This window comes from Capsicum annuum, chromosome 12 (assembly GCF_002878395.1).
Source record: "Capsicum annuum cultivar UCD-10X-F1 chromosome 12, UCD10Xv1.1, whole genome shotgun sequence".
Classification (NCBI taxonomy): Eukaryota; Viridiplantae; Streptophyta; class Magnoliopsida; order Solanales; family Solanaceae; genus Capsicum; species Capsicum annuum.
Genome location: NC_061122.1, coordinates 169,118,902 through 169,190,990, shown reverse-complemented (window position 1 = coordinate 169,190,990; position 72,089 = coordinate 169,118,902). Strand labels below are relative to the sequence as shown.

At 35.0% G+C, this 72,089-nt stretch overlaps 2 long non-coding RNA genes across 4 annotated transcripts; one reads left to right on the top strand and one right to left on the bottom strand.

Annotated features, from left to right (window-relative positions):
• Nucleotides 1-23,924: 23,924 nt before the first annotated feature.
• LOC107850694 lies at nt 23,925-58,430 on the bottom strand. 3 transcript variants are annotated; one of them, XR_007048000.1, is made up of 5 exons: nt 55,512-58,430; nt 38,580-38,643; nt 37,830-37,982; nt 31,234-31,297; nt 23,925-24,203 (listed from the first exon to the last, which is right to left on the bottom strand). It is a non-coding gene; the product is annotated as an uncharacterized LOC107850694 (long non-coding RNA). The 3 variants fall into 3 exon arrangements; XR_007047998.1 differs by lacking the exon at nt 37,830-37,982 and having other exon boundaries at nt 56,962-58,175; XR_007047999.1 differs by lacking the exon at nt 37,830-37,982 and having other exon boundaries at nt 55,512-58,147.
• Nucleotides 42,573-51,940, top strand: LOC107850695. The gene is made up of 3 exons (XR_001668695.2): nt 42,573-44,783; nt 50,052-50,092; nt 51,296-51,940. It is a non-coding gene; the product is annotated as an uncharacterized LOC107850695 (long non-coding RNA).
• Nucleotides 58,431-72,089: the final 13,659 nt, after the last annotated feature.

Genomic DNA, 72,089 nt, shown 5'->3' with positions numbered 1-72,089 from the left:
TATGTGGAATCGAAGTATGCAAAGCATCCTTATAAGTCCGTTGAAAGAAATTCCAATCCCTTAGACTTAATACACACTGACATTTGTGATATGAAGTCAACACCATCATGTGGTGGGAAAAAGTATCTCATAACTTTTATTGACGATTGCACTAGATACTGGGATGTCTACTTGCTAAATAGTAAGGATGAAACAATAAATGCGTTTAGGCAATATAAAACTGAAGTTGAAAATTAGTTAGACAAAAAGATTAAAATGATAAGAAGTGATAGGGGTGGAGAATATGAATCTCTCTTTGCATAAATATGTGTAGAGAATGGAATCATCCATTAAACTACGACCCTATATTCACCTCAATCTAATGGAATAACGGAAAGGAAAAACTTAACTTTGAAGAAAATGATGAATGTCTTACTTATAAGTTCTAGTTTATCATAAAACTTGTGGGGGAGGCTATCCTTACAGCCAATCGTATACTCAATAGAGTTCCCCATAGTAAGACACAATCAATTTTTTATGAAAAGTGGAAAGGAAGAAAACCCAACTTGAAATATTTCAAAGTGTGGGGGTGTCTAGCAAAGGTCCAAGTTCCTGTACCTAAAAGGGTTAAGATAAGACCTAAGACGGTGGACTGCGTGTTCATAGGATATGCTAAAAGTAGTAAGCGTGTCAGTTTTTGGTTCATAAATCCAAACATCCGGATATAAATGAAAATACGGTAATTGAATCAGATAATGCTTAATTCTTTGAAAACATTTACCTATATAAAATTAGACATGAACAGTCTAGTAGAGGATCTAAACGACCTCGAGATAAACCAAGTGAGAATGTACATAATGAAGAAAATCCAAGATGTAGTATACGTCAAAGAACGTATACTTCATTTGGATCGGATTTTATAACATTTCTCTTAGAAAATGAGCCTCAAACATTTAGGAAAGCGATGGCATCTTTGGACTCATCCTTTTGGAAAGAGGTAGTCAATAGTGAGATTGATTCAATCTTAAGCAACCATACATGGGAATTGGTTGATCTTCCTCCCGAAAATAAACCTTTAGGTTCTAAATAGATCTTCAAATGAAAAATGAAAATGGATGGTACTATTGATAAATACAAGGCAAGACTTGTAGTAAAAGTCTTCAAACAAAAAGAAGGTTTTGATTACTTCGATACATACTCGCCAGTAATAAGGATAACATCGATTTGAATGTTATTGCCTTAGCTGTGGTATATGGTCTTAAAATTCATCAAATAGATGTGAAAATTGCTTTTCTAAATGAAGAATTAGAGGAAGAAATTTACATGGAACAACCTAAGGGTTTTGTAGTTCCAGGGAAGAAGAATAAGGTGTGTAGACTTATTAAGTCATTGTATGGACTAAAGCAAACACCTAAGCAATGACATGCAAAGTTTGACCAAACCATGTTGGCAAAAGGATTCAAGATAAATAAATATGACAAATATGTATATATTAAAGACACACCAAATCACCAAGTCATTTTTGTTTATATGTGGATGATACGTTGATCATCAGTAGAGATATTTCTGACATAAATGCAACAAAATGAATGCTCGAGAGCAAGTTTGATATGAAAGACCTTGGAGTTGCAGATGTAATCTTAGGTATAAGAATCCATCGAACTCCACAAGGGTTGGCATTGTTATAGTCTCATTATATCGAAAAGGTACTTGACAAGTTCAAGTATATGAAATTCGGTATTGCCAAGACTCCATTGGATGCGAGCTTTGTACTTCGAAAGAATGAAGGTGAAAGTGACTCGCAATTGAAGTACGCAAGAGTATTGGGATGTTTAATGTATATAATAAACTCTACATGAACAGACATAGTATGCACTATCAGTAAATTGAGTCGGTACATAAGTAATCCCAACAAAACTCATTGGATGGTGATGAAAAGAGTTTTAGGGTATCTTAAGTACACTCAAAATTATGCCTTGTATTATAATAAATATCCTGCGGTAATTGAAGGATATAGTGATGTAAATTGGATCACCGAGTCAAATGAAGTAAAATCCACAAGTGGATAAGTATTTACTATCGATGGAGGAGCAGTCTCTTGGAAATCATCCAAACAGACTTGTATTGCTCGCTCTATAATGGAATCTGAATTTATCGCATTGGATAACGCCAGTGAAGAAATAGAATGGCTCCAGAATTTCTTAGAAGATATTCCTTATTGGCCCAAGCCAGTGGCACCACTATGTATACACTGTGATAGCCAAGCGACAATAGGCAGGGTAGGGAGCATGATGTAAACTGGTAAATCTCGTCACATATGATGAAGACACAATACCATTAGGAAAATTCTCTCTATTAGAATTATCACTGTAGACTATGTAAAGTCAAATGATAATGTGTCAGATCCACTCACAAAAGGCCTATCTAGAGAAGGAGCAGAAAGGATATCCAAGGAAATGGGTTTAAGGCCTAGGACAAGTCAGCATGGTGGTAACTCTACCTAGAAGACTGGAGATCCTAAGATCTAGGTCAAGGAAATCAAACAAAGTTGTGTCTGACAGGTTCAACATTGTCAAATATCCAATCCATTCTCATGATGTAGACAATATTTAGTAAACAAGGATAAGACTTCAAGTGAAAAGTCTTTTAATGATTATCTAAATTTGGTAGATTTGACCAAATAGTTTAATCTATAGGATTGAACGTTTAGAAATCACCTATGTGAGGGCGAAGTAGAAGCCGCTTTAAGGAGAATGTTAGTAAATGCCTATTCTCTAAGATCTCATGAAAATCGAGACGTGTTTATGGCTGAAAAGAACAAAATCATAAGAACCATAAACATTAAAAGGCTGATTGTGTGACATGTGTTGTCTAGGTGTACATTAAAGCTCGACAGTTCAAAGATATCAAATCTACCGATTGACTGAGTGCATCCTATGCATGTGCACTATAGAAAGTTCAAAGGGAAACCCACTTATTCAGATGCAATCAGTCTTTGCTTGATGATCACATACTTGTCCATAAAAGTTTTATGAAAAATATCCATTTCCCATTCATGTGGGGGATTATTGGGTTCATAGAAGTGTGAATAAAAAATGGAGAAAAAATGATGGAGAAGATGCGACACCAATTTGGAAAGTGTACTCCCAAAATTGGAAAGTTCACTAATTCTCCCACATTGGTGGGATAAGGGAACTTTGGAGTGTTTATAATAATGAATACTTACTCCATATGATAAGTGAGGCCAGAAATAAGAGATGCCTCGTGCCGTCGTCGTCGTTACTCGCTTGGCTTCGGCTTCAAATTTGGATTTAGATTTGTCAAATAATCGATCGATGAGATTTATCTTTTTGGACAAACTTTATTTGATGAAATCTGATCAATACTCCATTTATATGCATGCAGTAATAGTAACAAATGCAATATTTTGACAGAATTGATGCACTATTTCGACTGTACTGATGCATTATTTCTGAACTGATGTACTGTTTCTTATTGACTAGACTAATGCATGCACTGAGCTGATATACTATTTCTATTTCAACTAAATAGATGCAATTCTTCAATAAAGTGATACACTATTTTGAACAGGTGCACTATTTAGTGAAATGGTATACTGCTTCAGGAAAAATGCTGCAGACATGCATTTTCAGAAACATCACACCATTTAAGTGAACCAATGCCACCTTTTCGAAGAGGTATCTGCTAGGCTATATAAATCTACTTTCCTTCACAGGTTTTGATATGAAATTTTCAGAATAAAAACTCTCTTCTTTTCTTTATAAATATTCTGTGTGATCAATCAAAACGTTTTGTGCATTCGAAGAATCCGCCTATTTAAGGTACCGCTATAGTCGGATTGAAGGACATTTTATCCTGGGAGAAAAATTCCATGAAGTTATATATCCTCAAATCTTATTAACGAATTTTTTGCTTTCAAAGTCACTTTGGGTTTTTCACTAAAATTAAATTTTCTAGGTTCCCGATTAGTCAATATTCTTGCATATCCTTCGATCATATTAGAATCTCAATTATTGTATTGATTTGTTGTACTTTCTACTATTTGTTGTACTCAAAATACATGCGCCAAATGAATTTTCAATTGGCCTTCAAGAAATTTTGTATAACATTTAGATTTAATCATATTGTTCTAAATCTCAATTATCCTATTTTTTTTTGTCGCTATCTGCTATTTTTTTCTTAATACAGGTGGTATATGAATGTTAAGTCGGGCTTTAAGGAACTTTTGTGTAAAGGTTAGATCCAATAATATTGTTTTGATTATTGTAATTTATATTCTGTTATTATTTATTATTTTTAGTTATTAATTATTTATATTTATATATTTTAAGTGTCATTTGGCTATTTTAAGTTCTTTTTATCAAAGAAACTATCGACGATAATTGATTCTGGAAAACTCATCAACTTTCACAAAGTTTACAATTAATTGTAAATCTTATAGTATGTTTGGATTGTGGTTTCTCATGGTATGGTATGGTATGGTTAGTAGCACTACCATGTGTGTTTTGATTGTTTATCAAAATATATGGTATGGTTTGGTTTAATTCCATGGTTAGGGTACCATGAAAACCCTCACTTATTTAAACCAAAAATTTGGTGGTATCCCATGGTTTTATTTATTTTTTTCAATTATACCCTTATAGAATATTATCTAATCCTATTTTACCCTTTACTCTATATTACTTCTTAACCTAATATATTTTTGTTTTAGCACTTTTCTGCTCCTCTCCTCTGCACGTTGTTCTCTGTAGGTTCTTCGTTCTTCCATTTTCTTTTTCTTCTACGATTGTTCTCTCAGGTATTTTTTTAAAACTTTATTGCTTATTGTTTTCTCATAAAATTGATCATTTTACCTATAAAATATGTTGTTGAGTTAGGATTGGTGTTTGGAAAACATGCACATATATGTTGCGTATAATTATAATTGCATCAACTATATAATCTGTTGTTCGTGTCTATATTAAGGTCTTTAGGGCAGTTGATTTTCTTTTCAAATTGAGTTTTAAAGTTATTCCTGGTTGTGATCGTGTTGATTTTTGTAAGTTCAAAAAGTGATAGTATAAGTTGTAAGGAATGTAAATTAAACAATTTAGGTGGACAACTCAACTAAATTGGTGGTACTTATTCAATTTGCCTTTTATATTTTTGTTCTTATATTGATACTAACTAAAGAAGAAAAATGGAAAGTTCATGATGTTACTAAAAAACAAACAAGAAAATATCAAAGGGAATTACCAAGAGTGCACATTAAAGTATTTGCTTTTTAATCAGCTTTACTTTGAGCATTACAAGCTCAGACCAAACTAAGTCACCCAACATTGATTCTTGATTCTTGTTGTGCTTCTTCTTGCTACTACTTTATAAGTGTTAGTATTACTTTCTTGATATTATGAATTCTAATGAATAGTTTAGTAAGTGAGGTGGGAAAAGTTTGACTTCTTTTTCTTCATCTTTTTTTTTTTAATAATTTGCTATGATGGGATTTGTATGAGAAACTTCAGAGTTGGAGTCCAAGATTGACTTTTACTAACTTTTATTGTTTGTAGAACCTATCATTCCTTTTTATTGGTTTTCACGTACTCTCAATTATTGACTAAGTTGTGTGTGCTTTTTATTTTTGATGTCAGATTCTCTAAAATACACCAAGAATTTGACAGGTAACTGTTAACAGTTTTGAAGAGTTCGTGCAACATAGATTTATTGATGCATATTCTTCATTATTAAAGCAATATTAAAGTAGCAGACTTGTGTTTATATTTGTCTTTTTATGCATGTATGTTTTTTATACATGTGTAATCTCATAGAAAATTTTTATTCAAATATATATTTGTATCTACGTTATTTAATGGGTTGATGCATCTTTCTTAATTTTATTATAGATGGCTGATCAAAATAATCAAGATAGTAGTGACATATTGAGACAAGTGAGCTCATTAGCTGCATATGCTGCTATTCAAGTAGTTATTTGGTTTTGGATGTATGTTTATGAAATTAAAAATGATCGATGTACGATCACACATGATATACGGCTTGAAAAAGAGAAAGTTAGAGATGAATTATTCAGCTATATATTTTCGACTGAACTTTGCCATAGTATATCAAGAATGACCCCATTAGCTTTTACTGGTCTGTGTGAGATTTTAGTTAGAGATGGGGGTCTTAGACTAACACTTCAAGTTATAGTTGAAGAACAAGTTTCAAAAACACTTTACTTGTTAGCACATAATGTGACAAATCGTGAGCTATCTTTCATCTTTCGATGATCCGGAGAGTTGGTCAGTCATCATTTTTATGTTGTTCTACGAGCTATCTTGGGGTTATATGAAAAATTCATTAAATAATCTGATGGCTCTTATGTTCCTTCTAAAATTGCTAGCAATCAAAGATTCTACCCATATTTTAAGGTAAAAACAATTCAATATTATTCTAATTTAATCTAGAGAATGCTTACATTATTAATTGATAATATAATATCAGGATTGTATTAGTGCAATTGATGGAAAAGATATACATGTTAAAGTTTCACAACATAAAGCACTAAAATATCATGGGAGAAAAGATTATCCAACTCAAAATGTACTAGTTACATGTACATTTGATTTAAAATTCACATATGTATTAGCTGGGTGGGAAGGTACTGCCTCTGATTCAAGAATCATGAAAGAAGCACTAAATAACCAAGATTCACTAAAAATTATAGAAGGTAAAATATTATATATACTTATCTAGATTTTGGTATATGATTAGTATATAATTAAATCTTTTAGTTTTTATGTTTAGGAAAATTCTACCTTATTGATGCTGGACTCATGTTGAGAAGCGGGCTTGTTACACCTTATCGGAGGGAGCAATATCACTTGAAAGAGTATTCAAGAAATAATCCACCTCAAAATTCTCATGAATTATTTAATTTGCGAAATTCTTCTTTGTGTAATGCTATAGAACGAGCCTTTGGAGTTCTTAAAAAGAGATTTCCTATAATTTCTAGCTCAACTGAATCATCATACGAAATTGAAACTCAAAATTTGATTATATTTTCATGTTGTGTCTTGCACAACTATTTAAGAGGTGTAGATCCAAATGATGAGTTACTCGCTTAAGTTAATGCAGAGCTTTTGAATGATAACACTATGCATGAAGAACCTCCAAATTCTAGAGAGAGTAATGAAGAATTTATAAGGGGAGATTTGATTCGAGATGGCATAGCAGCTGCCATGTTGGCTAATAAACAAGATTAATTTTCTAGAAAAAACTCAACTGATAATTTGTGTCTCATTTTTTTATTTGATGTTATTTACAAGTAATTTCGGGATGCTATTGTTTTTACTGCAAACATTATGTATAGTTGATTTACTTTATATTATATTTTTTTTATCAATTTTTATGTGTGACAATATGTTCTTTTTTAAAATTTTATGAATATTTTATCGTAAGTCTATAGTGGTTGATATGCAGAAAAAGGCAAAGGAATTTACGTCAAGTGATCTAAACGTGAAAGATAATTCTATATGTATTTGAATGAATGTGATGGATGACACATTAGTTGATGCCTATTGTCGTGAGGATGTACTTGGGCATAGGGTTGGAGGAACTTTTACCACGCACACAATAAATAACATTGTGAAGGAGCTACGATCCAAATTTTCAAATAGGTTATTAACAAGGAAAAAATTCATAATCGAATGAAAGCAATCAAAAGGCAATTCACCAAGTATTATGATACATTTCATCATTTGGGAATGAGCGAATTTGCATGGGATCCTATCACGATAAGTGGGATGTTGAACCTGAAGTATGGATCAACTAATTCAGGTAAATTTTCATCACATCATGAATAAGTATGTTATATTTATAGTCATAACTGAATTTTTATTCTTGTGGTATGATTAATTTAAAGTGGTGAAATTCTTCAATAAACATGGATAAGTTACTTTTTTCAACATTATTTTCTTCAATAATATTTTGCACTTATAATATATAGGTTAAGCCTCAAGCTGCTGAGCTAAAAAATAAATCATTTCAAAATTATGAAAAGCTGGTGATGCTATATGGAAAGGACAGAGCTACTGGAAAACATGCTGAGATTGGTTCAGATATGTTAAAAAGGAACGCTCACAAAAATCCAAGAAAATCAAGTGTTAATTCATTGACTATTGATGAGATAGATGACATGGGTTTTATAAATACTGACTCATTGAAAGATATGGAGGGACATGAATAGGGCAACCAAAGTCAAGCACCTAGTGATGTGCCTACACCAAATGTCTATTCGGAAGCACCAACACCTTCCAAAAATAAGAAATCTAAACATGATCATCTTGAAGGCATGACTGGCATGTTGAGATGTGAGATGGACAATTTAGCTGGTGCTATTAACCGACTTTTACCCCTTCCACCTATTTCTGAGACCGAGATATGAAATATGTTGGAGGAGCTGAATTTAGAACCTGGTGTGAATACAAAGGCTTACATATTTCTTTGTTAAAATGCAAAAGTATGTCGCATGCTGATAGGATGTCCAATGGAACATCGCAAAAATATTTTATCACAAATACTGCCAAAAGAAAATTCAGTTTAGCTTCCATGTTTTTTACTTTATGGTTTATATTGTTGATAATAAAAAATGTTTGAACTTTTATTGGCACGTTGTGTTCAAGGTTTATTTGTTTTGGATTTGGGACATTCTTGCATTGTTTAAGTGAACCTAGTAAATGCTATTGATTGGTTAAATGAAAGTATTCTTTCCTTGAGTTCAAGTGACCATTTTTTGAACTATGAAATCATATGATTATGCGTTCAGCTTAGTTTTTTTTTTGAACTATTGGTTTCCACTATCTTGGTGAAAATAAGAAATTGAAGCACAACTTGTACAGGTAATTTTTAGTAATGTCTATGTGTTTCAAAACATTCTAGCATGCATTGTAGCTGTAATTTTTTATCATTTGGATCCTAACTTGTGGAAGTACAGCAAGAGTACTGCTGCTAACTGAAACCTCCTTTGGCCTACTACCCCGTGTGGTTGTTTATGTTCTCAAGCTAATTTTAGATATGAGGAATAGAACATATTAGATATTCGAGAACTAATTGTAATTATAGAACTAATTTCAATAATAATATAATCATCTCTATGAGTTCTTTATCTCGTGGAATAATGTCACAGGCACTGTTAAAGGGTCTTTTTTATGAATGTGCATTTTCTTTATTCGGCGTTTATTTATTCAGCATTGGTATAACCATGATGAAAATTCATGTTCTCTAATAATCTTTCTTTCAAGTAATGTTGTGCTAAAAACATCTCTGTGTCAGTGGTCATATTCCTTTGTTATGAGCAAAGGACATGGTTTTTTTATTCTTTTCTTCTCACCTTCAGTTGTCAATTTTTCATGTTGACTTGCAGCTTTGGTGCTGGTACTGCTCTAGTTACTGCCTTATAGGTAGAATATGTCTACTGTCTAGCAAGTAATATGGTTAATGTGAAACTTTTTTTGGACATTGCGCAAAGTTTGTTGCGAATGTTATCAACATTAGGGGATATGCTCTTTGCACATGGAATTTGTTCCTGATATATGATTTAGGAATAATTACACACAAGTACTTGTCTTACTCGATGAGAGATTGGACTTACGTCCTGGGATAAGTTGTATTTTTGTGCAAAGAATTTATTTATGAGACATGTCAATGTTCTCCGTCTTCACAACTTTGTAGGTTCTCATTCCAATAGCCAACGGGTTTGAAGGAAATGAAGTTGTTACCTTGATAGACGTTCTATGATGAACAAAGGTGAATTTTATGGTGGCTTCAATGGAAAAATCAGCACAGGTCTAGGCATCAAATGGAACAAAAATTGTTGTAGACAAGTTGATCAACTGGTGTGTAACACCCCGATTCGCTGAACCGGAATGCTACACGATGCTCATGACCCCGAGGGACCACAAGCTAATCCATGACTGATATCTGTACCTGTATACTGCAAATCATAATATAATAATGCGGAATACATAAAACTGTAAGGCCATAAGGTTCAACTGAATAAAACCATGTGGGTGAAAATACCCAAAACAACTCAATTTGAACATAAATTTGAAAGTAAATCTGAAAGCCTCTAAATTATCTGAATAAGGAGTTAAAGGAACATGTCTCCAACTAACTCCGTAAAACTGAACTGAAGAAATAAATAATTGTATCAAATCATATTGTCCTCGAATCAATGAGGACTCACTGTGTCTCTGCGACTGGAATGCTACCGCAACTGCTGGGATGGAGCTCATGTCTCGGAACCTATGGTGTAACATGAAAAGAAAGAACCATAGCGTAAATGCGTCAGTGCAACTGGAGTACTGAGTATACGAGGAAGGTAGGCTGAACATAAAGAGTTTCATGCATGAACACTGACTGACTAATATGAATGTAGGAGTGCAAACACACATATATAGAAACTGGGACTGTGAATACGTGATAGCATGACCTGTAAGCTAATACATGACTTACTGATAACTGTCATGACTGATACTAAAACTGATAAAATAGACGACTGTATCTGACAGTCCTGTATATACTGAAATCTGAAGAACGCCCTGAGTTCTTTTATTGAGACTGATACTAAAACTGTGGGAAATAGTGTTTAACCAACATGCCCCATGTATGCCGTTATGGCTAAGCTGGGGTCCAATCTCTACCCCGACTGGAGGGGTGTCAATACCGTGCCACGGGTAAGGACATCCTGTAAGTGACCCTTATTTGGCGGGTACTCAATGAGTATAGTGGGAACCCTAAACTGACGGGTTAAGCCACCTCATCAACCCTAATCTGACGGGTTAAGATGTCTCAACCTACGTTGGCTATGTAGTTCTGGAACACAAGGATGACTACTAAGAATCATATCCTGAACTGGCGGGTGAGTTCCCATCCTTGGGTTCACTCGGTGCTAACCTATACTCTCATCTGGAGGGACTGGACATGAATAACTGACTGTGTATGACTTAATCTTATTGAATTCCGTTGACTGGCGGAATATTACTGATATCTGATAACTGACTAAGATCATAAGGTTTTCTTGAGTCACATGACTGACTAAAGTCTATGGAATCATAACTTGAGTTCGGATATCGTGAAACATGACATGGATCTAGGCACACAGCTATAGTTTTTGGGTACAAGTACCCCCAGGACTCGATGGAAGGAAACTGACACACATGATTGACTTGATCATAAGAGTAGAGTCCATAATATATAATATCATAAGTAGGGATCTCATACTAAGCATGGTTATCAACAATGTATTGCATGAAAAGGATTTTATATCACATGGAAGTACTTGCACAATCTTAATATCATGTTCATTGCATAATCATATTGGCAACACATACCAATAGCATGGAAGTTTATGGGGATTGCATGGTTATCATACATCTTGTTCATAAGTAGGATTTCCAAGTAAACATAGAATAATCTCATAAGAATAGTTCATGAGTATTCCTACAACATTTACAAGGCACATTAACAACATAGAAGTCATTGGAACGTAAGGGCATATCTTGAATCCTTCACTTAGTCACAATTTAGCTATATTGCATGATTTCTAGTTTCTTAGGCATTTCATCAAACACCTTACATGCACATCTTAAGCATAGGTGAAATCATTAAATTATACATCATGAACAACCAAATTTACATGTTTTCAACTCATATGATATCATGAATTCATAAAAATATATAAAGATTCCATCTTGGGAATCACCCAATATCAACAACATGATCATCAACACCCAACAATATAGAAATCATACTTTGTAATAAAAAAGAGAAAAAACAAACAAGCATCAACATGGGTATGATCATATCACCACAATCAACCAAGCTTTTGTATTTTAAAGATTGATTCTTGAACTCCACGGACGAAAGAAATCCGTGGATGAACACTACGCATACCTTAGAAGGAAGATTTTTGATGATTGACGGAGGAATTTCCTTGAAATCGGATCTTCAAGCTTAATTATGAAATCCTAGTTGTTTTTCTCTTTTAGTGCTCTTGGATGATGATCTTTGAGATGAAAATAGGGTTGCACTATGTTTAGAAGCTATATATTTCGTAGGGTTAAGTTTAGGGACGTGTAAGGAGTGTTAAAAAAATTAATTACCTTTAAAATAACTCAAGACGGAGTGTTTTTGGCACCTGAAATTGACTTAGGCGGCCCAAGTAATCACCTATTCTTGGGTTGGGCGGCACCTAACCGATCGCCTATGCTTGGGTTGGGCGGCGCCTAACCAATCGCCTATGCTTACTGTCTCTCACGAAAATGAGCATAACTTTTTGCTCAGGTATTGGATTAAGGTGAAATTGGTATCGTTGGAAAGATAATTTGATTCTTTACAATTTAGTGGGTATAAATCATCCAAAATACCATATTAACATTGAGTTATACTCATTCAAATATGACCCTTGCAAAATCAAACACTAAAACTTGATGGATTCAAAAACTCTTAGCTTGTATTACCTTAAGTGACTCATATGAACATGCTTAATACATCAAAAGTTATCATATCACTAGTATATTTATTGTAAGTCACATACTCAAGTATGAATCACAGGATAAGAGATTTCATACGTAGGAATACTTATTCACTTCCTAGCTTAAAAATATGCGAGGTATTACATGGTGAATCCTCCTTCATGTCAGGTTCACTCAGTTAAGGTCAACCTGCTGAAGAAGTACACATCAGAGGAACTCTTGAGAATAATATTCTCACCGTTAGTTCAATGGGTGAATCGTATAATGCAGCTGCTATTGTTTCTTCATGAGGGTATCAAATTGAAGACTAAATCGGAGAGGTCATGTTCCAATGTCACCAAAACTTCTGTTACATCTCAGTCTGAAAGCACCACTTGTCATGAAGATGAAGCCCTCTTTGGCAACCTTTTTTTCCAAGGGTGGTTATCCAAGCTGCAACTAAATTGCTCAGCATTTTGAATGATTGCATTTTTTCATATGAATGGTGTGATCCTGTATACGAAGATGGGTCCTGTATAAGAATTAACTTCGGCCAAGTGCTACTGACCTTTAGGCATATTTACCAACAGCAAAGGAAAGAGCTTTTGATGCTACAAACATTATGTCTCCCCTCTCCAAAGTTGACAGTATATGTCATAATTGAATTCCAGTACATTGCATTCGTACTTTTTTTTATTCTTGGTTGATGGAACTAGCCTGGTTCTCCACTGTATTCAGGTAAAAACTATAGAAATATATCTCACTGCTTGCTCAGAAATAGTAGAAAAGGTTGAAATCTACTATAACAATCTTTGGAAGCTTGCCCACCCTGATTTCATCTTACACAAGATCAATTTTCGATCAGCAATGACAGATTAATCGCAAGGTTCCATGTTGATCCCGTTTTATAAATCCTAAAAAAAGGAGCAGGTATGTGAAAAATCAAGATGCAGACACTCTTTCAAGTAACTGTCTTTTCCCTCTTTTTCCTCACATCATGCAACAACTTTATAAGAATGGTGAGTGTGGCTAGTACTACTATTTTGACCTCTACATCAGGCCTTTTACGTTTCTTTTTGGACCACTTCTTCGTCAGGATTCAATAAATATTACAAAGATGATTGCTATTATAGCTAGTATGAGTGGTGTAGCCCTGACTACAGTTGAAAAAAAATGGACTCCAGATGAAATGCTAAATGTATCTGTGTAAGTTTTAACTAGCATCTGTTTATCAATATTAAGGTTTTGTTAATATGTCTTCAGATTTTCCAAACCAACCATTTTTGTTATGCAAACCGTCCAACAGTCATTTAAGATATTCAATGCTGGAAAATGCTATCCATAATAGTGTTAGTTTTTTTTATTTTGAGGAATAATTGTTTCTTAATGAGGATTCTTAGGATTACACTGAGATGAAATTTGAAGTTCATGAAGAATAAATACATTTGCAACGATAGAAGATGATTTGTCCAAGTTTAGCATATATAGCTTCTTAAATTTTTCAGTACTGCAAAATTTTGTTCCATAGAGCAGAATCAAGTATACTGGAATAGATGATGTAGGAAAACTTTGAAACTAGGCAGTTAATTCCAGAATGAGCTTTGGAAAAGAAAGGAGGAAATCAATGGGAAACATACAAACAGAACGTGTAGTAGAGGAAAATCATTCAAAAGAAGTCATAAATTTCTCTGGATAAAAGATTTTTTTTCAGTTCTTCTCATAAAGAACATTACGATGTTACTCAGTTTATTGTCTGCTAATAATTTTAGGCATTGACATTCAACTAATAATGCCATTATGAAACATTTTTGGTTTTTTAAATTAATTTTTCTTTCTCTATTTAAGAAAGATATGTTTAAGCATTGAGCTAACCATAACCTGCTGGTTTAACAAATAACTCTACAACATATTTACATTGTTTCTGCTCATGGTTAACCTGTATGGTTCTTGACGTAATTGTCTTTTCAGTTTTGTATGGATTACAAACAAATAGGGGTCTATCGGAGGAAAGTAGATGTTCTTCGCAAGAGAAAAGAAGTATTGGCTGAGGAACTGAGGAAACAACAGAAATAGCAAAAAATTATTATTTTATTAATAATTTTTGATAAATTTCAAATTTATAATAATTAGGGGCATTTTAGTAAATTTACCTGTTACAATATAGTACCATACCATCAAACCAAACAATAAAACTATAATTAAATAATTATGAACGATATAGTCTATCCAAACATTGTATTGTACTATACTATATTGTACCATACCATTATGAAACCATGATATGTAGTATATAATTCTTATTTTATCCTTTAATTAATTCAATTTTCTTGCGGGCTATATTATGCAGAATAACAACACTTTTTCTTTTGCTATTTGTTATCCTTAATACAGGTGATAGATGAATATTCAGTTGGGCTTTGAGAAATTTGTATAAAGGTTAGGTGTAACTATATTGTTCTACTATCTTTATTATTGTATTGTTTTCTTGTAGTTTACAGGTAGTAGAGCTTGATCGGGCTTTGAGAAATTTTTATATTATGGTTAGAGATCCTTTTTGACAAACTTTGAAGTTGCGATCTATATTAATTTTATCAACTACAAGTCTATATTATAGAAGAATGTTCGATCAACCAATATGCTTTCTTACTTCTTTATTCTGTAGCCTTTGATAGTTTTTCTTGATTTAATTAATTGTTATTTTGTTTTTAATATTTTTATACAATTTTGTAAGAATATTTTAATTTTCCATGTAAGTGTACTAATACAATATTAATCTTTCTTGATCAATTGCTTCTTTCAAAATTTGTAAGGCTATGTCCTTTTCTTTTCTTATAAGTTAAAGCTCATCCAATTAATTGATACTTTGGTTTATATTAAAAGTCTTCAGAAATTAATATTTTGTGCAATGATCTAGCAACACGTATTGGCAGACGGTTTTTGTTCCTTTTAATCAAATTCAATCTTGGAAGAATTAATTTAGATTCTTAAAATATATAAGGAGAACTAGAAAAAGACACCTAAAATATATGCGAAGAAGAATTAATGTTTTTAAATTTTCTATAGGTTATATCAACGTACTTAGAATAGTAATTTTACATTATAAACATGTTTAGCCTTTAGGATACTATACAAAATAGAAGATTAGTAGTATATTTTTTCATTGCATTATTCACGTATTGTTAATTTGATATGCTCATGAGTTTTTGAATTTTATCTCTCATTATTTTTTGATATATAGTAGGAGTTTTACCAATTTAATTTTTCAATTATTCGTTGCTTGGTAGTAGACTTCGTGCTCAAGCTAGAAATTTAATAGCAAAACTCAATTAGAAGGAGGAACTAGACGCTACATCTAGGGTTTGTTTTGATTTGGGATGGGATAAATAAAGTTATTTTATAGATTGAGATATTTTATAGGATTAGTTATTCCATCATCTATATGAAATAACTCATTCTATTTTTAGTTCAAAATAATGGGATGAATAATTCTACGACTAATCAAATAATACTCCTAACTAGGTGCAGAATAAAATAAAACCTTCAGTTTATCTCGAGATTATTATCACTTTCCCCTTATACCAAACCTGTATTTCACATTCTTATCATCTATTTTTTACTAGAGTCAAGGTTTACAAATATTTCATATGTTTTGATGGGTAAATTCTTATCTACTTTAGCATTTACATCAACTCATATGATTTCCTATAATTGATAATTTAATAAAGTTAAAATATATGTTAACATAATAAAATGCAAAATGTCTATGTACAAATACTTATTATTTATTTATTGATCTGATATAAATATTGAACTTGAATAAATATTTATCATTTTGATGTCACGTGCAAAGCACGTATATTAAATTAGTATATATATAAACCTTACAAATATTGGTTGAACTATTTGTCTTGTCTTTGCTGTATACAAAATTATCTTTTCACAATTTCTTTAATAGTTAAGAGTTGAAAATTTATTAAATATATTTATGGTAAAATCGTCATCAAAATTAATGACAATTAATATTTTTTTGTTAAGAATTATAAATCAACTAAATTTGGTTTTAAAAAGATTTAAAAAATCTAAAAATAAATATAAAAACATTGAAATAAGAAAAAATTTAAGAAGTATCAAATTTTTAAAAGTTTTAAGAACATAATAAGAACGTGATCAATGATTTTGTAAATATTTAACTTTAAAAGCAAGGAAAGATTTTAAATATAGAAAAAAATTGTATAAAAAATGTGGTTCAAATTAATGCATCTCTCTTAGCATCAGACAAAAAGGAAAAGAGGTACTGCATGACAAATATAAAAGTGATGATCCATCTCAATCACTTAAAACTTCTAGTGGTAAAATATATATGTGCTTATACTAAAATATATGTTTATGTTTACATTATTATATTAAAGTATGAAGGATCTTTGAAAAGTGATTTGAACTTTTTGTACTTCATTAAAAATTTCTGCAATAGATAAAATCACCTAATTGTAAATAATCAAACGTTACACGTGTGAGACACGTACGGTTATACTAGTATATATATAAAAGAAAAACTAAAAGTTTCAAGTGGTTGTATAAGAACAAGCCACTTGACAGTTTTAAGACAAAAAATAATAATGTTGTAATAAAAGTTTTGAATTGAAAAATTAGGAATATTTACACTTGAAAATGGCCAAATACCCCTCTAATCTATAGGCCAAATCTCAACTACACACCTATACTTCATGGAGGTCCTATGACCCCCCCCCCCCAACCCTTTTATTTCCTTTCTTATTTGACCCCTAAACGCTGATCTGTCATAGAAGTTGAAAACACCTCCTTTAGGTGCGTAACAACTTATATTCAATGCCCAATTTTTTTAATAAATGTACACATGGCAATCCTAAACAATCCCCATTTTTGTTTTTTCAATTAAATATCTCCAATTTCTCGACCATTTTTTCCCAAATAATCTTTCTTTCTTTTTGCCTTTTCATCTTTCTTCTTCTTTCATTTTCCCTCATCTTCAAAGATTGAGGCTTGTATTTAGTTAGCACAATTTTTAACAGTAATTTCACTTCAAATTTAAGATTTTGGGTCCAGATCTTCTTCAATTTCAAATTTAGGGATCAAAGTAGGGTCCATGTGGGGCGACGTAGCAATCTTCAAGCTTTACACTTGTAACACTGTTAAGGCCGCCATTATTGCCTGTTTTTACAAACTTCATTTTTACATCAAAGAATGGTATTATTTGTTGACACCCAATTTTTGCTCTCCGTACTTAAACTTAACGTCTTCAGGCTTCCTGATCGTTAAAGGGCACAAAATACAATTTTCACATATTTTTACAATTGTTAATAAATTATTGATATTCATCCTTACTTTAGAATTTTATCAATTTGCTTTTATATTTTTTATTTTTTATAATTTGTTGATAATTCTCTGTATATTGGGATTTTTTTATCAATTTATTATCTTTTAAATATTTTTACAATCATCTGCACATGTACACGACATGACGTCATATTTTTATAATATTTTTAAATTAATTATATTTTTAAAATATTTTCAACATTCTTAACATTTTTTTATAATCACAAAACAATATCTGCATTTTATATATTTTTTACAGTCCACAAATATTACGTCGGATTAATTAAATTTATACAGTATAATAATTCAATGTCTTGTCATATTTGATAACAATCCCATAAAGAGGGGACAAAATTTGAGAGGATAGGTTTATATTTTCTACCCTCTCAGCTGAAAATAGGGGCAACCACAAATATACTGACAACTTTTTTTTTTAAACAAACAATATATACTCGCAGAACTCACCACACAACATACACATAGCAACATACATACGCATATCTCTCTCTTATCTCCCCCAACCGATCACGGTACCACCGCCACTTCACTATCACCGGTGAACCACCAGATAAACTGCGCCTCCACTAGCAATAACCACAACAGCAGCAGCCGGCGGAGCGGCTATAGTGATTGCTGCTCCTCCGTTCTCCCTCCTCATTACCTCATCTCCGCTATCAGCAACCAACCAATCACCGATGTTGCTGCTCCATTCTTCTCTCTCCGCCGATAAAATAGCAATAACAACAATAGCCACTACCGCCGGCAACATTTTCCCCAAAACCAGCTACTCTCCTCTTCTCTTTTCTTTTTTTTCGTCGCGTCGAAATTGGTCACAGTGGGCGTCCAGCCACCAAACACACCACGTGTTTCTCTCTCTTTCTCCTTGCTCCCTCCATTTCACTGGAAGTGATGACCAGCGAGCAACACCAGCCACCACCAGTGTATAATCTCTGTTTACCCCCGGTTCTATTTAAAAAGAAAAAAATTATTATTATTTTTTTTAGATCTATTTGGGCTATTGTATTTTTGGCGTTGCTTCGACGAAAGTCGTTGAAGAAGCGCCATTACAGTCATTGTCTTATTATATACGTTAATGTGGTTGTTGGTTTTTAGATTCATAAATATGGTTGAAAGTGAATTTTCCGGCAAACCTCATGAACTCCAATGAACTTGGTCGGAAAACACGTTGATCCATTGTTCTTTTGTCTTTTGAAGTAGTGGTGTCTACTCCAACGCTTGATAATATTATGTTTGTTCTTGTATAAGTTTTGCCCAAATCTCTCCGGGATTGACCATAACTGTTCTTTTTGCTACTTTATTTTTGTGGAAATTTGAATTACTATTTACTTCTCTGGTTGTTTGCTGCTCTTTCATAGTTCTCTAGGATAATTTTGTTCCTCACACTTGTTTGCACTTATAACGGACAAATACTACTCCATGGCCAATGATATTATCTTTTCATCGGATATTTGAGGCCACCCCATTATAAAAGACGGACTTTATTTTATCAAAGTTATTATTTTATATTAAGGCCAAAACTTGGCTGATGAAGAAATTTTTTTCCAATTTTGAGGCCTTCCCAAATAAAAAACGGGCATTATGTATACAAATACGTAATAAAAAAAATATTTTGGGCCAAGACGAAATTTTTATAATATTTCAAAACTTTATCTGAGCTCACTTTTTAACAAAAATTATATGTTTAAATACATATATGCACACATACCTTTACAATTTATTTTGTTATTATTTATTTGTTACTAAAATTGTTATTACAAGTGTTTATACAGGTTATTGGGAATACTAATCGGGAATGACATTCAAAGAAGACCTTAAATTGTGTTTATATTTTTATATTTTTCTACTTGTACAAATATTATCATAGTGAAATTTTATTTTTTGGGGTGTTGGACGGGGATGTTCTTTATTTATACAAACTTCACCATGCGTTTAGGCAGGCCGTTAATATTTATACAATAAAGAATCAAATTAATTTAGGTATTTAATCAAACAAATTAAAATACTTTCTTTTATGAATTCCTTTTCATTTTTCAAACATATTCTTATGTACTTTGGTTACATGTCTTTACATACTTTTACGTTCATATTTTTTATGATGACATAGCTAATTTATACACACTTTAAATTTAGATTATTTTAAAATGCATTTTATATTTATATTTATAAACATCGATATTTTTTCTTCATCTTTTAATAAACCTAAGTCTGGCCGGGAACCTTTATTTGTGAATTCTGAAGGGTGCCTAATCCCTTCCCTTCGGAATAATTTGAACACTTACTTGGAATCTAAAATGATTTTGCAGATTAGATAAAGTCACACTTTTTAAACAATAAATAGGTTTCCTATTTTTTCTTAAAAATTAGATGGTGACTCTGTACAAAAAATATAATTCTTTTTTAGTCCATAATATTGTGACTCGTGACATCATTGATTTTCATTTTCGTGAATTTGATAAGAATGAAATTGAGTATTCTAGGTTGAGATATTTGGCCTCAAATAATGGTCTCCGTTTGTAGAAATTTGAATATATATTGGCATTGACACCCATTTCTTTAATCAAACAGTTCATATTTGAGGATTTCCTCTCTGTTGATGGAAAACAAACTTTGTAACTAATTTTTTAAAGAAGCTAAAAAAAGTAGTGATAATATACATTTGAGGCTCGTTCAAATGCCTCTAATTTTTGAATAATATCATGTGAAAATATAATAAAAAAAATCAGCAAATCAACAATAATCTTGAAAGTTTCCATGCATCGACAATGAAGTAAAGAAGAAATTGTTCTTCACAAAAGCAAGAATGAAGAAGTGAGGTAAACAAGTGGGGTCCACTTGGTTAGAATTAAGGAGGAAAATTAAAAGAGAAAAATAGTGGGCCATGTGCATGTAAGTTAAACAAGTGTATATATCTGGTTTAGGCGGACATGTCAGCGTTTAAGGGTTAAATAATATAGGAAATAAAAGATTCAGGGGGGTCATAGGACTCCCTTGAAATTGGAGTGCGTAGTTGGGATTTCGAGTATAGGTTGGAGGGGGTTTTAGACCATTTTCTCTTTGAAAATATTAGGTCTTTTTTTTTAAAAAAATTATTGTTAGCTTGAAACTAGAAACCTAATATTGAAGAGTTCTAAATAAACTCATACGATTCATAAACTTTTCTCTTTCAATATCTTAAATTATACTCAAATATTAAATAAAAGATAATAGTATTAATAATGACAATAATTATTATTATTATTATTATAATAAATAATAATAGTATTAGTACACACATAGTAATATTTTAACTTTTTTTTTCTTTAAAAAATAACATAATAGTAGTGTTATTATTATTATTATTATTATTAACAACAAAAACAACAACAATAATAATAATAGTAATAATTTATACTTAATATACTTAAATTGTGAATTTTATAATAAAGATAAGGGATAATGGTGCAAAAAATACCTGTACTTTGTCAAAATTTGTAGTTACGCATCTTGACCTTTGTGGGGGTCCTATGACCCCCGTAAACTTTGTTTTACCGTACTTAAATGATATATATTTTATCACTTGGACCACTAAGTTAGTCCATCAAAGGTCTGTGATTCACACGCGCCTATTAATTTAAATAAAAAAATTTATATTTCTTAATTATTATTTAACTCTTGATTATCCACAAATTGAAAAGGGACATAATTATTTAAAACATAGGTGACCTTTACTCTTCTCTTTATTCTTAAGAAATTTTCATCAATTACTTTCAATCCTCTTCCTCATTTCTCACTTTCAGTAATCTTTAAAAAATTCTTGCTTTCATTAACAAGTCTTCTGGTGTTCTTATATGTGTGATTTCGTATTGTGGAGTTGTGAAAGCGCTAGTATTCAGCAAGTGTTGAAGGTTAGTTTTTTGTGGCAGCTAAAGTTAAAATTAAAACTTTATGAAAATTTCTTTAGGGTTGATTTTCAACAAGTCCTGATTGTGTCATAATTTATCAAAATTAGGATTTTTTCTAGTCCAAATCATTCTTATTTTATAAATAAATTAGGATTTTTTTTCATAATCTAAATTGATTCTTCTAGTGTGACTGATTACAATATGTTTGAATAATCAATTTTTCCTAATTGTCATTTACTGTGAATGTGACTAAATTTTAGGAATGGGTGATTTTACACATATAACCCTGAGTTTTATTATGGAGGAATTTTGAATAGTAAGAGTTGAAAACCAGAGTATGAGGGTTATGAAGTCACAAATATTTTTGATGTGGATGTGGATAAGTTATCTTATTTTAAGCGAACTACCTTTTTAAAAGAGTTAGGGTATGCTATAATAAATTGCACATTTTATGTTTGGCCACCTAAAAAGGACTTTCTATTAGATATTCTAAGTGACGGGGACATTTATGAACTTTCACAATCCATTAAAAATGGAGATATTTTTTAGGTGTACGTTTGTCACATAGTTGATCAATTTGATCAAGTTGATGGTCCCATTGATTTACTGGTCCCATTAATAAAGAAGGGGACAAGAGGGTGCATGAAGGGGATGGAGTTGCTGAAAAAGGGGGCGAGGGTGGTCATTTTAATGAAGCACATGGATCTGTTGAGCTTGAAAATGAGGTTACACCTTCTCAACCAACAGCTAATCAAGTTGTGCATCTATTGGTGAGACCTCATATACTGGTGAGGTTGCAGCTACTTCTAAAGCTACAACTGTTGATGCTTCTGACCACTCAGCTAGAAATAGTTCAAATTCAGAGCACCAAGATCTATTTATTGAAGATGATGCTAAATTTAAAAGTGATGTGCATAAGGAGGACATAAACTTGAGGGGTGAAAGAAGGACATACCAAAGGAGTAAGAGAAGAGAAAGAATACCAAATGACCCTGAAGAAGTTCCTTTTGGTGAAGTTGGTCCAGATTTGGGATTTGATGAGATAAAAGTTGTTGATAAAATTTTAAAAGGTAAAGTTGTTGCAGATGAACGGTGTATTGTAGTCATGATGAATACAGGTTGGAATCGTATTCAGAAAATGGGTTAAGAAGGACAGATAGTAGAAAGGTAGTGTATGATAAATCTGCTAAACAAGTTGTGTGGCAATTGGGCATGATTTTTTTCGGATGTGAATGAGTTTAGAGATGATGTTACAAAATATGCACTTTAAAAAAGTTTTCAGTTAGAGAAGTACGTTAGTGAGTTCAAAAAGGTTAGGATCAGATATAGGGAAGGGTGTCCTTGGCTGTTATATGCAAGTGTTAACAAGTCTACCAATGATTTTCAAATTAAAACCTACAATCCTAAGAATAGGTGTATCAAAACCACTAGAAATGCCATGTGTAATGCTAGATTCCTACACACACATTTCAAAGATAGAATTACTGAGCAGCCACACATGAGGATATTTCAATTCCAATAATTGATTAGAAAAGAACTGAGGATACATGTTGGAAAGACTACTAGCAGGAGAGATAGAGTAAAAATATTTAAAGATTTAATGGCTAATCATGTGAAAGAATTTGAAAGAATATTTGACTATAAGGATGAAATGTTGAGGTCCAATCCTGGTTCTACTTGTGTTGTGAAAGTTGATAATTCTGATGATAGTCGTAAGCTTGTTTTTCAAAGTTACTACATTTATTTTGATGCTCTTTTTGGGTGGTTATAGAAAATGTATTGGTTTAGATGGATGTTTCCTGAAGGGAGTAACCTAAAGACAGTTGTTGGTTGTTGTGGGTAAAGATGGCAATAATCAAATGTTGCCTATTGCTTGGGTTGTAGTAGAGTAAGAGAATAAGAACACTTGGACATGGTTTGTGAAATTATTGATAGAGGATTTGGGATTAACAGATGGCAGAGATTACACAATTATTTCAAATATGCAAAAGGTATAATTTTTTCTTCATTTAGTTATGTTTAATGAATGTTATTGTAGTTATGAATATGTAATTTGTTTGTTTTCACTTTTATGGTCTGACTCTTAGGGTCTTAGTGTCGCGACTCAATCCGGGGCCTTGTCCTCGATGGGAATCCTGAATCATCAAGGCCCAAGAGACCCCTCATTATTTAATCATAAGCATAAGTCATGAAACATAACAATCCCATTAATTCAAACTTAAAAATTCAAGACATGATCCATAAGAAGACCAAAATCCATTTTGAACAAGTCTATAAAGTCTCCACTGAACTAAAAACAATAGTCTAACTAGGCCAGGACAAGGTCCCTGGCTGGACCATAACAACCATAAAAAAAGACACATGGGATAGATGCCTTCCGATATAAAGGAGTCTCACCAATCTCTGAAAGGCTGGATCACAATCTACATGTTTGTAGGATCACGGGACTGGGCCTCAAAACCTGAAATATAGGGGTCAATACTCGAAAGTATAGGTATGTAGAACAATCGAAAAGATAACATATATTTTTATACAACATAAGTGAGCATTTCATAAAGAAATTTAGAATAAGATAAATTAAAACACATGTCATAATTTGGTTAACCTCAAAACACTTTCTTAAAATAATCTCTCGACCCTTTATTTTACTTCTGAACTAGATGGTACACCCTACATTTCTACAATCCCATGAGCTATATGGATTCCACCCTTGACTCAGTTGACTCAGTGGCCAAGCCCCCAAATCCAAGTTTACCGCAAGGATTAAGGTCCTAAATATTATTCTAGTATACTAGTGCCTCAGGGGCAAGTATATATTGCCCATAGCTAATCATGTCGCCCTTACACTCAATGTCTTCTTTGGATAACCATCTAACTCTCTTTAAGCCTATTTTTAGTCCATTAAAATCATGCTTCATGCTAAAAAACATTTAGTGCTTATTCCGTTAAGGGCATATCATCACAAAGTATCGTCCTACCCAAACTTGCAAGTCATTCATATGTTATCATCTCATATCCATAGCCCTTCTTATTCAAAATCACACTAATGACCATCAAAAAAGATTTATCAAATTACATGAGAGTTCTTATTTCAAAAGGAGATGAAAACTTAAGCAAAATAATCTCCTTTCAAGACTTTAATATAGGGTGGTCATCTCTTTCATCAATCACATGCAAATTCTTTATTAGGAGACATGAGAATTTTTATATCAAGGAAAACCCCTCTCATTCATTCATAAATCAATAACAACCCATAGTCGCTAGCAAAATATTTAAACTCAAACTTTTAACCATCCATGTAAACAATCTACAACATTATTAAAACAATGGGTTTCATAACAAGAGAGGGAATTACGTAAATCATGCTCTCATATAACTTCTCAAACTAATAACACATGCACGCATGAAAACAATTTAAGTTTAGGGAAAAACCCTCATAGTTTATACAAAATTTTATCATAAAACGTGGTTTGAAATGCATGCTCTTTAATAATTTCAAAACCCAACTCATGTACGAAATTATATACCTTAAAATCTTATTTAACGATAAATTCATGCCCATGGAATTTATGATAGTCCCACATACCTTTGAATTGATTAAAATGTTAAGAAAATTGACCCTTGAAGCTTAATTTCTAGATGTTTTCTCTTCTTGAGCTTAAGGAAGATGAATTAGGGATTTTCTAGATGTTAATATGTGTTTAAGGACCTTAATTTTCCCTATAAGTGATTTGGGATGGTTAGGGGGTGTGAAAATACCTTAATGCCCCTAAAATAACACCAAACAGAGCACTTACATTGCTATGCTTTTTCCATGTGGCACACAACAATTTCACAGGCCAAGTTGTGCGACGCATGACCATTGCACAACCCCAAGTAGGCGACGCAAGCCCATTGCACACCCTTTCCACTGGCCTTTTGTGTTTGCCATACGACACACGAATTTTGCAAAGGGCCTATTGTGAGATGCATACTCATTTTTAGGCCCTTAAACACCCCCAACTCAACCCATAATATCTAGACATGGTCTACCATCAAAATGGGGGCCCTAAAGGTTATTTTAAATGCATTATTAGAGCATTACAACTACGAGGTGTTACATTATCCCCCTGGGATCATTCGTCCCCGAATGATGACTCGAGATACAATATGCATGATTTCATATATTGCATGGAAGGAAAGAAGTAGGTATAAGATCAATACCTTCTATGTCATCAACCGCAGATTCAAAGAGAGTTGGAAATCTTGCGCGCATGTCATTCTCCGACTCCCAGTAGCTTTATCAAATTTATGGTTCCTTCATAATACTTTAATCAAAACTATTTCCTTACTCAAATTTCAAACCTGGAGATCTAAAATAGCTACAAGTTCTTCATTATATGTTAGTGAATCCTTCACACTAATCTCCTCCATAAGTAACACAAATGAATAATCTCCAATACATTTCTTCAATATTGATACATGAAATACAGGATGAATAGAAGCTAAACTTATGGGCAAGTCTAAATCATAAGCAACCCCACCAATACTTCTCATAATCTAATAAGGTCCTATATAACGAGGACTAAGTCTTCTTTTCTATTTGAATCTCATAACTCCCTTCATAAGGGAAACCTTAAGAAATACCCAATAGTTAACCTTAAACTCTAAATCCCTTCTTGTAATATCGACGTAAGACTTCTGGTGACTTTGAGCTGTCTTAAGTCGATCTCTAATGACTTTCACCTTTTCCATCGCTTGATGAACAAGGTCAGGCCCAAACAAATATGTTTCACCCACTTCATACCACCCAATCGGTGACCTACATCTTTGCCCATATTGGGCCTCAAAAGGATCCATTTGGATGCTGGAGTAGTAGCTATTGTTGTAGATGAATTCAATCAACGACAAGTGATCCACCAAACTACCCATAAAGTTTATCGCGCAAGCCCTCAACATATCCTTCAAGGTCTAAATGTTGCACTCTGATTGCCCATCCGTTTGAGGATGGTAGGCGATGCTAAGGTTTACTTGGGTACCTAAACCCCTCTTAAAAGGCCGCCAAAACTGAGAAGAGAATTATGTACCTCGATTGGATATTATAGATATTGAAGCCACATGCAAATGAACTATTTATTGAATATATAGCTTAGCATAATCATCTCCAGAATAATTAGTCTGCACTGAAAGAAAATGGAAAGACTTAGTCATCCTGTCTACAATCACCCAAATAAAGTCGTATTGGTTTTGGGATCTCGAAAGTCCTATAATAAAGTCCATGTTAATTATCTCCTATTTCCATAAGGTCAAGGCTATCTCTTGGTAAATACCACCAGGTCTCAAATGTTCCACCTTAACTTGTTGACAATTCAAACGCTTAACAACAAAGTTAGCAACATCTCTTTACATGTTATTCCACAAGTTAATTTCCTTGAGATCATGATACATTTAAGTAGATCTAGGTCAAACAACATACCTATAAGTGTGAGCTTCATCAAGAGTCCTTTCTCGCAATACATCCACATCCGGGAGATATAACCTACCTTGATACCTCAAAATCTAATCACCTCCAAAGTCAAATGTCATTACCTTTTGTTGACCAACATATTCCTTAATTTCTCTGAAAATGGGATCCCCAGTCTGCTTTTCCTGGGCTTCGACACATAGGGATGATTTAGCTACCTCTTGTATGACCACTCCTCCATCCTTAGAATCTAGGAGTTGAACTCCTAAATTGGCAAGCCGGTGAATATCCTTCACCATATCCCTTTTCCCTTCCTCCACATGAGAAAGACTGCCCATGAAAAACTTGCTAAGGGCATCAGCCACCACATTGGCCTTACTCTGATAATAGTGTGGACTCATGTCATAATCCTTCAACAAATCCAACAACCGCCTCTGCCTGAGATTCAGCTCTTTCTGCGTGAGAACATATTGCAAACTTTTATGATCAGTGAAGATATATACATGCACTCTATAAAGATAATAATGCAAAATTTTTAGTGCAAATACCACTGTCGCTGACTCTAAATCATGAGTTGATAATTTTTCTCATGACCCTTCGACTATCTAGGGGCATAAGCCACTGCCTTCCCATGTTGCATAAGTATACACCTAAGTACCACCCGAGATGTATCACAGTAAACCACGAATCACTCTGTACCCTCAAGAAGGATCAAAACTGGTGCAATAGTTAACTTGTCTTTCAGTTCCTTAAAACTATTCTCGCAAAAGTCAGACCACAAAAATTTCACCTTTTTTGAGTCAATCTAGTTAGTAGAGTAGCTATGGATGAAAAACTCTCCACAAATATCCTGTAATACCCTTTCAAACCCAAGAAGCTCCAGATGTCGGTTGGAGTTGTGGGTCTTGTCCATTTTCTCACCACCTTAACCTTTTGGAGATCAACCTTAATTCCCTTTCTAGAAATAATATGCCCCAGAAAAGCAATAGCACTAAGCTAGAATTCATACTTTGAAAACTTCTACAACTCATGGTCCATAAGATTCTGAAGGACTATTCGAAGGTGATTGACATACCCCCCTCACTCTTGGAGTAAATGAAGATGTCATCAATTAAGACTGATGAATAGATCTAGACAATGACAAACACCCTATTGTCCACAAATGTTGCGGGGGCATTATTCAGCCCGGAGGACATAACTAAGAATTCATAGTGACCATATTAAGTTTGGAAGGCTGTTTTGGGAATATCTATCTCTCTAACCTTCAGCTGATGATACGCCGATCGAAGATCTATCTTAGAAAAATATTTGGCACCTTGAAGTTGATCAAAAAGATCATCAATTCTGGGAAGAGGGTACTTATTTTTAACTGTGACTTTGTTCAGCTGAGGGTAATCTATGTACATACAGAGGAAACCATCTTTCTTACGCATAAAAAGTACTAGAGCACCCCAGAGAGAGACACTAGGATAGATAAAACCTTTATCAAGAAGGTCTTTTAATTGTTCTTTCAACTCTTTCAATTCTGTAGGAGCCATTCTATATGGAAAAATAGAAATACGTCGGGTGTCTAGCAACAGGTCAACGCTGAAATTGATCTCTCTATCTGGTGGTATCCCAGAGAGGTTATCAGGAAAGACTTTCGAGAATTCATTAACTACAAGAATAGACTGGAGAGGAGGACTTTTAGCACTAGAATCTTTAACCCAAACAAGATGGTAAAAACAACCCTTGGATATGAGCTTACGGGTACTAATATAAGATATAAAAAATCCTCTAGGTACAATAGAATACCTTTCCCATGCTATTACTAACTTACTTGGACACGAGAAGATGACCTTTCTGGTTTTAGAGTCTAATGTAGAATAATATGAATTGAGCCAATCCATTCCCAAAATAGCATCAAAATCAATCAAGTCCAGTTCTACAAGATCAGCCACAGTATAATGATGAAAAATAGACACCACATAATTTCTATAAACTGTTTTAGCCACAATAGAATCTCTAACAGGGGTGGAAACGAAAAAGGATTCAAAAATATCTTCAGGCTCAAAACCAAATCCAACAACCACATAAGGGGTCATGTAAGACAAGGTAGACCCATGATCAAGTAACACATACACATCACCAGAGAAAATCTGTAACATACCCATAACAACATCTAGTGAAGCGACGAGTCCTGACGAGTAGAAAAAGCATACAATCGGTTGTGATCACCTCTAATAGCAGAAATATTACCCTTAGGTGGAGGGGCAATAGAATTAGTTAGGGACTTAACACCTCCTGTATGGCCCCTGGATGAGGAGTAATCCCTCTTGAAATGGCCTGGCTGACCACAAGTATAACAAAAATGCTCACCGTAGTTGCACCTCCCAGGATAACTCTTTCGACAGTTGCCACAATGGGGGTATAAACTGAACGGCTAAGCTACACTCTCCTGGGACTGGGTACCCTGAGCTTTGGGCCTATCCTTTAACTGAAACCATTGTTCCCCCATAGGCCTAGGTACAGGTGCACTAGCTAAGGACAGAGCATTGCTCTAAAATTTCTTATTAGACTATTTCTTACCCCAATTGCCACCTTGATGTTGGATGACATTCTGATTTGCAGACCTAGCCTTCTTAGTCTATCTTTGTTTTTCTCTACCACTGCTTTCCTATTTTTCTCCTCTTTTACCTGCTGCATATGCACTGATAACCTGGAGATATCCATGCCCTTTTTCAGTATTGCCACCTTACATTCTAACACCAAGTCATCTGAGAGTCTAGATGTGAATTTTCTCATACGAGCAATCATGTTACTCACTAATTACAAATCATAATGGGATAGCTGGGTGAATTTTAATGCATATTCTTTGACACTCATTTTTCCTTGCTTCAGGTTAACAAATTCTTCAACTTTTGATTCCCTCAACTTCTGGTGGAAGAAACGGTCTAAGAAGGCCTCAACAAAGTCACCCCATACAACAAGTTTCACATTCTTACCCCTCTATTATTTTCACTCATTGTACCACTAGTTAGCTACGTCTTTCAGCTGATAGGCTCCCAACGCAACCCCCTCAACCTTACGAGTATTCATGACTCTTAATATTTTCTTTATTTTATCAATAAACCATTGGGGGTCCTCCTCAATCGGTGCCCATAAATGTGGGTAGTTTCAGCCTCATAAACTAGCCAACCCAAGTAATTTCACATGAAACAGGCACAGAACTCACATCTAAAGAATAATAAGATTGAAAAGCCACAAATTGAGCAATCAAATAGATAGATTGACAGAACTCAGCATTTGAGACCTCTCTCTGAGGATATTAGGTACGATTGACACCGGATCAAGGAGCCCAAGATGGACTAGTTTAGATTGGAGAGACTATTAGAGTAGCAACAAATTCTGGGGTACGGGCTCTGTAATGAGTCCGCATCTCATGAGTAGGGTGGGCATCATCAATATAGGTGTTCTGCTCATTGGGTATATGGGGAGACATGATTTGAAATATAGAAAATCATGTGTTAGGTAACATTCAAACTATATAGCACAAACTAGAACATGAAGAAAAGAGAAATACTCCTAAATGTCTAGTAGTTTTCTCCTTATAAGCATGGTGCGCTACACACCCATAAAAGAAATCTACTCAAGACAACTTTGTAGATACTCTGGGACCCTGAACCATGTTGTTATGACCTAAGGCTACCCCCTTGTCATGACAACGATGTTTACGATCATAAGTGACCACAAGCTAACCCATGAGCTAGTACTTGCTGTGAGCACTGAGTATAATGATAATGATCAATATATGCGGATACAACTAAGTAAAGCCATAAGGTTTAAAAATACTAAAATACTGATAAATCATAAATCTGAGCATCTGAGAACATACTAAAAAGATTGATAAAGCAACCAATAAACTTACTATCTAAATATCTGAAAATCCTCTAACTGACTGACTGGGGAGTTAATGGGACAAAACTCAACTAACTTCAAACTGACTCAAATAGAGAAATATTGAAATACTAAATGAAGATAAACTTGTCAATAAGAAATGAGGACTCACCACTGCTGTTGGTGTTAAAGTGTTAAACTTATCTAAGCACGGTCAGGAAACTGTGCGTCTGAACCTATAATATAAGATATCATAGTGGAAAGAAAGTATGCAGTTAGTACTTTGATTGTACTGGTATATGAGATAAGGTTTGGATAAAATACATAGGTTTATATACATGAAGTACTAACTAGATGAATAGTATGAGATAACTAAATATGTATGAAATAATGATTGGCTGAGTAAAATTAGATAATAACTGATACATAACATTCATGGAAGCTATAAAATCTGAGAATGCATGACCAAGCATATAATTTGATACTGAAGTAGTTTGTAAACTAAAATATTGAAATCTGGTGACTGAATAACTGATAAACTGTATGGTATGGTCAAGCAAACCTGAACTGAATTATGTACTGAATACTGAAATGCGACTGTGGGAGCTAGCTATAACCGATATGCCCCAAAACTATTATTGGGGTCCAACTTGTAACCCTAGTTGGAAGGATGTTAGTACCGTACCATGGGTACTAACACTGGCTATATTGATCTACTAATCTAATAACCTGAAGGATTAGGGTGTCATGCCTAACTGAAGAGGGACCCCTCAAAGTCTACAGTAGCGCCGTAGGTCTGGAACTTAGGGATTGCTACCAACATCGCATGCCTAACTAACGAGGGAGTCAAATACCTCATGCCTAATTGACGGGAGAGACAAATGCCTCATGCCTAACTAATGGGGGAGATGCCATACCTATGTTTACTCGGTGCTAAGATTTACTCCCAACTGAAAGACAATGATTAATGGATTGAACTGATCTTAACTGAACCAATCAACTAATTATAACAACTCACAAAGTGATAATGATTATGGTTTATCTAAAACTATTTTGTAAGTACTGAAACAATGTAAATTGCTAAATTTTGGGTATTCATAACCCCCAACACTAAATGGGAATAACAATGCGGACACATGAAAGCTTGGAACTATAATGGGAAATCATTATTCAAAATCTATCACTTTGGCAATTCATCTGACACAAGGCAGTCATGAACTTAAACATGAGAATAGGTAAATCATATGATAATAATATAATTAGAGTATTTAACAATGAGTTATGGATTAAATATGAAAATATCATCATTTAAATGTGTAAAGGTTCCATTCCATCAAAACACTTGTAAATCTAATAAAAAATCAAAATTCATATGAGTTTTATGGAGGTAATTTATCATAAGCAGGTAAAATTTCATAATAACTCATAATTAAATATAAAAATAGGTTCTTGGACTCCATGGGTGAAAAGGACCCAAGAATGAACATCACACATACCTTTGATGCCTAAATCTTGAAAGAGAACAACTTTCTTGAATGTTCTTGGGTGGTGAAGCTTGAATTTTTGAGTTTTCTTGAAGTGAAAGAAAAAGAATTGTTAAACTTGATGGAATGATTAGAGTTTTTTATTTATGAGAAAAATTGGGGAATTTGGACATATAATGCCCAAACTAAAGCTAAATATCGTGTATTTTACAAATTAGGGCGATGGAAAATGACAAGACTGCCCCTCAGGAACTTAAATTCGTAACTGGAAAACCTATTTGAGGGCCACCGTGATGCGCCAAGAGCCTCATCGCTATACCACCGCGACGCGCCAAGAACCTCATCGCTACACCACCACGATGTGCCACAATTGCAGTGAGGCTCTGAAATTGAAATCCCAACGTGCCTCAATCCTCATCCAAAAAATCCAAAACTTCCCCGAGACATACCCCTTACACCCCTAAACATGAATTAAGTCAAAAACTTACATCTCGAGTTGACAAGGCCACTTTAAAAATCCTCAAAGATAAGAGGCCAAAACTAAGGCTAAGTCCCCAACACTTAGTTAAATTTTCAGGTTCTAAGTCTCTTATGGATGCACTATGAGCTAAACTAAGCTAAGAAAAGCATGGGGTATTACAATATCTCCCCCTTGGGAACGTTCGTTCTCGAATGAGACTGATTAAGCTGAGAATACCGAGGAACTGAGATTACATAATGAGTATACATAACTGAAAACATGATTACATAACTGAGTCTGAAATATGATACATGACTGACTGAATTTGTGAATATGCAAATGACATGAGAATGATTTTATAGCTGGGACTAAGATTGGAAAAGAGGCAATCGAAGAAAAACTGTTACCTTAAGTTGAGTCTGAGTTTATGGAGAAAATATAAGGGTACTTGGTACGCATATATGTTTTTCCTTCCTAAGTGGCTCTCTCAACAGACTAATTCTGCCAAAAATCTCTGACCAAGGGAACTTCTTTGCTCCTTAGTCTATGAATCTGACGATCTAGGATCTTGACCGAGATTTCTTCATAAGAAAGTCTATCCTGAACATTTGTGCTTCCTAAAGGAACCACAATAGCTGAGTCACCAATACACTTCTTTAACAAAGAGACGTGGAACACTGGATGCACTAATGCCAGATCTGCAAGCAACTCAAGCTCATAAGCTACCTTTCCAAAATGACTCAAAATTCTATAAGGGCCAACATATTGGGGACTGAGCTTTCCCTTCTTGCCAAATCTCTTCACTCCCTTCATGGGAGAGATTTTCAAATACACCAAATGCTAACTTCAAACTCAAAATCTCTTATCCTTACATCTGCGTAGGATTTCTGATGGCTTTGGGTTGTCTTAAGCATTTCGCTGATTAATTGAACTTTCTCTATCGCATCAAACACTGAATCTGTCCCTACCAAAGCAACCTCACTTGCCTCAAACCAACTAATAGGAGATCTACATCTCCTTCTATAGAGATTCTCAAATGGAGCCATCTAAAAATTGGAGCGATAACTATTATTATAGGCAAACTCAATCAAAGGTATGTGATCATACCATCTTCCCTTGAAATCAAGAACACATGCCCTCAACATATCTTCTAGGGTCTGAATGGTCCTCTCTGCCTGAACATCTATCTAAGGATGAAAAGTTATACTGAGATGAACTTGGGTACCAAGTCCCTTCTGAAAAGCTCTCCAAAAGTTAGAGGTAAACTGAGTACCTCTATCTGAAATAATAGACAACGAGACTCCATGCAACCTAACCAACTCTTTAACATAGAGTTTGGCATAGTCCTCAATAGAATAAGAAGTATGAACTGGCAATAAATGAGATGATATGGTCATTCTGTCTATAATAACCCATATCAAATCATGCTGATGATGCATACAAGGCAAACCCATCATGAAATCAATGTTCACCTCTTCCCACTTCCAAGTGGGAATACTAAACTCCTGCAATGCACCACTAGGCCGCTGGTGTTCAACCTTAAACTACTAACAGTTAGAACACTTAGCTACAAACTTTGTAATATCCCAGTTCATACCACTCCACCAATAGATTTCTCATAAATCACTATACATCTTAATGGCTCTTAGGTGAATAGAATAATGCACATCATGCACTTTTGCAAGGATTCATTGTCTCAACCCATCAACACACGACACATATAACCTACCCTGACATTGCAATATACCATCTCTCCCTTGGGAGAAAACCTCTACCTTCTAATCCCTAACTGACTCTTTAAACTTAACCAAGCTGGAATCCCTATCTTACTTCTCCTTCTCTTCGGCAACCAATAAAGATTCCAAACTATTATGAACCCATACACTACCTTCAGCTGAATCAAACAACCGAACATCTAATCTAGCAAGATGATGAACCTCCTGAACTAACCTTTTCTTATCATTCTGAACATAAGCAAAACTACCCATAGTCAATCTACTAAGGGTGTCTGCCACTACATTATCCTTGATCGGATGATACAAAACACTCATATCATAATCTTTTAACAACTTTAACCACCTTTTTTGACAAAAATTTAAATCGTTCTACAAAAATACATACTGCAAGATTTTGTGATCTGTGAACACATAAACATGCACCCCACAAGATAATGCCTTAAAATTTTCAAGGCAAACACAACAGCTGCTAATTTAAGATCATGGGTAGGATAATTCTTTTCATAGGATTTAAGCTGTCTAAAGACATAGTGTATGACTTTACCTCTCTGCATCAACACATAACTACGACCTACTCTAGAAACATCACAGTAAACAACAAACCCATCTGAACTATCTGGCAAAGTCAAGACTGAGGCTGAGGTCAGTCAGTTGTTCAACTCCTAAAAATCTTCTCAAACGAATTTGACCACTACAACTTGACTTTCTTCTGAGTCAATCGAGACAAGGGGGATGCAATAGAAAAAAACCCTTCAAAAAACCTTTTGTAATAGTCGTCCAAACCCAAGAAACTCCTAATATCTGATGGAGAAATGGGTCTAGGCCAGTTCCTCATTGCTTCAGTCTTTCGAGGGTCAACTCTAATGCCATCAGCAAAGATAATATGTCCAAGGAAAGCTACTGATCTCAGCCAAAACTAGCACTTACTAAATTTGGCAAATAATTGATGGGCTCTAAGAGTCTGCAATACAATTCTGAGATGGTATGCATGATTATTTTCACTACGGGAGTAAACAAAAATATCATCTATGAACACTATAATAAACATGTCCAAGTACTACTTGGACACTCTGTTCATTAAGTCCATGAAAGCTGTTGGGGCATCCGTTAGTCCAAAAGACATAACTAGAAAACTGAAGTGACCATATTGAGTTCTAAAACCAATTTTTTAAAGTGTCACATTCTCTGACTCTGAGCTGATGATAGCCAGATCTGAGGTCTATCTTAGAAAAATAACTGGCACCTGAAGTTGGTCGAATAAGTCATCAATACTAGGGAGTGGATATTTATTTTTGATTGTGACTTTGTTCAACTGACGATAATCGATGCACATTCTGAGAGAACTGTCTTTCTTACGCACAAAAAGAACTGGAGCACCCCATGGGGAAACACTGGTCCTGATGAATCCCTTATCTAAGAGACCTTTTAACTGTTCTTTAAAATCTCTAAGCTCAGCTAGATCCATTCTGTAGGGCGGAAAAGAGATAGGCTGGGTATCTGGAAGGAGATCTATTTTGAAGTCTATTTTCTTTCGAGATAAAATCTGGGAAGATCTTCAGGGAAAAATATCTGGAAACTCCCTTACCACTGAAAATGACTCAAAACTTGGAGTATCAAAACTAGAGTCTTTGACTTAAACAAGATGGTAAACACAACCCTTAGAAATTATTTTTCTTGCCTTAAGGAATGAAACAATCTGACCCCTAAGAATTAAAGTACTACCCCTTTATTTAATAACTGGTTCACTGGGAAACAGAAACTGAATGACTCTATTTCTGAAATCAACTGAGGCATAGCATAAGTGGAGCCAATGCTTGCCAAGAATGACATCAAAATTAGTCATATCTAACTCCACAAGATCAACAGAGGTGACTTTCTGAGATATTATAACTGGACAGTTCCTGTACATTTGCTTGGCTATAATAGAGGCACCTACTGGGTAGACACTGAAAAGGGTTTTGTTGGAGATTCAGAACTGACATTAAAATTAACAGCTATATAAAAGGTCACAAAGGAGAGCGAAGCTACGGGGTCTAACAAAGCATAAACATAAAGGTGAAAGACATATAACATATATGTAACCATATTAGGAGAACTTTCCTGATCTTGTTAGGACTAAAGTGCATAAAGCTTGTTTTGACGCTATCCAATGAGGGTACTGAAAGTAGCGCCCTGCTGAGTTGGACGACCCGCTGGCACTATTGAAGAGTTAGTTTGAGCCTGCTGGCAATCATTACTACCCTTCCACATACCTATAGAAAACTCCCTTATCTTTTGGCCTTGCTTACCACACCTAAAACACACATCACTACTAGCTCTACATATACCCTGATGATTCCTACCATATTTTTGGAAAAGAGGATTAGTACTACCGTTGTTCAAACTACCCTGGGACATAGAGCCTGACGCTCTATCCCTATTGTCATTCCTGAACTTTAGCACTGGTACATTAGGTGAAGATAGAGCTGGGGCTGAAGATTTTTGACAGAATTGAGAACCGTTACCCCCTCTAACCTAGGCTAAGAAAAATTAAAGATACATGTTCTAGCCCTCTTAGTCTCTCTCTCTCTCCTTAATAGTTTGCTCCTCAGTCTGCTGAGCATGGACCATAAGCCTAAACTCTTTGACCACACTATCAGCTACACCAAAAATAAACTTACTCATTCTACATCTATTATTATCCACCATCAAAGGAGCATACCTCGCCAACTGAGTAATTTTAAGTGAATACTCCTTCAAACTCATATTACCCTACTTCAAATTAATAAACTCCAGCACCTTAGCTTCCCTCAACTCTAAGGGAAAGAACCTATCAAAAAATATTATGGAAAACTTCTCCTACTCTACAGCCCCTGCCTCAGTACCTCTATCCCCTTTCTACTGCTTATACCACGTATGAGCTACACCTTACAACTGGTAAGCATCAAAATATAGACTCTCACTTGAGGTGACACCTATAATATTAGTCACCTTTTAAACCATGTCAAGAAATTCCTACAGATCCTCCTCAAACTTGGATCCTAAAAACAAAGGAGGGTTTATTCAGGTAAAGACCCGAATCCTAGCTGCAGCTGTGTTGGCGACTTACTGATTATTGAGTTGTTACAGAGTGATCTAAGGAAGTAAATACATCTCTAAATTTAGCATAAGAGACATGCTCTTTGAGGGGATCTTTCTGAACAGACGGAGGTGCAGGCTGGTTTCCATTTATTCTTCCATTATTCTTTCTGGGAGGCATTTTCTGTAATGGAATAAAGGATGGATTAGAAAGATAGTTTAAATAGATCTCATGCTCACTCACACGACATGAATACTAAAAGAAGAAAAAATTTTCCTAAAATATTTTATAGCCTCTTTTCCATAAGTGTAACGTGCTTCACACCCATGCACAAAAATCTACTCAACCTAGCTTTTCAGACTCCCTAGGACACTGTAAGACCTTAGTCTATGATACCAAGTTTTGGTCACGACCCTAGGCTACTCCCAAGTCACAAAAATGGTGCTTACGATCACAAGTGACCACAAGCTAATCCATGAGCTGATACTTGCTATGAGCAATGAGTAAATTGATAATGATCAACATATGCAAAAATAATTGAGTAAAGCCATAAGTTTTAAAAATACTGAAATACAAATAAATCATAAATCTAAGTATCTAAGAACATACTGAAAAGACTGATAAAACAACTAATAAACTGATATGATTGTCTGAAAAGCCTTTAACTAACTGACTAAGGAGTTGATGGGAAAATCCGCAACTAACTTCAAACTAACTCAAATAGAGAAATACTGAAATACTGAATAAAGATAAAATTTTCCTTGAAAGATGAGGACTCACAACTGTTTCTTCTGCTGAAGTGTTGAACTTATCTAAGCACCATTAGCAAACTGTTTATCCAAACCTATGATATAAGACATCATAGTGCAAAGAAAGTATGCGGTCAGTACTTTGAATGTACTGGTATATGAGATGAGGTTAGGATAAAATGCGTAGGTTCATATGCATGTAGTACTGACTGGAAGAATAGCATGAGATAACTAAATGAGCGTGAAATAATGACTGGCTGAGTAAATTAGATAATGAATTATACATAACATTCATGGAAGCTGTAAAATCTAAGAATGCATGAACAAATATATAATTTGATACTAAAGTATCTGTAAACTAAAATACTAAAATATGGTAACTGAATAACTAATAAAATGTATGCTATGGTCAATTAAACTTGAACTGAACTCTGTATTGAATACTGAACGGCGACTGTGGGAGATAGCTATAACAACATGCCCCAAAACTATTGTTGGGGTCCAACCTGTAACCTCAGTTGGAAGGGTGTCAATATCGTGCCACGGGTATTCATGCTGGCTGTGAAGATCCACAAATTTGATATTCCAAAGGACTAGGGTGTCATTCCTAGCTGACGGGGGACCTCTCAAAGTCTATGGTGGCGCTATAATTCTGGAACTTAGGGACTACTACCAATGTTTCATGCCTAAATGACGGAGAAGTCAAATGCCTCATGCCTAACTGACGGATGAGACACCATCCCTATATTTACTCGGTGCTAAGATTTACTCCCAGCTGAAAGACATTGATTAATGGTCTGAACTGATCTTAACTGAAATAATTAACTGATCATAATAAGTCACTAAATGATAATGATTATGGTTTATCTGAAACTATTCTGTAAGTACGGAAACTATATAAATAACTAAACTTCGGGTTTTCATAACCCTCATCACTGAATATAAATAACAATAAGGACACATGAAAGCTTGGAAACCATAATGGGAAATTATTATTCAAAATCCATTACTTTGGCATTTCATCTAACATAAGGAAGTCATGAACTTAAATATGGGAATGGGTAAATCATATGATAATAACACAATTATAGTACTAAACCATGAGTTATGGATTAAACATGAAAATATCATCATTTAAATGTGTAAAGGTTCTATTCTATGAAAACACTTATAAACCCAATAAAAAATCAAAATTCATATGAGCTTTATGGAGGTAATTCATCATAAGTATGTGAAATTTCATAATAACTCATAATTTAATATCAAAATAGGTTCTTGGACTCCATGGGTGAAAAGGACCCATGAATGAACATCATGCATACCTTTGATGCCTAAATCTTGAAAAAGAACAACTTTCTTGAAAGTTCTTGGATGGTAAAGCTTGAATTCTTGAGTTTTCTTGAAGTAAAAGGAAGGGAATTGTTGAACTTAAGGGAATGATTAGGGTTTGTTTTTAAGAGTAAAATTGGAGAATTTGGGCATATAATGCCCTAACTGAAGCTAAATCATGTGTTTTTTATGAATTGGGGCAATGGAAAAAGACAAGACTGGACCTCAGGAATTTAAATTCATAACTGGAATGCTGATTTAAGGGCCACCACAATGCACTAAGAGCCTTGTCGCTATACCACCGCGATACGCCATAATCGCGGTAAGGATCTTATTGTTTGGTCTGTTTAGTAGAAGTACACTTCACCCATCCCTCGATTTTTCTTTTTGATTTTTTTTGAGGAAAAGCCTTTTGAACCTAGTATCCTTTTTGATTTTTTGGAGTAATTTTAAAATTTTTGTTATTAGGAATAAATAGAGATGCTCTTGCTAGGTGCTATACATGATTAAATGATACAAGTCGATTTTGATTGTAGAAGTATATGTAATAAGTTGAATGACTATTTTTGACACCTTAATTTTGAATTTTTGCTATTGCTTGGGTGAGAGTCTATAGAGATCCTACTTGATTTGAACATATGTCCTGTGTGAGTGAGGTGGTTATTATATTCTATGTTTGCATGTTGAAGTGTAGAACTTGTCTGGTGCTAAGTTGTATCTTCATTTTGGATGCTTCACCCATGTCGAATTCTTCAAAAATACACTAATTATGGCGAATCCGACATGCACCCACTGATATTTTTTACGAGTCCAAGTGACCTAGGTCTGGTGTGTTTGTAAAGTGAAATAAAGAATGTTGAGTTTAGGAGATGATATAGGCATTTTCTTTGATATCCATGTTTTATACTTGGTTTATATACTATTTCTGTGTGACCTTAGTTAGCCCTGTTAAGCCTTGAGCCTGTTCTTTGAAAGCCTTATATGTAGCTTATTCCTTTACTTTCAATTGACCGTAAGTTGATCCAAACCTCCAAAGCGCTTTGGTTGAAAAATTAAGATGTTGAGGAGTATATAATTGAAGAAGGAAAAAGTGAAAGTAGTGCCCCAAGAAAATAGCTTTTGGTGTGTTAAAAAGTTTATGCATTGGCGAGAGGGAGTAGCGTAGTAAAAAAAGAAAAATTGATCAAAAGTGAATCATGTGTTGATAGTAAATACTCCCTACTAAAATATGTAAGGTAGCATAAAGAGATGGGTGAAACAAAAGAGAGGTAAGAATATAAAATTGGTGGAAAATAGGCTGATTGGAGATGAGTTTTAATATAAAGTGTAGTGTATTAAAGCACATAGGGAAGATAATCACTATTACTGTCCAGAATAGTTCCTACCCGTCCCTTAGCCTACAGTACAACCCTTTAAGTCCTACTTGATCTTGAGCTTTAATATTTTGATATTATTGGAGCACTACACTAAGGGCAAGCTTATGGTTCATCTTATGTGACATGTGAATTCCTTGTGAGAATAAGTGGAATTTAATTCTCAAACTCATTTTTGTGATAAATTGCATATTTGTGAGTGACTATGGGTAATTATTTTATGGTGAGGGTGCATGTTTAATGATATATAGGTGACTTATATGGTCTCTTTGTGTAGTATTATGCATAAGTTTGCCACATGGTAGAGTTGATTCTTGAGGATAGGAAGGTTTGAAGTAGTATTCATGTGTTTTCAAATGGAATGTGACATGCCTAATGTTGAACTTGCTATTCATGTAGTTGTAGTTATAGCTTGAGTGTCTTACGTCAAGTAGTGATGATAGATTTTTCCTTAATGATGGTTAATTGTAAGGAATTGTTCGAGGACGAACAAGACTTTAAGTGTGGGGGGGGGGATGTGATCTTAGACGTATTTATATATGTGTCATTATTTACGTGCCTTTAGCTTAGTTTTGAGGATAAATTAGCATGATTATGTGAATAATTAGTGATATTAGTGTATTTGTGTGCTAATACTCATGTTTCAGTGGTTTAAGCATCATTGGAATCAATTCAAGAGTAAAAACAAAGGCTAGACGAGTTAACTAGTCAAACCAAACTTGAGTTGTGGTTATTCTCGAGTAATTTGATAAGATTAAACCATTGTATTCTCTAATGGTTGTTATGATCATGTGAAGGAGGTTAATGAAATTGCATTGCATGACCTGTGAAGCTGCAAATGAGCTACAATGGATGATGGAACCAGAAGCAAGTTCGGCAGGCGATAAGGGATAAAACCAGCGAAATTATGCCAGTTGTTGCTCACTCCGGGCCATGCATCTGAGCCCAAGCTCCTAGCCATGCACCGACCCACATGATGGATTTAGCTACTAGATTATCTATGCTATTGGCTTATCATGGCATCACCCATTCAATCCTATAAGCTCCGCAGCCCAAACCTCCTACAAGCGGGCAAAGTCAGTCCCAAAGTCCTAGTTTGGGTAGGAAATGTGTGGTACTTGTATCTAATCCTTATGGGACTTGGATTGGAATAATTGAAGGCTATATAAACATCTTAAAATCTACAACTAATTGGGTAACACATGGGGATAGTCCACAACACGAAATTAACACACAAAATCCTAAACCGACTAGGATTTGGTTTGATACTTATTTTAAGTTGAGGGCAAAGGGATCAATGTGTATATTTCGCGTGGGGATACATATGGATGAAATTTTGGGCTATAAAAGGAGTGTTTATACATATTTACACACATCTTGGGAGGCTACACGAATGGAAAGGAGAAGCAGACATTAAGGAGCTCAAACTAGGGTTCTTTCTTCTTTTAATTTTCTTTCCCATAGTTTTAAGTTATGAATTCATTTATGGAAATTGCTTGTATGAATATGAGTGACTAAACACACTCTTTCTTGGGTTGTTACAAATTATTGCTTACGTATGGTTTAAAGTTTGGTTTATATGTTTATCAAGTCATGTAATTTTACTTGCGTTCTTGTTTTACGATTTAAAAGAATTGCAAACTTTAAAATAAATTGTAGTCTCAAAATGAATTGACCATATGAGTGAAGGACGAAATGAAGAACGTAGGAGTGTGGATCATATCTTTAATTGATTAGGGGCTAATTGTTAAAGGATGATTTGCGGTTAGGATAAGGTTATACCTAAACGCGCCACTTGATTAATGAAATGGGAAGACCTCTTAATATATTTGAAATAAAGACTCACATCGCCGCTCAACGATGTAGTTGTGCAAATTTTTTTTTGAGGAAAAAGTAATTAAATATTCAAAAAATTTTATCATCCAAACAATAATGAAAATAAGCACTTATATCCCATAGGGCAAAAACCCGAAAGCCACAGTAACTAATCTATAATATTTTACAATTTCCTATAAAATCAACAAAAAGTTCTATATCCCCCACTATATCTTCTTTACAGCAAAAATATAAAAGAAGGCAGTTCATTTTAATCTTTTGAATATTTTTGCTGTTATCTTCAAAGCATCTTACATTTCTATCCTTCCACAATGTCCACCAGATGCTTGCATGAATCAATTCCCACCAGTCCTCTTTTGTTTATCTTCTTCCAATCTCATTCCAGCATTCCATCATACCCTTAGTAGTTTTGAGAACCACCCAAATCACTCCAAGTATACACAAGAGCATGTTCCACAGATTTGCAGCTGTTTTACAGTGCAATAGCAGATGACTATTTATTTCAACATCCTAGTCACACATAAAACATCTTGAGCAAATTTTTCTACCTCATCTCTGTAGTACTTCATGAGTCAAACAAGCTTTCCTGCAAACTAATCACACAAAACAAGAAACTTTTAGGGGGGACTTTGGCTTTCTAAATCAGCTTCCAAGGCCAGGTCCTAAATAGTAGTTGACCAATATTCCTCCTCCAATAGCAGGATTTCACAGTGAAAACACCCTTGTTGTGAAGTTTCCACACTGACAGGTGTATTAGTAATTCCATTGAAATCATTTATCACCATAAGCAAATTTTCAACTCTTTGAACCTCCCAATAAAAAGTTGAAGTTCCAACCTTGTGTGCCCCGCGTATGAGCTATAGTAATCCTAGCATGTCGACTGAGAAGGAATAGATGAAGAAAGAGAGATTTTAAGCTCATTTTACCTATCCAATGTTCACTCCATAACTCAATCTTCAGGCCATTACCCACCTTGAGTTGAATATTTTCTTGAAACTGGGGCCACAATCTTTTGAATAGTCTTCCAAACACTACAACCAAAATTTTTTGGGGTATCTTCAGTGATCCAGTAATCCAGTGACTTTAAAGTCCATATTTCTCAATGATGATTCTTCTCCATAAAGGCATATCCTTAATACAGAACCTCCATAACCATTTTTGCAAGAGATAAGAGTTTTGAAGACCGAGGTTCTTAATACCTAATCCCCCCGCTTCTTGTAAAGTGTTACAACTTCCCATTTTACAAGGTTTGTAACCTTTTTTCTCCTTGTTTCCATTCCACAAAAAAGTTTTTTTGAGAAAATTTCTTCTCTTCTCAATGCTCTTCGGTATAGGAAATAGGCTCATCATATACGAAGGAAAGGAATTCAATACAAATTTAAATAATGTTAATCTCTCTCCTAAGGACAAAAATTGACTCTTCCATCTTGCCAATCTCCTATCACATCTCTCTAGCACTTCTCTCTAGACCTCTATCTCTTTGTTTTTTGCACCCAGGGGCATCCCTAGATACTTTGTATGTAGTGCAACTATCTGGCATCCAAGATTACTTGCTAATATCTCTATATTATCAACTTTGTTCACAGAGTAAAGACAACTCTTTTGCCAATTAACATGAAGACTGGAAATGCCTTCAAAAACAGTGAGGATAGCCTTAACATGTCTCATCTGTGATACTTCAGCTTCACAAAATATTAGTGAGTCATCTACATAAAGCACATGTGTGACTCCCCTTTTATCATCTTTATATCCCTACAATTGAGCTTGGAAGCCCTTTAGCGAACTATTCGCCCTTACCCTCCAAATCATGTGGTTGAGTCCCTCCATCACTAAGATAAATAGAAAAGGTGATAAAGAATCCCCTTACCTAAACCCTTCTTAGATGAAAAGAAACCTTCATTATTGACATTTATAATCAGAGAGAACTTTACATTACAGATGCAAAAGTGTATCCAATGGACCCATTTTCTACCAAAACCCATGTCTTTCAGCACCTTCAATAGAAACTTCCCATTGACATGGTCATATGACTTCTCTAGGTCAAGTTTGCATAAGATTCCTGGAGCTTTTTATTTCACTCTGAAATCTAATAATTCATTGGATAAGAGAGTAGTATCTGTGATCTGTCTGCCTTTTAGAAAAGCCTTTTGGTGTTTATTTACTATTTTTACATAACTAAATTCAATCTTTTAGTAATTAGCTTGGAAAGTATCTTGTAGACACTTCCTATCAGACTGATAGGTTGGAAATCCTTAAGATCCTCAGCTCCAACTTTCTTCGGTATTAAGGCTATGAAGGTGGCATTGAAAGACTTCTCAAATAAATCTTTCTGATGGAAATTATGAACAATTTCCAATAGATCCACTTTCACAATGTCCAAGAAAACCTTAAAGAAACTCATTGACAATCCATATGGGCCTGGAGCTTTTTCTCCATCACATTGCTTGATTACATTCAGCACCTCTTCTTCAGAGAAAGGTTTTCGAAGCCAATCTTGTTCCTCCTGTGATATGGTTGGGCAATATATCATGTCAAAACCCGGCCTCCAATTTTTTGCCTATGAGTAAAGTTTTTTTATAAAAATCAACCATAGTTGTCTTAATTTCATCAGGTTCTACAATTTTTTCTCCTCGAACCACTAATCTATCAACAGTGTAAAATCTTTTGTGAGCAATTGTCATTCTTTGGAAGAACTTGGTGTTGTTGTCACCCTACTTCAACCATAACACTCTAGATTTCCATCTCTATTTTGCCTCTCATTTTTAGCCATATCTTCCAATTCAATTACAATGGTAGCTCTTACATCATTTCTTCTTAGATAGGTTTCTACTTTCCATTATCGCATCAATTTCTGGAAGTTCCTTACTATTCCTTTTGTTGGTTATTTCCCAAAAGGTGGTTCTGCTCCAATGTTTTAGCTTTTTCTTGAGCATTCTGATTTTAACATTTAGCTTATAGTCAGTATAACCTTCCAGAAAGAACTCATTCCATCATGACTGCACCAATTCTTTTAACCCCTCCACTTTTAACCACCAAGTTTCAAATTTAAAGTTTGATCTTTTTTGTTCCCAATCTCCACATTCTAAAGCGACAGGACAATGATCGTACAATGCTCCAGGGATTAGCTTTTGTCTAATATTCTTAAATCTTTTCTCCCACTCCACAGAGAACAAGAATCTATCGAGTCTGGCTGCACTAGGGTGATTGACTTCCCTGAACTATGTGAATTTTCCTCCACTCATGTGAGGATCATGCAGTTCTATTTCTTTAATCCATTTTGTAAAATTAGTCATTACATTAGTGACTCTATTGCAACCTCTTCTTTCGCCCATACTTCTAATTGTGAAATCACCACATGCCACCTAAGGTCCCCCACATACTTCTTTAACTGCAAATATCTCTTTCGAGTAAACTAATTTCATTCTCTGGTGTGTGGAGTATACACTACTGTTAAGTACTTGGTGAAAGAGTTTTGAGTTGATACAAATTCATACGTTATGAAATATTGGCCTATCTCGACCTGAGTCCCCCTCCAGTTCCTACTATCCCATTGATCAATCCTCCTTTTCTACCTTTTTCCTTCGTATACCTACATTTCATCCATCTGTATAACCAGAGCTCTTTGGTTGTGTATTCTACTCCCGTATGAACTTTTGTTTCTTGCAAGCAATAAATGGTGGCCTTCCACTACTGAAATGAACTTTTGATCATTACTCTATTGCTCCGTCTGTTGAGCCCCCTCATATTCCAACAACAACAACAACAACAAAAACTCAGTATATTCCCATATCGTGGGGTCTGGGAAGGGTAAAGTGTGCGCAGTGTATACCACTACCTCTAAAGAAGTAGAGAGGTTGTTTTCGATAGACACCTAGTCCAAGACAAAGGATAGTATATAAAACATCAAAGGTATGGAACACCTTTGACTTTCATTTATAAGTCAAAGATAAATTTTTCCCCTGTTCCTGACCCTTCTACCTCTTCATTCAGGCTCGATTTCAGATTTATTAACTCATTCTTCCCAATTCCTCTACTTTTTGGCGTTTTAGTTGTCTTCTCTTGACATTTCTTATCTAAAGAAACTTTGCTTGGGTAGATGACACAGAAGATGACAATTCCCAAGTTACAATATCAACCCCGTAGATCAACAATCACGATAAGCACAAATACCGGCTGAAAACCATAGTTATGCATAAATATTAAGCAAATGCCTCAACTCTAAAATTCTCTATATATTGTTACAACACAAGTTTCATATCATTATTTCTATCATTTAGATTATACGAAAACAAAACTCAAAACTCTTTTTGGTTGCAAATTGCATTTGTTTAACTTAAATAGTAATAGTAAAACTGGATTGTCTGCTAATCACCAAGTCCCTGTGGGATCAATATTCGGCTCGTACGAGTCACTTTACTACTTGTTTGACCACGTACACTTGCATGTGCGCTTGGGTTTAACACATTGGCTTTCCCTAACTAGTTATATATGAGTTGGTAATAAAAATTGATAATTGGAACGTTTATTATTTATTTTAAGTTAAGATATAATTTAATTGGAAAATAGTCAGGACACTTGAGTATTCATTACAATGTTAGTTACCAATTTATAATACTTTTGTTAAAAAAAAAATATGTAGTTTAAATGCCTAGTTATAAATAATATTTAATATTCACGTATACACAAGTATTTGTCACACATTAATGTTTGTTTACTTCATCATTTGTGAAATTTTTACAAAATTAATTGTTATTCTTTAATTAAATATAGCTAAACCGCACTTGTTCAACCACATGCGACGATGTTAATTACACTATAATTACATTATGACAATGAAACATGTCCTTGTAATTACTATACAATTACTATGCATTGTAATTAGAACCATAATAATTACATAACCTAGTAAGCATATTGCTGTTTCCAAGCACTTCTAGGATGCACCACTAAAAGTTGTAAATATTAGGGTCTATTTGGAAAACCACCTGGTAATTGAAGTAATTACTAGGTAATAATTACACAGTATAATAATTAGCATGGCATGTTTGTTGTGGCGAAACTAGAAATTTTACTAAGGTGTCCAGAACTTTGGTATATGAAACACCACAGGCGTTTAAGGTTATTTATTTTCTTGTGTCGAAAGCTTATGAGCCAAAAATGAGAGTTTTATTGTAACATCCCATATGTTTAGAGACATCCAATTAAATTAGAATTTGATAAAATATATTTTATATTGTCTTCCCAAATAAATTGATATTTATGAAAATATTTAGCCATGATATATTAGTGCATGTATTGGGGTCTACCGAAAACAACCTCTCTCTATATCACCTCTAAGGTAGTGGTATGGATTGTGTACGCTTACCTTCCCTAGACCCCACTTGATGGGAATATACTGGATATGTTGTTGTTGTGTATTAGTACATGTATTAAAATTTTATTAGATTTTTATAGTGTATAAATATTTTAGTGGAGATATTAAGTCTAGCTATATAAAGAAACTTGAGCGGTTTATTTAAAATAATCTCGTATATGGCCTGACTTGGGACTAGTATATCTCCCAATTTATAAAGAGTTAGATTACTGACTACCTATCAAATTAAAGTCAATGAGTCTTGTTTATAGCAAAACAAACCTCTCATTGATGCAAGTTCGAATTAAAAAGTTACTTGTGTTTTATCATGGACCTACGCAAGAGTTAATAGCATGTTTGTATAGACTCCATCCAAATAAATGGATTACATAAGATGTAGGGTGGATAGGTCCACCTCCACGTGGAAATTCTAGGGGATGGCAGCAATAGTTTAATCAATTATGGCAATAAATTTGTGATTAACTCATTCCAAAATTTGATACAGTTTACAATATAAGTTTGTGGAGGCCATACATTTTTGGGTCGGTTACGGTAGAAAATGATATTATATGCACAACTTCACTTAGCCATTCTTTCACTCATTTTTCATCAAAAAGTGCAACAGAGATCTAGCTATATACATATATGAGTTTGAGGGTATGAAGGAAAGAGATCCAAACAATTTGTATTAGCACGGTAGTACCCAAAAGAAGAGAAACAAATCTTTTTCATTATGTTGTTGAGGTTGGATTCAAGATTAAACGTCGTAAAGGAAGGGATAAATTTATTGTAATTATTCTAGACAAAGATTAAGGTATGTCTTCTCCTCACTATCATTATCAGACTATGTATACATTTTACGAATAGCTTGAGTTTAGCCATTCCTCCACTCATTTTTTATCAAAAAGTGCAACAGATAGCTAGCTATATACATATATGAGTTTGAGGGTATGAAGGAAAGAGATCCCAATTTGTATAGCATGGTAGTACCCAAAAGAAGAGAAACAAATCCTTTTCATTATGTTGTTGAGGTTGGATTCGAGATTAAATGTCGTAATGGGATAAATTTGTTGTAATTATTCTAGACAAAGATTAAGGTATGTCTTCTCCTCACTATCATTATGAGACTATGTTTACATTTAGTTAAATTCTATAAAAAGAACTCACGAGACGGTGCTTGATAGCCGAAAGTTCATGTTTATATGCCTGTTTGGGCTGTGTGAGGAGCTATATTGTGAATTAAGGTCAAAGTTAGTAAGTTTGACCTTATGGAAAGGTCATCAAATATTTTTGGGAAGCAGGGAAGAGAAGGGTGTGGTAATACACCGTCACTTTATTGTAATTGTCGAGCTTGTCGCTCGTGAGTTATTATTATGTTGCAGGCATTGCCTTCCTTTTTTGTTAGTTTCTTATATTGGTGTATATCGTATATTGGCGTATATGAGTTATTAAGGAAGAGAAGGGTGTGGTAATACATCATCAATTTATCGTAATTGTCGAGCCTGTCGCTCGTGAGTTATTATTGTGTTGCAGGCATTGCCTTTCTTTTTCGTTAGCTTCTTATATTTGCGTATATGATGTTATGATATAGATAAAGAATTTTTATTTGCAGACATCAGTTACACGGAACAAGAGATGAAGTCCCAATATAAGGTATGTAAAGCTAAAAACTCCTTCTCCACAAGGTACAACCCTACGTCACATATTTCTCAAAAAGAGTGTACATAGTAAATATGATTGTATGGAGACTAGAGAGTGGTAATTCACTTGTTGTGTGCCCTAATCTTGATAGTAATTTATCCCTGCATTTCCGTTTATTCATCATTCATATGTTCATATATTCAAGCTAACCATTATAACTTCGTTATACATATTGCAATCATAGCTATACTTGCCTCCATTCGTATTCCATAGAACTCATATAGTACATTTGTTATAATTTTCTAGAGATGGATTATTTGTTATAGCATAGTCACGATCTATACAATAAATACATGTCCATATGATTCATTTAAAAGAGAGCAAAGTTTACTAGTTAATTTACTTAATTAAAGTTTATCATCAGCTACCCATAGTTTATAAATTGTCATTTAGAGCTTCCTATTTGTACAACTGATGAGGGAAGCGAGGTTGAGATGGTTCAGTCATGTGATGAGAAGGAGCACGGATTCCCCAGTGCGGAGGTGTGAAAGGTTGGCTAGGGATGGTTTCAAGCGAGGTAGAAGTAGACCAAAGAAATATTGGGGGAAGGTGATTAGACATGATATAGAGCAGCTCCAGGTTACCGAGGACATGTCCTTAGATAGGAAGTTGTGGAGGAGGTGGATTAGGGTTGACGGTTAGTCTGAGTTTAAGATATTGTATCTTTTGGTGTGTTTCTTGGAGTATCTTGCTTATGGAATTATTGGATATGCTAATTTCTATTGTATCTTGTTCTTTTCCTGTTCCTACTAGTACTATACCGTATCTTATATCTTATTATCTTACTATTCCTTATCATAGAATGTTTTATTTTGAGCCGGGGGTCTATCAAAAATAGCCTCTCTATCTCACATTTGAGGTAGTGGTATGGACTACGTACACTTAACCTCCCAAACCCCACTTGGTGGGAATATATTGGGTATGTTGTTGTTTTTTGTACAGCTGATTTCATAGGATGTGTTTGCTAAAGATAAAAAATGTTTTTAAGAACTTTACTTTAGGCTTAAAAAGTACCAAAAAGAAGAACCAAAAGCCAAAAGTAGGTTGCCTAGTTTTGGCTTTTAGCTTTTAACTTTTAAGTCACTTAAAAAAGCTTATCCAAACACCCCGATAATGTAATTAACTATTCAAAAGCCTTTATATGTTCAAATACAGATGCATGAGCCTTGTGTGATCAGATACAAATACATGAGCCTTATGTGCTCAGATACAGATACAGCGAGCATTGTCTGCTCAATTACTCAAAGCCTCTGGTTTAGACAGACATACAGAGCGGCAAAGACTATGGGCTAGCTGTCTATATCGAGCTTACAGGACGAACAGTTATACTGAAGGCCACAAGGTCAGTTGAGTGTCAATAAGGGTACGTAGATTAATTTTGCACCTGATGGGCTAATGGAGGCTTGGGTAGGTGGTATCAATTATTGTTTGTACATGCAAAGCATATCGGGGCCAGTCAGTTTGTTGTTTGATTATTGTTGTATGATTTGTGTCAAGAACCATCAAAACATACCATGATTATTCCCGTTTCTTCTTCCAGAGTATGTTTGGTATTTGATGACAGTAGTAGCTCCGTTAAGTTAAGTTGATTGTTGATTTATTTATGATTTTAAGGTTTAAGCCATGAAGGGGTAAGTACGTTTTGGATAACCTAAGACTCTATATTCAAGTATTTACAGTACTTGATATCATGATATCAGTCCAGCTATTTATAGATTCAAGAGTTGGTAAGTGCGCTCAAATTATCACTGGCCCCCTTATCTGTATTTATATTCAGTACTTTATGGTGCGTAATCATTTATTATTCATCCAACATACATTCAGTACCCTCTTGAATGATACTGATTTTCTTCTCTAAGATTTACATCATTAACAACAACAACATACCCAGTATATTCCCACCAAGTGGGGTCTAGGGAGGGTAAGTGTACGTAGTCCATACCACTACCTCTAATGTGAGATACAAAAGTTGTTTCCGATAGACCCTCGACTCAAAATAAAACAATCTAGACAAGGAATAGTAAAAGGACAAGATACAATAAAAATTAGCATATCCAATAATACCATATATAAGATAAACCAAGTAATACAACAAATGATACAACATCCTAAACTCATACTAACCTTCTACCCTAATCCACCTCCTCCACATCTTCCTATCTTAGGTCATGTCCTTAGTAAGCTGGAGTTGTTCCATGTTATGTCTAATCACCTCCTTTTAATATTTCTTCAGTATACCTCTAACTTGCTTGAAACCATCCCTAGCCAACCTCTCACACCTCCGCATTGGGGCATCCATGCACCTTATCATTACATGATCGAACCATCTCAACCTCGTTTTTCTCATCTCGGCTTCCACTGAAGCCATTCTCACCTTATCTTAAATAATCTCATTTCTAATCCTATATTTCCTAGTACACCCACATATCCACCAAAGCATTCTCATCTCTGTCACCTTCATCTTTTGGATGTGGGCCTTCTTAACAGACCAATACTCCGCCCCATACAACAAAGCCGGTCTAACCACCACACTGTAGAACTTACCTTTAAGTTTAGGAGATACTTTTTTGTCACACAAAATTCCAGAGAAGAACCTCCATTTCATCCACCCTACCCCAATCCAATGAGTGACATCTTCATCAGTGTCTCCATTCTCCTGAATCATAGACCCCAGATACTTGAAACTATCTCTCTTATTGATAGAAGGAGTAGCAAGCTTAACAACCACATCGGATTCATAAGACACCTTCGCTGAACTTACACTCTAAATATTCCATCTTGTACCTGCTCAACCTAAACCCTTTAGAATCAAAGGATTTTCCTCCAAACCTCTAATTTAACATTAACTCCACTACGTGTCTTATCAATCAAGACCACATCATCCGTAAAAACCAAACAGTGTCACCTCACCTTGAATTTTCTGCGTCAAAACATCCATCACCAATGCAAAAAGAAATGGACAAAGCGTTGATCCTCAGTGTAACCCCATTAAGATGGGAAAGTACTCCGAGTCCCTCCCCCAGTCTTAATCCGAGTCTTGGCTCCACGTACATATCTTTAATCTCCCTAACATACACCATAGGTACACCTCTAGACTCCAAACACCTCCAAAGAACCTCTCTAGGAACTCTATCATAGGCTTTCTCTAAGTCGATAAACACCATGTGTAAATTCTTCTTCATTTCCCTATACTGTTTCCCCAGTCTACTAACATGATGGATGGATTTAATAGTCGAGCGTCCTTGCATAAATCTGAACTGATTTTTAGAAACAATAACAATTCTCCACAACCTTAACTCTACCACCCTCTCTCCCAAACCTTCATAGTATGACTCAACAACTTGATACCTTATAATTATTACAATACTGAATGTCACCCTTATTCTTATACAACGAAATCATGGAACTTCACCTCTAAGGTTCAGGCGTCTTCACCATCTTGAAAATTACGTTAAACAACCGAGTCAACCACTTTATACCTGCCCCTCTTGTGTACTTCTAAAAATTAATCGGAATCTTATCTGGCCCCATCACTCTACCTCTATGCATCCTACGAATAGCCCCCTTAACCTTTTTAACCTTAATGCACCTATAATAACCATAGTCGCAAAACCTCTCGAAATTCTCCAAATCTCCCAACACAATGCTAGTATCCCTTCCTTCATTCAGGAGCTTATAGAAGTAAGACTGCCATCTCTTTCTAATATGACCCTCCTCCACCAAAACTTTGTCATCCACATCCTTAATACACTTCACCTGATCAAGATCTTGAGTCTTCCTCTCCCTAAACTTGGCTAGCTTATACAACTTTTTATCCCCACCTTTACTATGTAATGCGTGTATAAACTCTCAAAAGCAACATCCTTAGCCATCGAGACCGCTAACTTTGCCTCTCACCTAGAAATCTTATACTCCTTCCCATTCTTCAATTTATCCTCTTCATCCTTACTCTCAGCCAACTTTGCATACACTCTCTTCTTAGCCTCCACTTTCCCCTTCACCTTTTCGTTCCATCACCAGTCCCCTTGGTACTTACCTAAGCAGCCTCTTAAGACACGTAACACCTCTCTAGTTGTTTATGTGATTCAAAAGATAGTATTATCCCATATACAATCAGCATCCCATCCACTCACCCAAGCCTTTTTATTACCATTAACTTATCCCTTATGTCCAGTGCACCGGCCAAAGTCAGACTGCCCCGTCTAATCCTCAGCTGATCCTCCACACCTCTCCTCCTCTGCTCCTTTATGATCTCTAAGTCCATCACCAAAAGCCTATGCTAGGTTAAAAGGCTCTCACTCAACAAGACCTTATAGTCCTTACAAATACCCCTATCTCCTTTCTAAGGAGCAATAATTTTATCTGAGTCTTGGCCACCGAACTACGGAAGGTAACCAAGTGAACCCCCTTCTTGGGAATAATTACTAATATATAATTGAATATATGGCTAGCAGTGTTAGTTTATTTTGCATATTGTACTAGTTTATATACATTTATGTTTTGTGTTTGTTATACTGCTATTGGTCCTAAGCTGGGGGTCTATAAAAATAGCCTCTCTACATCACCTGAGGTAGTGGTATGGTCTGCATACACTCTACCCTCCCTAGACCCCACTATGTGGAAATAAATCGCGTATGTTGTTGTATATAATTACAAGATGATAAATAAGTACATAATCATAAAGCTATAATAAATGGCATATAATAGACAACATACTCTAACACTATATATAATATAATAAAATACAATAATATATATGTATATATATATATATACACACACACATTATTACTAAATACACAAGTACTTTGTAATGTTAGGTGTTATGATAGGATATGGCTAGCCTTATATACATGGCTACTACTAGTTTAGTTATGACTGTAGATAAATATGTTGTAAGGTAATGGACCTACTAAAACCTGAAATACTACCAAAGGAGGTAAAAGTAAAAGATTCCATATCTATTCATGTCTCTCTTAAGGGTAGATAAGATGAAATATTTATTGTTGTTACTCGTGATCTAAAGACAACTATTGAGTCTGTAGTGAGGGGCACTTATAGCATTATGGACAGTTTGATGGTAACAGATATTACAGGGATGGCATAAATGGGAGATGATAAAGTGATCTTTAGCTTCGTCGAGTCGGGACGATTATGGGGGTGCTATTATTACCTATAGATCCTATGTGCACATGTGTCGATGGACTACGAGATGATTATGGGGATGCTATTATTCCCTATGGATCTATGAAAGAACATTTTTCTTTATCCTCAAATTCTTTGGTGCTTCCTATTTAATGATTCTCTAAATAATTCAAGTTCCTTCAAACTTCCAGTTACTGATCCTTGAATAGAACATAGATGTATTTACCTGGATTCAAATTCACCATTCTTGGGAACATGTTTTGGTTATATCCAAGTGTTCTTCCATCTTCCCACTGTAACATCAAAACTAGAAGTGCTTTCTGGAAGCCACCCTTCATGGTTTCAATCTCTTCTGGATCACCAACAATATCTCAAATAGAACCATCTCTATAGAACCCACCACATATATTAACATAAATGAATAACCAAATATTAGTAGACCAAAACACTTCTTTGATTTCGAGGTTTTTGAAAAAAACCAACAGTGGACCAGTTGAAACTTTAACCTGAGTCTTAAACATTCTCCATTTCAACATCCAATATGGATTTTGTTTTTTTGGAGATTCATTCTAATATGGATTTTAGGATAATATTTATGATGCAGAGAGAGAAAAGAGTGGAGGGGACACCGTGTATGGAAAAATACAGGTTGAGTACTTGAGTTTACTTAAAAATCCCACCTACAAGAGTTCTAGTTTCTGGATTATGTGTTTTTAGGCACTGCAGTCAGGGGTGAAGACTAATAGGGTTTTGGATTAGCTTTTTTTAAGTGACTTATAAGCTAAAAGTTAAAAGCCAAAGTTGTTAGCAACCAACTTGGTTTTTGGCTTTTTTATTGTACTTCTAAGACTAACGTATGGTGTTTAAATTCACTATGTGTCTTTGTCAAACACCTTCCGAAATTAAAAAGTGATTAAAATCCAAAAACACCTAAAAATAAGTCAATCCAACCACCCTCTAAGGAGTAAGTAAGATTTTGAGAATGCAGTACGGGACGAATCATCCATACAGGGAGTGAATCACATAGATTTAGACAGGATTTCAAGACATCCTCCTATACAACTTTTATTGTTCAAACAGGGAATATTATAACATGAGTCTCTCAATCGCCTACTATCAGTACTTGGACCAGTGGTTCAGGATTTTCTGATCACATTAGAGGGAAGAAATCTTTTCTACAATTTCTTATTCTAATCTTTTTTGATAGTCACAATGCCCAACAAATCCATGTTTAGCAACTAATATATATGATACCATAAGCTAGAGAACAACATGCTTTAAACTAACCAACCATCCTAGTTGTGTAAAGATATGTTAGACAATACAAAGCACCAAGTACAAACCAGGAGATTTCATTAAGTTACCGGACAATGTAAAAATAAAATAAAATAAGAAATAGGAGTTTATACATGATAATAAATGTCAGTCAGATCATAAGATTATGGACCATAATCACAAAAGAATGCTAAATGATTGTGTTATCTCAAGTATATAACTAAATAAGGTATAATATATCTTCATCAACAACACACCCAGGGTAATCCCACAAGTGATTTATGGGAAGGGTATTCCTTAAAAAAACAAGACTATTTTTGATAAACTCTCAGCTCCAAATAGATGAAAAAGATGACGGAAGCAACAAGCATGAAGAACTACAAGAAAATAAGGTATAATACCTCATTCAACCAAAAGAAATTGTTGTTTTTGTTAGTGATCAAATTCCCATTCCAGCTGTGAGCAAGCTCATGAGCTACCACCTGTACTCCACTGGCGTCCCCCTTGATCACAGTTATCAAGAAAACCATCCTTGGGTTCTCCATTCTGCCGTAAGGGAAACTCGGAGGTAATACTAAAAGATCGAACCTTTCCCAATCATAAGGTCCAAAAAGCCTCTTGCCAACCTAAATCATCTCTTCAGTACTAGTAAACTCTATAGCAGCAGTATCCAAGACCTCAGGAACAGCCTCAGCATACACCCTAGTCCTGGGACCCATCTCCCTGAACCCCAACTCCCCTACTGCAAATGCAAATAAATATGGAGGTATAGGTTGTTCCATCATAAAATCCTCCACCATACTATCATCCCCACACCAAACTAAATCCTTACAAACCCTTTGCACCTCAGACAGAAGAGGGGACCACCTCTCCACATATCTAGCAGCCATAACAGCCGATAGCTGGTGCGAGTGTTCAACTTTGCAGAGTACTTGACACGTGCAGTAGGTGTATCTTGACAAAAAAAGATTGAACGAGCTTGAATAGACTGACATTGAGTGTACAAAAAAGGGTGAGTTTTGTTGAAAGTTTGATAAGGGGAAAGCCATTGAAGGGTGGAACTTAAAGGGCTAGTTTGGGAGAGACTCAAGATTTGGGTTTTGTTAGAAAGGGAAATGGTGAGTGATTGTCCAAGAGTTTATGTTTAATTTTGATTTTGCTTTAGATTTTACATATGGATCTGTACCTCTGAAACTTCAATTTTGATTTGGTTATTTCATATTTTTGATCTCTGATTATTCACTTCAAGGATGCTTCATTTGGCATGTAGTAGTTCTCTGGTTTTTCCCTACCGATATGAATTAATTCATGTTTTTTTCTCCATCTTTCTTTTTCAGAAAGTACTTATCCGAGTTTTTCATGTTCATCTTCAAAAGTCGAATAAGCTGTGATTTTTTCTTTACTTTAAACCCAAAAAATAGTTTACTTTATTTCTAGGTTTATTAATTTTGATTCTTCAATTGTTATGGGCTTAGCTTGGACATGACAGGAAAACTCAATCTCATCCAAATTGCGTCGATTATAGAAAAATGGACTTGTAAAGTGAAGGTAATATATAAAGGTCATACTCGAAGCAACAAAGAGAAAAACAAAAAATATTAGCTCATATTATTGTAGGACGAAAAAGTATTTGTCATTGAACTCACAAATATATCCATCTACAATCAGTTGTTATTAGAATCAATAGTTCTTCAAGTTGTTCATTTACAAAAATTAAAACCTTTTTATTGGATGATCATGATACTTCTCAAAAATCTTATTTTGTTTCATGACTTGTTTAGATTTGTTTAGCCATTAGAATAATTGATGTGTATTCTTACAAATTGCATTCAACCATAGTTGGAAGGTCTTACTCTATCAATATTTTCTTATATGAAACTTACATAGAACCTACAATGTTCAATATATATATCACACATTATGAAGGCATGTTTGTTCCTTTCCGAACATATTTGATGTCGATGAAAAATATTTGAGAATTGATCAAGATATATGAAAATGCAATTCATAATTTTACCTGGACAATGATCGAAGCACAATTGTTGAACCAATAGAGATGGTTACACCCCCGAACAACCACTGTTGTCGCCAACACGATTAACTTTTGCATCGTTTGACAACTTCAATTATCAAGCTATAGGATTTGTATTTGGTATGTGTCAATATAAAATCATATTATACTTAACACATATGTAACTCATTTTTCATAATTCTTTTGACTTACTAGTGGCTCTTTATTTGTTGCAAGATATTTTGTTGTCATTATAAATATCAACGCTTCATCATATGCTTCAAATGAAAATAGAATCCAAGAGTTCATCATCATCGATCATTCGTAAGTACAATTCTCCCTCCAACTTGGCAAAACTAAAATTTTTATTTGAAGCTAGAAAATAAATAAGAAAAAAAATATGTAAGAGAAACATATGATACCTGACCAATTGTATTGATTATGAACTTTTTTTCATGCATTGTATTTTTTGTTGGTAGTCTTATGGAATTAATTGGCTGGTGAAGGAGGATGATAGAAAAAATCAATAAAAATGCAGTCTTTTAAGCTTCTTGATGCACCCCTTTCTATTTTATTCTATTTTGTGCTCTTTGCTGTCCTATTGGAATTGGCTAGGGTAGATGAGCATGCACCTTGCCCCTATTTAGCTACAATAGGTGAACATGTTCATAGAAATAGTAAATAAATGAAAGCCTTTTCCCCTTAGAAATAATGAGAGATGCTTAGTGTAAATTTTCCAAGTGTCCGTGATTAAGAAGGCAACATGCAGAATACGTGCAACTTCAATAAGGTTTAATTCTTGAGCAAGTATTAGATTACACAATTTGAAATTCTCAGAATTGTTTAAAAGAAGTAGAAATTGTACTTGCCTGCACGTCATAAGTTATACGATGTGATATATAAAACATTACGACTTTTATGGTAGAAAAGCAACAGAACGTACCTATGATTTTCAGATACTTGTTTACTCTTTCTTTTAAGAAACAAAATCTTTTCTCTCTTCATTTGCTCGCATATTTCATTTGTGTTTATCAATGATAAAATAACATTATAATTAGTGGGAATCAAAATATGTTATAATACTAAATATCTTTTAAATATTTATACAGATAAAAACTAAAAAGATCGACTCTCTGGAAAGAATTCATTGACAAATACGCATTCCAGAAAGCAACAAACAAAAACTTAAACAAGTTACTACAAAGGAAGATTGAGGAGAAATAGTAAAAGAATTACTTTAATGCTAAATCAGATCAAGCCCGGGATCATCTCGGTAAATGGAAATATCTACACTGCTCCTTCAAACTTCCTTTGAGTCCAACAGTTGGCATAGATCTTACAAGATCGGTCTATTATTACTATAAAAAAACCTTTCCCTCTCCTTACAGTAGCTTTTAGCTCTTCTTCTTCACTACTATGAAAGTATACAACTTTTATTAGTTCCAACAAAGTTTATAGTTATGTATCTTTCACCTTCAAGTTTACCTACTATAGATGGATGGATCATCTTTCTATTCATATAATGCAACCTATCTTTACAGCCATGGCGTTGCCTTTGTTCTCTTGTCTTATCGATAGATCTGACCCTCAATTTTACTATTAAGGTGTCTTAGAGATGAGGAATTTTTTGTTAAGGGTGGTTGCCCTAATAATTTTTCTTTTTAGCAACTAAACCAACAACCCTTTGTCCATAAAGTACACAAATATCAGTTTTGATAATTAATACATATATTTCGTGTAAATGTCAGTGTGTGTGTGTATTGATCTTCCCCCTTGGAGTAATTATGCTAAAAAAGTTATGGTGATTATAATGTTTTTCTTTTTGGGCAAATAAAATTGGACATTGAGGATAGTCAGACCCATATCTTGTCTTGGCAAGGCAAATTCCAGGAGTCGCCTGTAATTTATGCTCTCTCTTTCTTGCTTGCAACTGGTGATTTTGCAGCCATGTCATTGTTGCCTTCTCTTTACCTGAGCAAAAATATCTGCACCTCAAATTTTTGAATCAAACTAGAGACTTCTTGTGCTTTAAAATACATTGAGTAAGCGTGTGTCCAAAGATTTCAAATAAAATCTATCTCGTGTTTGATACTGTATGTTTCATGTTTTTTCCCCTTGGAAAAAATTCCACAATGTGTTGTTACTCTGGCATATATGTACTCTCCTATTTGTTAGTTTGCAGCTGTGTATAGGATTTCAGAATATAAGTAGTTTAGTCCATTAATATTCCAACACAGCTATACTTTTTGCAATTCATATTCTTAGTTGTAAGATTATTGATTGAGTTGAAATTTTCTTAGTTGCATAAATGGGTACTTCCAAATTGAATCTAAGTTCATTTCTCTTCTTCTTCTTCTGCTGTTAGATGCTGCCTTAACACTACAAAAAAGAGAAAATACAACACTATATAATAGTGTAGAATATAGTTAAGCCATGTGAAAAAGGCAATAAAATGTAAACCAATGATTGCCAATCATATAGTGTCTCTATATAGATAAATATATATAAGTATAGCTAGTAAAAATGTTTTAATAAATAATATATATGCTGAAATACCTTGGTATCTAGAACTTAGAAAATTTCCTGGAATTCTGGTCTTTGGACCCAATACGACTCATAGGTACAAGCCATATGTTGGCGTACTAATGGCATGGTCCAGTCGTATAGTGTTGGTTAGTGGGATGGATTTTGGTCATTGGAATGAGTACGACTTGGTGGTATGAGTCGTATGGTTGGCTACAGATTATTTGGTTTCTTCATTTAACCTTATACTTGGTAACTCAGGTTGAATTTGAGTACAATTGGCTCACCAGGAGCCGTAATCTAGGGTACTAGTCATACCTAGGACTCGTACGGTGATCAATATTCAAACCTCTTGTGAATCTATTTTGCCAAAGATGCGGGTGAAGGGTACAGGCCGTATGCTATCAACACGACTGGGTAGGATGAGTCATACAAGGGACAGTATTGGGTCCAAGGGTTAAGGCTTAGGATACAAGCGGTGGGTACCACTCGTATTGGAGGGTACGACTTGTGAGGGTCAGTCGTACCCCTGTGGTGGGATTTTGTACAACTTAAGTAAGGGTATTCTGGACATTTTCCCACTTACCCTAATAAGGTCTCATGACTTCTAACTCCCTTGGGAAGCTATTTACCCTATTATTCTATTCATTTACAGTTAGAAACTCTACTGAAACACTCTATAATTCTCTCAAAAGCTTTTGGGAAAGAAAGCTAGGGTTTCAACTATAGGACTAATTTGGGGATCTTATTGGTGGTTTCTCTTTGTCTACTTTGTCAATTAAGGAATGCTTTTTTCCCTCATTGTTAGTTCTAATCAAAGGCATGATTTTATATAATGTTTTATGATTTGAATATTGTATAATTTTGGGTTTTAACTATGATTTGGGGTTTTTGGTTATAAATGCTTGGTTATGGTTTTCTCATGTTTTAGTTATGCTTTAATTGATTAATGGTGGTTTTGGATAATTGGTTGCATGGGAATGGTTCTTTGGTAATAGACTTTGGTTTTGGAAATTCTATGCCCCCAATGTGTTTGATAAAATGTCTTTAACAATGTTTCCACTATTATATTGGTTTTTCGATGGAACTTATGCATCGTTTAAACTTGGTAATGAAACCCTAAATGGTTTAAATAAATTGGAAAGGCCTTGGTGGCCATTGTTTTGGTTAATTGGAAATCATGAAGGGTATATGAAATCCCTTAAACCTATATATGGTTGGCTATGGACAAAACTTGCAAGTATAGTCGGTATGACATTACCACTACTAACAGACTTTGTTAATGTATGGTAAATAGATTGGTTGGTTTTCTTGGTAATGGTTTTAATTAGGAAATACTGGCGGAGATAGCAAAGTTGTGGAAGGTGGAGGTCCCGACAGGACCAAAACTAGAAACTCATATTTGCCGATGTGAGGTTTGGTCTTGGTGATTGCGTGCATGATGTCATACTTTATATTTTGCAGATGTACAAGTCATTGTAGGTTTTTATTCCCTGGTAGTGCGGCTTCATGCACTGGGGCTCTTTCAGTAAAGGAAGCTGAACCCATATAGCTCGTGGATGGTTTAGGACAGTAAAGCTACACATTCCAAATAAAGGTTTTAATGGTATACTAAACCTGGTTCTCTTTACCGGCATGGTTAGATATATACATATATGGTTGTGTGCATATGGATGGTTTTACTTGATTTTATAAATGATATTATTTTATCCTTATCCTGAGTTCATGCTAGAAATCACTTGCTAACCCATCTTCGAGCAGCTGCATACCCACGTTATATAGGAATCGACCGTTCTACTCCTCCTACATAGTAATTGACTTGGGCACAACTGTTGGATTTAAATGGTGAGCTTCCATATCTCTGGAAGGATTCATTTCATATCATGGATATTTTTAAACATTCTAATTTATTTATGGATATTGGTTTTAGCTATGGTTGAGGGTATGTCCTAACCAAATATTCTTACTCTTTTGGTTAGAGGATTTGTGGTATTTCTATGAGTTGGAATGGGTGGGATCAGTATTGGTGTCAGCCTTAGCATTGGCATTGGTATTAGGGATGATATTGGTTGATGATATTATTGGTTGTTCCATCGTATTTCACTTTAGGATTATTCATATTATGTTTTGGAACTTATTTTATTATGTCCTGGTTTATGGACCTTATTTCGGTTTTGGTTTGGCTTGGTGGTTTGGTTGGTACGATTTGGTGTGACGAGATTACTTGGTAGGGCTTGTCTAGGAATAGACCTATCCCAAATTCAATCTTTATCTAGTTATGTTATCTTGTTATGTATTAGGAATTCAGTCAACTCAAGGTATGCTAGTGGTGGTTGGGTTGGGTAACAGGGGGTGGTCCCCACTCCTGGTTAGACTTGGGATGCCCATTATGATAAGGCCCTTAGTCGGGTTATGTCAAGTTGGTATTAGAGCTTTAGGTTCATGGTCAATTAGGAGTCCATAAAGTCGTGTCGAGTAGAGTCTTTTTTAGGGGTGTGTAGCGCGCCATACTCATAAGAGAGAGGCTACAAGGCATTTAGGAATATTTCACTTTCATAGTATTCAATTTTCAAGACTGGAGTCTAAGTCTAGGAATTCTTCTCTAATCTTTGGTTTTTCACTTTTCATATCATGCCTCGACGATCTGGAACACCAGAAAACTCTTCAGTCCCATCCGAGGACAATGTTGATGGGGTACGTCCTACGTCTGGAGTTCGTCTTCGATCTCAGGGTCCTATCCCCGATAGTTCTAGAGTTTCTTTGGTTGCTACTGGTCCTCCTCAGGGTAAGGTGACTAATTGAGAATTTTGCTAGTCTATTCATGTTATTGCTAAATTAGTTGTTGCTCAGGCTGAGGGGGATATGTCTGGTGGGTTCTTTGCTGAGGCTACAAGGATTAGTTAGTTTATGTCACATAAAGTAGAAGAATAAGTAGTTTTCAATACCACACATCCTTGCCCTTAAGAGTACTCTCATCTTTCAAGAAGAGATTTTCATCTTTAGGTGGAAGGTTGTCACACCATAGTGGGTTAGTATATAGGTTATAGCCTCCAAGGAAAACTATACCATCATCTTCACCACTAGGCTCCTAGGAGTGTTTATATCATCTTCAAACAAGATATTATACCTAAAGAGTGCATTATCCAACCCACGGGCAGATTTGGAACAAGCAAGTTCCTCACTCTCTAAAAGATCAATATCGAGTTTCAAGGAGGTTTTAAGCACAAGATTACCCCAAGAAGAGCTCTCGGGTTCACTCTTACTTCCTCGACCATCATTTTTAAATTCTTCACTCACTTAAGATTTATTAATCATATCACACATAACCTCAAGTGGTGGGAAAGTTTTACACACAAGTTGGTCAACACAATTTTCACACGACGATGTACTTCCATTCAACACAATAGCTTCAACACTAGGTGGACACAAATCGACCTTACAAGAAGAGTAAATTCGGTCATTTATAGGATTAACTAGTGTATCCACTCGCACAACATATTCATCATCCACAAATGGCAAACAATCAACATACTAACATGTAGGTAAGCTACTACTCACACTCAACGGCTTATTAGCCACACGATCATCATTCACATGCACAAATATGTAAGAGTTAACTATTTTACCTTGAAGTTCATTAGTATGTTCGTCTTTACCTTGGTGTGAAGGTCCTTCAAGAAATTGGGCAGAAACTTCCTTCGGGAAGCTCTCATCGCAAGTTGTTTAGATAAGAGGAATTGGATTTTGAGGGAAAAGCTTATGTAACAGTTATTCAATGTGCCGTTGCATATCTTCAAGATCATCATTGATGCGATCACATGTGACCTTGAAATTATGGGCAGCCATGGTACCTAACAAAAAAAAAAAAACAACAAACAAAAGAAAACAATCAAGATTATTAGTAAAAGCTCCTCACCAACACTCGTAGACACTCACTTTTGTGATCTCATAATTGGAGCGGCGAATATTAAAAGTTGCTTATACTCCGGTAGTCAATAAGATGTCAATTCTACTTAGCGGCTGGAATAGATTCTTGTTTGATTGACTCAAGACATAAAACAGAAAATTCTACGTACGAACTTGAAATAAAAAGTTATGACGAATTAAAAATGAGAAAAGCACACAAATAATGAAGAAACGAAAAAATGGATTCAAAAACTAATTCACAATCTAGTAGTTGATTACTAGTTACTAATTAGTACTAGAATCAAGAAATGAAACAAACGAAACAAAGAAAAGAAACTTTAATATCTAAAATTTGATCTTCAAGGTTTTTTGGAAAGTTGATGATGTGGCACTTAGATGATGTGGAAGTTTGGTGATATGGAAATTTGGTGACATGGCAGTTTGCAATTTGGATTGGTCAAATTTTTAATTTGGGAGAGTGAAAAATCAGCTACAGGAGGGAAAGTACGAAACTTAGAGCCTTTTTCAAAATTCAAAAGACTTTGATTTTCCTTGCACCTTTTTGGCAAGAAACCTTTTTGAAAGCCTTTATCTCCTTTCCTCTTTTGTTTGTCTTGGTATGTTCCCTTACTCTCTTTTGGTAATGAGTCGTTTTGAAAGTCCTATTGTCCCCTTTCTTTTTTTGTATGTTCTTTGAGATATGTTTCAAGGCTAACAAAAAACCATACTCTTTTCTCGACTCTTTAAGATCAAACCACACCTATTGAATGTTCTTGTTCAACAATAAATGATGAACATGAAGAAGAACAAGAACACTCAAAAGATTGAAACTAAACCAAATGAACTCCAAATTGAATGATTTTGGATTCCTTTTGCTCACGTTAAAATCCATAACACAACTACGCATTTTTCAAGCCACAATATCAACAAAAACCCTTCCAATTTCGAGCTTCACTTTACTAGTTTCTTCAACCTTAAACTCAATAATGGTGAACAACTCAAAACCACCCGGATTAAGCTCAAATCCAAGATCTAGACTCACTTTGTGTTAGGGAACAAGAACCAAATATTAGAAACAAATAAAACACACTAAAATATCCTAAATATAAGTCTCAAATTTCATATCAAACATAAAAATGGGACAAATTTCTTTTTTTGAGATTTTTGGTTTTTCAACACTTTTTTTTTTATTTTTCAACTAACAAGCCCAAGATTGATTTTGTTGGAAAAAAATCAATCCTTGCTCTGATACCAAATGATACGGGAATGATCTATGAAGTTCTAAAACCGTCCACAACACAAGGATAAATGGAGAGCAAGATAGTGACAAGTCACGGCAATAATGCAAATACACGAGATAAAGAAGACAAGATACAAACATATAAAGTGAAATAAGATAAGGGATAGGAAAGATGACATAAGATCTTATGAAGTAATGAGAACCAACACATGTATTAAAAGAAGAGACCCTAAAAGTCTCAATAATCAAACACCAATCTTCTTAAGGTGACCGTTAAGGGAATCAACTCACCTCAAGAACCACCGTTTCTAAGCAAATGTCAATATTGACTTTTCCAAGCCCTAAACTATAATAGTTTTTCCAAGCCCTAACTAAGGCTACACTAAGGTGTTCTACTCTTAAAGAGAGGACTTTCAATGTTTCAATAGTTCATCATTCAAAAGCTAGTAAGAAAAAAACTAAAAGAGACTATATATAACATAGCTTATTACATAGCAAAATAACCAAGACACCCTTAATAACCAAAGGTGGCCTTGGTGTGTTGGAAAACACTATGAATTATCCAAAATGCCCTTAAGGTTAAGTTGTCAAAATGCCCTTAATGAAGGGAGCAAAAACGTGAACCACCAAAGTGTGGTCCAACTCAAGAGTCCTTAAGTCTTCAAGGGTTCAAGCAATCTTCCACACTCAGGTTTCTCCAATGGCATCCTCATAATGACCCCTCCACGCATGATCCCGTGCCCTCCATACGACCAAAGTTTGATTCTTCACATAGTGATTTTGAAGGATATCATCAAAAGCTAAGGTGGCCATTTCACTTACATCAGGTTGTTTCAAATCCTTCTTTTATTTCTATCCCGGTAGGTGACTCAGTTATGGCTGAGAAAGTCTATATGGTATGTGTGGTATTTATTGGTGGTAGGAATACTTTGGTAGATTTGTTTGAACTTGATATGGGGAATTTTGATGTTATTCTGGGTATGGAGTAGTTACACTCTTGTTACATGTCCTTGGATTGTAAAACTTGTAAGGTTGTTTTTAAGTTCCCTGGTGAACCAGTTATTGAGTGGAAAGGTAGTTCCCTAGGTCCTAGGGGGAGGTTTATTTCTTATCTTAGAGCTTAGAGGTTAATCTCCAAAGGTTGTCTTTATCACTTGGTTTAGTTTAAAGATTCTAACTCGGAAGGTCCTTCTTTACAATTAGTCCCGGTGGTAAATGAGTTTCTTGAGGTCTTTTTGGACGATCTACCTGGTGTTCCTCCAGATAGAAAAATAGAGTTTGGCATTGATTTGGTTTTGACACTCGTCCAATATCTATTCCTCCTTATAGAATGGCTCCGGCTAAGTTGAGGAAACTCAAGGAGAAACTTAAGAATCTTTTGGACAAAGGGGTTTATTCATCCTAATGTATCCCCGTAGGGTGCACCAGTGTTGTTCATGCGTAAGAAGGATGGTTCCTTTCAACTGTCCATTGACTACAGACAGTTGAATAAGGTGATGGTCAAGAAAAAGTATCCTTTCCCAAGGATAAATGATCTGTTTGATCAGTTGCAAAGTGCCAAGTTTTTTTCTAAGATAAATCTTTGGTCTGGGTATCATCATCTAATGATTAGGGAGGTAGATATCCCTAAGATGACTTTTCGTACTCGGTATGGGCACTTTGAGTTTTTGGTAATTTCATTTGTATTGACTAATGCCCCAACGGTATTTATGGATTTAATAAATAGGTTTCTTAACAATTCACCCCTCAAACCAAGACCACATCACTTGTGACCTCCCTATACCGCCACTACCAACCAGTGGAACACGCCACTTGACCATCACTTATCAAGAAGACTTTTGACATGAGGCATCAACCATAGATCTCTACTACTATGTCACTTTACATGATCTTCCAAACATATTGTACTGCCATTATCACCCAACGGGACACGCCGCCTGACCACCACTCGCCCTGAAGACTTTCAACATAAGGCACCACCTGTAGATCTCAAGTCTTGTCGTTACACTAGGAACTTCTCACCAACCGTAGTCTACTACTCTGACACACCCGAACCTTATCTTTGATACCACTTATTGGGACTTTATGTAACTCTGTACTAGTATGATAGTGTCCGCCTTTAGGCCAAGCCCTCACGGATTTGTTTTTGGACTCCTCCCAGAAGGCCTCATACTAGTGGAGTTGGGTGACACTTTAAATATTGGACATGTTCCCTCTATTTTTCCAATGTGGGATTGTGTTTGCTTCTCAATAATTCCCCCTCAAACCAAGACCACATCACTTGTGACCTCCCGTACCACCACTACCAACCAGTGGAACACGCTGCTTGACCATCACTTGTCAAGAAGACTTTCGACATGACGCATCAACCGTAGATCTCAACTGCTAGGTCACTTCACATAATCTTCAAAACATCTTGTACCTCCGTTATCACCCAACGAGATATGCCTCCTGACCACTACTCGCCAGGAAAACTTCGGCATAAGGCCCCACCTGCAGATCTCCAGTCTTGTCGTTACACCAGGAACTTATCACCAACTGCAGTCCACCACTCTGACACACTCAAACATTGGCTCTGATACCACTTGTTGGGACCACATGTAACTCCGCACTAGTATGATATTGTCCTTTTTGGGGCTATCCCTCACGAATTTGTGTTTGGGCTCCTCCCAAAAGGCCTCATACTAGTGGAGTTGGGTGACACTTTAAATATTGGACATGTTCCCTCTATTTTTCCAATGTGGGATTGTGTTTGCTTCTCAATAATTCCCCCCTCAAACCAAGACCACATCACTTGTGACATCCCCGTACCGCCACTACCAACCAGTAAAACACGCCGCTTGATTATCACTTATCAAGAAGACTTTGGACACGAGGCATCAACCCTAAATCTCAACTACTAGGTCACTTTACATGATCTTCAAAACATCTTGTACCTCCATTATCACCCAACTAGACACGTCGCCTGACCACCACTCACCAGGAAGACTCGTGACACAAGGCACCACCTGTAGATCTCTAGTTTTTTTGTTACACCAGGAAATTCTCACCAACCGCAGTCCACCACTTCAACACACCTGAACTTTAGCTCGGATACCACTTATTAGGACCACGTGTAACTCCACAATAGTATGATATTGTTCTCTTTGGGCCAAGCCCTCACAAATTTGATTTTGGGATGCTCTCAAAAGGCCTCATACTAGTGGAATTGGGCGACACTTTAAATATTAGAGATGTTACCTCTATTTTTCCGATGTGAGATTGTGTTTTCTTCTTAACAAATTTGAGGTCTAAATTAGGTGTAATACCTCGTACTTTTGGGCTAGAATCTAGACTATCGTTCCTATGCATATAGACCCGAACTAGATAATTCCTTGTTAATATATGTGTGGTTATCAATCCTATAGTGTGGGAATACCTTTGAATATGAATTGACGTCACAAAAATCCCCTAACTCTAAGACGAGTTGAAAACATTTCTAGCGATTAAGTTTCAGTGGACGTTTAAACTTGGGTAAAATTCCACAAACCATAACTTCTTTTATATATCTAATTAGAGGTACTACTATATATCAAATGAAAGTTCTTCAAAGTAGCTTTCTAACGATACCAATTTTTACAAAATTCGATACCCGAGCGAAAAGTTACAACTATTTTTGTGAGAGAGGCGGTAGCTGCACGTGATTAGCATGTGTCGCACGCTCTGTTGCATGCACCTAATTTTTAGGTTCTATTTTTTCATTTTTAAGGGAAATTTGGACCTTTACCTCACCCAAGGTCTGTCCATAACATAAGATTCATGACTCAAAAGCAGAATACACTCCATAATTCAATTTTTCCTCTCAAATTAAAACCTAAAATCCTTTCCCTCAAGATCAAGAATCAAGATCTTAAGTTCAAGACTCTAAGAAAAGGATCAAGATCCGGGTTCCATCTATCAAGATCTAGGTTCCATCTTTCAACTCTTATAGTCTAAGGTATGTGGAGTTAATCCTAAAAACTACATGGGCTTGAAAACACTAGAGCATGATTTTAAGATTATTAAGCATGAATTTTAAAAGGGTTTTGAAATCTATGTTTTAAATTATGTATTCCGAATGTTTTAATGTTACTATTTCTTTGGCCTTGTGGTCCATTTCCATAAATTGATTTACATGTATATGTATATGTATGAAAATTGAGATTGAAGATTGTTTCAGAGCGCAAATTATGAACTCCCTCTCTTGTGTTGAATTGAAGTTTATGGTTTTATCGGAAAAGAGTTGAAATGCATGTTTTATGATTGAAAGTAGTTTTCTCAATGTCATAGTATTTGAACATGATTTAGAGATGATGAAAGGGTGTTTCTTGATATAACTATGTTTTGTGTTAAAGAGAAAGAATTGCGTGAAATTAAGACTTTTGATATAACCACCTTTGTTTACTGAATTGTTGATAAAGAGAATTGCTTGCATGGTTTTACATGAGTTTTAAAGAATGAGTTTCTTGAAATAAATTGTTGATATAGTGGTCCTGAATTCTGTGATTTGAGAATAGAGACATAAGTTGCTATAAATGGCTTAGAGAATGTGACTTACAAGTCAGTGGTATGATGATACCATGTAAATATATGCCATAGTAGAATTAGAGTCTTCAGAACTTGATTTTAGAGTTTGCATGTTGTAAAGAATTAAAATAGGCTTAAAGAGGGTTAATTGGTTACCTGAAGAGGGCACGAGTCAATCGACTCATAACCTAAAATCGTATTTTGCCAATACAGGTATGTCACTTTTGTATGCTGATGAGACCCTGTGGCGTAGTAGAGATTCAGAGACTCCGACCCTGGCAGCAAACTTGGGTTGGGGGCTTGGCTGTCGAGTTAAGGACAGATTCCATATAGCCTGTGGAATTATATAATTGTAGGGTATACCACCTAGTGCAGAAGTAAAACAATGAGTATCACAGATTTCAGATGATTTTACAGAATCTTTTAAATATGCCCATGTGATTTTACCTTATGATATATTTATAAATTATTTTAAATTGCTCTCATATATGTTGAATACCAGTTAATATTTTGGATTTGCTCTGCATACCAGTACAACTATATTGACCCCCTAACTCTCAGGTTCTAAGGCACAATCTAGGGGTTCGAATAAGCAGTAGATTTTTTCAGACCGAAGTGCATAGTTCAGTTGGTGAGCCTTCATATTCCAGAGGACCTAATTTCCTTCAGTCATTTATCGTTATTATGGTTTTGGTCTACTGGGGGCCTTGTCCCAATTTTCAGACAACTTTGTTCTTATGTAGTAGAGATTTTGCAGACTAAGTCAAATATTATTTTAATTTTGTCGAATTGTAGTCTTTAACATTATGTTGTTTTCAGAGCATGATCATGATCCGTTATTCAGTTATATTTTCACATTTCTTTTTTGTCTATGACTGGTGTATATGATTACAAGTTAGATGGGCATCTGGACCTTCATGGTTCGGTTTACTCATCACAGTCAGGGCCTAGGTTAGGGTCGTGATAAACTTCATATCAGAGCATGATTCATGGTCTCAGGGTGTCTATGAAATTACATCGGATAGAGTCTTATTTATGGGTATATAGCGCACCACACTTATAAGCAGGAGGCTACTAGTCATTTAGAAATGTTTCACCTATTTGTGATATAGTTTATGCTTTGGAGTCTAAGTTGTCCTCTAGTCAATGATCTCTTGCATTTCAAAAAGATAGCCATGCATCTACATCGCGTTATCAATCAAAATGCCCAGACTGATGAGGTCCGTCCTACTCATAGGATGAGAACACAAAATAAAGCTCAAACTCTAGAGGCTGTTGTTACTCTGGGAGTCCCACCTACTCAG